This window comes from Saimiri boliviensis, chromosome X (assembly GCF_048565385.1).
Source record: "Saimiri boliviensis isolate mSaiBol1 chromosome X, mSaiBol1.pri, whole genome shotgun sequence".
Classification (NCBI taxonomy): Eukaryota; Metazoa; Chordata; class Mammalia; order Primates; family Cebidae; genus Saimiri; species Saimiri boliviensis.
The window spans coordinates 26,978,176-27,050,264 of NC_133470.1; positions in this window are offsets into that span (position 1 = coordinate 26,978,176).

The window sequence follows — 72,089 nt, forward strand, 5'->3', positions numbered from 1 at the left end:
TTAAGTACCTGACACATAACAGAGCTCACTAAAGTTCGTTTTCTTCTCCTTTTGTGTGTGTGTGTGTGTGTGTGTGTGTGTTTTGTTTTTGAAGTGGAATCTCGGTCTTTCACCCAGGTTGAAGTGAAGTGGCACGATCTCAGCTCACTGCAACCTTCACCCCCTGGGTTCAAGCGATTCTCCTGCCTCAGCCTCCCAAGTAGCTGGAACTACAGGCGTATGCCACCATGCCTGGCTAATTTTTGTTTTTAGTAGAGATAGGATTTCACCATGTTTGCCAGGCTGGTCTCAAACTCCTGACCTCAAGTGATCCACCTGCTTCAGCCACCTGAAGTGCTGGGATTACAGGTATGAGCCACCATGCCCAGCCATTTTTTTCTCCTTTTGGCTAGAAAATATTTAACAGCTTAACAATACATGTTCATTTATTCTAGCCACAGATTTTATGTAAAATGATATTCTTGTAATTCAGAATAAGTACATTTAATTTTGAATCCTTCCTTCCTTCTTTTCTTCCTTCCTTCTTTCCCTCCTTCCTCTTTTCTTTCTGTCTTTATATTTGTTGTTCCTATGATATATCTAGATCTCCTTAAGTCATATCAAAAAAAGTATAACACACATTCTTATGCATAGATATAGATTCTCATAAGTAATGTGATTTGCCTTCACATTAGTTCATTTAAGTACCTACCATGTAACAAATACAATGTCAGCTCATGAGGATGGAAAACTGAACTAAGATTTATGCCTTCAAGAAAGTTAGGACTCAGTGGTAGAGTCAAGAAATCATCTACCACAACATACTGTGATAAGAGGCTTAGGATTATATACAACATATAAAAGAAGCAGGGTACGAGGAGGAGTGTGGGGTGATAATGAATGTCTAATGACAAGAGGAAGAGTGTTCAAATAAGTCTTTTTAAAGGAAGAGACTTGAGGTAAGTTTTACCAAAAGAGTATCAGTAAGTCAAATCAAGAAGAGGAAAAGAGACAGTTGAAGAAGTTGAAGCAAGATGCTTCTTCCAGGAAGACTACTGTGGAAGATGGTGTTTTAAAAAATATCTGCCACAGTGTTTGCAGACTCACATGCTTTTTAGAACTTTACCATTCTTTCATTCATAAGAGGTGCAGTCTGGTTTCTCCCCTGTTGAACCTAAGCAGGTTTTAACAGCTGCCTCATTAATAAAGAATGGCAGACCTGACACTATGTGACTTATGAGGCTAGATCATGAAAAGTGACACAGTTTATTTCATTTCCCCTTTGAAACATGTTTTCAGAGTCCTGAACTACCATATAAGGAGTTCAGCCTACTTAAAACTTCTGTGATGAAGCGAACATATAGAAGTTGGCGGGGGAGGAATGAGGACCCCCAGTTGTTCCAGCTCCCAGCTCTTCAGGACTTCCAAGCCCCAATATGTAAGTGACATCTCACCATAGACACCGAAATAACTGAAATTTCTTGAGAAATCCTGAATGAGAACTACCCAGCTGAGGCAGCCTATACTCAGAGCCATACGATGTAATATTAAATGCTTGCAATTGCTTTAAACTCCTGTTGTGGGATGGTTTATTATTTAGCAGTAGGTAACTAATACAATTTCCTTGACTACCTTCTCCTCTTGTATATGGACGAGGAATGTTTTCTATCCATTTATTTACTTGACAAGATTCTTCACTAGTTTTTAAGGTCCTGGATCACAGGTCCCAGGTCTATCATGATCACTGTTGCCTAGCACAGTGCCTGGGGCATAGTATGTATTCAATATATCACTATGTAAATAAGGCATAAATAAATGGAGTAGTTCTGCATGTTTAGAAAGAGTGAAAAAAGTGGGAGCCATGGGAGATTAGCCTATTGAGGCAGATAAGAGACAAATCATGGGCAACATTATGTGCTAAGCTAAAGCATTTTCTTTTTTTGAAAGTTACAGGGACTTGTAAAAGGAGAATTTAAAGAGTAAAGCGACATAATCAGACTTGCACTTAGGAAGATCACAGCAGTAGTGGTATGGGGGATAGAATAAGATCAGAATAAGGAATATAAATAGTCTATATGGGGAAGATCTGGTCTAAAGGATATTTTGAGATATCAAAAATAAAAGGTAGATGCTGGAATATCAAGAATATAAAATTTACATAACATATCTAATGGCAACCCTCTGCCATATGGGCTTTCATTTACAGCAAAAAAGTTAATTATGTCTCTTACATATGCCCCTTAGGGCAATTTTTTAAAGTTTCTTTATTTGATTTTGCATTGTCTTCATAATTACCGATCATTTCTAACAGGCAGAAATCAGTCCCCAAAATACCATATCCCAGAGATAAGTAAGTGTGCCTTATGTATAAATTTTTCGTGATCTCAAGCAGTTAATAGTCTTGAGCTAAGTTACCGTGCTAATCATTTGGGAAATGAATTTCTTAGCTACTCATATGTCCTCTAAACTTTAACATCTTCTTTCTTTGGAAAATACATTTTCCAATCAAGTTAGTTATTATTATTAGCAACTTTGAATCTCAATTGCTCAACTGACCTATATGTGATTTGTGGGAGCTGGCAAGTGCAGGCCAGCATGCTAGAATTTCAGGCAGGGTTTCTAAGCTGCAGCCTTAAGGCAGAATTCCTTTTCCTTTCAGAAACACAACTTTGCTCTTAAGGCCTCCAACTCATTGGAAAAGTCCAATCCACATTATAGAGGGCGATCTACTTAAATGTAGCTGATTGTAAATGCTAATCATATATTTAAAAATACCTTCTATTGCCGTGAGCAGAGATTGTGCCACTGCACTACAGCCTGGGTGACAAAGTGAGACTTCAACTCAAGAGAAAAAGAATTACCTTCTAGACTACTATTTGACCAAACAACTAGGCACCGTAACCTGGCCAAGTTCACACATATAATTAATCATCACACTCTCCAAATCCTTTGAAGCACTGTTTACTTGGGTTTGTATTACATAACACAAGTATAGAACCTGTAATTGCTATGGGCAAGAGAAAGAGGGCACATCTGTAACAACAGCAGTTGTAGATGCTGAGAATGGAGTATGAGCAACAATGGGAATTGGAAAAAAATTAATAAATAATCCTGCATCTTCTTTATCTTAGCTTATGCTCACATCAGCTGATGTTCACTTTTTAGACATTAAGGGGTCTGAATCTAAAGGTTTGTTATCTCCTGACCCATTAAGGTAGACAAAGCAGCCAAGAATGGCCATAATTTAAAAAATCAAAAATAATAGATGTTGGTGCGAATGTGGCAAAGAAGGAACACTTCTACCCTGCTCATGGGAACATAAATTAGTACAACCACCATGGAAAACAGTGTGGAGATTCCTTAAAGAACTAAAAGTAGAACTGCCCTTTGATCCAGCAATCCCACTGCTAGGTATCTACCCAGAAGAAAAGAAGTCATTATACAGAAAAGATACTTGCGCAAGCATGTTTATAGCAGCACAATTCACAATTGCTAAACTGTGGAGCCAGCCCAAATGCCCATCAATCAACAAGTGAATCAAGAAACTGTGGTACACGTGTGTGTGTGTGTGTGTGTGTGCATGTGTGTGTGTGTGTGTGTGTGTGTGAGATGGAATATTATAAAAAGGAATGAATTAATGGTATTCACAACAACCTGGATGAGACTGGAGATTATTATTCCAAGTGAAGTAACTCAAGAATGGAAAACCAAACATCGTATGTTTTCTTAAGTGGGAGCTAAGCTGTGAGGATGCAAAGCCATAAGAATGACACAACAGACTTCAGGGACTTGGGGAAAGGTGGGAGGGGGGTGAGGGATAAAAGACTACAAATTGGGTTCAGTTCAGTGTATACTTCTCAGGTGATGGCTGCACCAAGATCTCACAAATCACCACTAAAGAACTTAATCATGTAAACCAAATACCACCTCTTCCGCAAACACATATGAAAATAAAAATTTTAAAAATTTTAGAAAAGATAGACAAAGCACCAGTCACTGTCCTCCCTCTTCTCCTATTCATTATGATTATTAGAATATATCATTATAATGATTAGGCAAAATGCATTGATTTATTGAGTCAACCATTTGAATATATATGAATAAGAAATGAGGTAAATTGGAATTCTCTGATCTATTAAATATACATTTTCTTGAAAGACAACTGCTCTTCTCCCCAAGCTGTATAATCATAGTCACATTTAATGCCTTGTTTTGAAGATCTGGTGTGATATTTTTGTTTCTTAATGAGATTTAACTTATAACATCAGCTCCTAGATTATTTATATTGCTTGTCTATGATTGGGGGCAGATTATTTGATGGGCAATCTGTCCTAGCTTTTAAACTTGGGATTTCATGGGCAAGTAAGTAAACTTCTTTGGGTCTCAGTCACTGACCTATAAAATGACATTTTCAGGCTGGATAACTTCTAAATTCACTTCCTCCATAAAATGTTGCCATTATATGACACTCTTTTATTCCATGATATTGATAATTTGTGTTTTCTCTCCTATTTTTCTTGATCAGTTGAGTTAGAGGTTTATCAATTATACTGATCTTTTTGAAGAACAACCTTTTAGTTTTCTTGATTTTTTCTCCATTGTTTTTCTGTTTTTTCATGACATTTTATTCTTATCTTTTTAAAATGTATTGTTTTCTTCCCCCTGAGTTTAGTTTGCGATTTGTTTTCTAGTTTGTTAAAATAGAAACTTAAGTCACTGAATTAAAACTTTTCTTATTTTCTAATTTGAGCATATCATGCTATATACATTTCTCTTTATGCATCGCTTTAGTGACATTCCTCAAAAATTTGATATTTTTTCCCATTTGCATTCGGTTTGAATGAAAATAAGAAAAAAAGTTAAAATATACCTGCATTTAAAAAATGCCCTGCACTACTTACTCCTTTGTGTAAATTCAAATTTTCATTTTATATCATCTAATATTTATATTTACCATATTTCTTCTGAAAATGCATTCCCTTAACTATTTTTGGTCTCAAGAAAATCTTAGTATAGACAAATAAAAATTGTATATATTAAGGTGTAAAACTGGATGACTTGCAATACCTATACATTGTTTAATGATTACCAGAATTAAATTAATTAACAGATTCATCACACATAGTTACCATTTGTGTGTGTTTCTGTGTGTGTGTGAGTGTGGTAAGAACACTTCAGATCTATTCCTTTAGTAAATTTCAAGTAAACAATACAATATTATTAACCATAACCATAATGCTGTATGTTTTCGCCCTAGAACTTATTCATCTTATAAATGAAAGTCCATATGCTTTGACCAACATCTTTCCACTATCTCCACCCACTGAACCCTGATAACCAGTCTAGTCTCTGCTTCAATGATTTTGACATTTTAAAACTTCATATATAAGCAAATTCATGTAGTATTTGCCTTCCTGTGCTTGGCTTATTTTACTTAGTACAATATCCTCCAGGTTCATTTATGTTGTTACAAATGACAGAATTTCCTTCTTTTTATGGCTGAATAATTCTCTCTCTGTGTGTATATACACACTAATTTATATACCACCAGCAGTGTACAAGACTTCCCTTTTCTCCACAGCCTCACCAACAATTATGTTGAGTCTTTTTGATAGTAGCCATTCTAACAGATGTGAGGGGACATCTCATTGTGGTTTTGATTTGCATTTCCCTGATGTATAGTGATGTTGAACATTTTTTCATATACTGTTGGTCATTTGCATGTCTTCTTTTGAGAAATGTCTATTCAGGCATTTTCTTCAATTTTTAATTGAGATTTTTCTTTTTGCTATTAAGTTGTATGAGTCCCTCATACAATTTGGATATCAACCACTTATCAGATATATGTTTGCAAATATTTTCTTTTTTTCATTTTGTTATTTTCTTTACTATGCAGAAGCTTTTTAGTTTGATGTAGTGCTGCTTCTTTATCTTTGCTTTTTTTTTGCCTATACTTTTGGTGTTATGTGTAAAAAGTCATTGCCAAGACCAAGTCAATCTTTTCTTCTAAGAGTTTTGTGGTTTGAGGTCTTACATTTAAGTCTCTAATTCACTTCAAGTTAATTTGCATGGATGGTGTAAGATAAGGATCTTATTTCATTGTTATGCCTGTAGATATCTAGTTTCCTGACAGTTCATTAAAGAGACTATCCTTTCCCCATTATGTATTCTTAGCACCCTTGTTAAAGATTAGTTAATTATACATATATCGATTCATTTCTGGACTCTATTCCATTGGTTTATGCTTCTGTTTTTATGCTAGTACCATACTGTTTAAAATACTAAAATTTTATAATATAGTTTGAAATCAAGAAGGGAAACATAGTGCCTCTACCTCTACTTTTTAGAGGTATTCATTCTTACAATCTATGAAAATGAGATATCTTTCATTTCTTCATATCATCTTCAGTTTATTTCATTGATGTCTTATTGTTTTAAGGTACAGATCTTTCAATTCCTTGGTTATATTTATTGGTAATTATTTTATTCTTTTTGATGCTACTGTAAGTGTAGTGTCCATTTCTTTTTTGGGATAGTTTATTTTTAGTGTGTAGAAATACAACTGATTTTTGTATGTTGATTTTGTATACTGCAAATACTCAATTTGTTTATCAGTTCTAATAGTTTTCGGTGGAGTCTTTAGGGTTTTCTACATAAAAGATAATTGAAAATTATCTCTGCAAACAGAGACAATGTCCTGTGCTTTCCAAATAGCTTGCGTTGGTCTTGGGTTTCATTAGCATTTCCCAACCTCCTATATGGATTCCAAACCCTCCATAAAGGCACTTTTGCCAGTGGATGGCTGCCAAATTCTTGTTGCTCGCCCACTGCAACAAGAAGAACATCGAACAAGAAAACATTGGGGGATTTTGGTGGGGTACCTGCTATTTTGTCAACTTGCTGATGTAACTATTTCACTTTAATTTTTGAATGATATGTTTATCCTGCATAGCATTATTGGTTAATAAGTTTTTTTTTTCTCAGTAAGTACTTTAAAGGTATTACTCCTATTTGAATATTTTCTGATGAGAAATCTGCTGTCTTTCTTATGTTTGACTGGCTATACCTACTGTTTCTCATTTCTCTAGATGACTTCAATTTTTTCTAGTCTTGTTTTTTAGCAGTTTGATTGTGATATGCTTAGGTATGTTCTTCTTTGTACATATCCTGGTTGATATTTTCCGAGCTTCTTGGATTTGTGGATTGTTGTCTTTCATTAAATTTGGGGAAATTATCTATCATTATATTTTCCAACATTTTTTCTCCTCTCATTTCCCTTTCCTTGTTTCAGGACTCTATGTATATACTGTACTGTATTATTGCTTTCCACAGCTGTTGAATGCAATATTTTTCCCCACTAATTCTTTTCTTTTTCATTTTTTACCTCAATTTGGTTACTTTCTTTGGTTTTACTTTCCCTTGTAAAAATTAAACTATTTAGGAATAACATAACATTTACAGAAAAGTTACAAATATGGTATAGATCTCCCATATATGTTGCCTAGCTTCCTCTAATGTTAACATTTCACACAATCATGGTACGTTTGTCACAACAAAGAAATTAACACTGAGACAATACTATTAACTAAACCACACACTTTTTTTAGTAAGATTTCGACAATTCTGCCACCAAATTTATTTTACTTTCCCAGGATCCAATCTAGGATGCCACATTGCGTTTATTCATCACATCTCCTTAGTTCACTGAGATGAACAATAAGTTCACTTATTCTGTCTTTGATTTTCATTACTTTGACACTTTTGAAGAATATTTGTCAAGCATATTGTAGAATATACCTCAATTTAGGTTTGAAGTTTTCTTCTGATTATATTGGGGTTATAGGTTTTTGAAAACAGTATCGCAGAGTTGAAGTGCTCTTCACATCACATCACATCACATCAGGGAGGACATGATACTAACATGATATCACTTATGATGCTTATCTTGATCACATGGTTAGCATGGTGTCTTCCAGGTTTCTCCAATGCAATGTCAGCATTTTCCCTTTCTATAAATTTTGGAAGCAAGTCACTAAGTTCAGCCCACACTCAAGGGGAGGAGAATAAGCACCTGTCTTGGAGGGAAGATAGTTACTTAATTTATTTGAAATCTTATGTAAGGAATATTTGTCTTTTCTCCATTTAATTATTATTCAATAATTTTTAAAAAATCAGTGTGTATTCATGGATATTTATTTTTTTCTATGAGTTATAATCCAATTATTTATTTGGTTACTCATTTTATCCTAGCTTTGGCATCTGGGAGGATTTTCAGGTTGGTTCTTGCGTTCTTTGAATAGGTACCCATTGTTTTTATTTTTATATCTAGTTGAAATAGTTATATTTAATATTATATTATCTTTATATCTGACAATGCAAGATGCTTCAGGTACATTTAGGATTTTCTCTTCCCAGTTCTACAGTCAGCCATTTTTCCAAGGAATCCTGGTTTCTTTTACTGGGGAATAGTATTTACAAACCAAGATCTGGGCACTGAGTTTGGACACTATTTTTACCTATCTTCAAGTTCACTTTTCTCAACTCTGCTGATTACCCAATAAAATAAGTTATTTCTCTTTCATTTTGGGTTTTCATTAACATTTCCATTTTATTATCTTTTCTAGTTTCTAACTCTGCTGAAATTCATTGTCTGTTTATGCATCTTTTCCATTGTATCCTTTAGCTTATTAATGATAATTTAAAATATAACATATTTGAGAGTCCTTTTTCCATAGATCCAACATCTGAGACACCTTTGTATATGAATCTTTTGGCTGCTTTTATCTCCTGACAAAGGATTTTGATTTTTCTTGCTTTGACTTTCTGTGTACTTTTTTATCTCTTCACATGAAAACATTTTTCTTTGCTTCTGCATGTTTGTGCGGTTTTTATTATATGCCAGACATAACGTGTAAAAGAATAGTAAAGACTGTGTTAAACAGTATTTATACCTGGAAATGGCTATGCCTCTTTTTCTGTTAGGCTGTTAGTATGGAGGGTTGAGTTTATCTAAAAGTAGCTTAGTTGGTTCAGGTTTTGTTATTGCTATATTTCCCTTCATTGCACCATTGGTTTCAAATTCTTCCAGTGGAGCTTTGTTTCTACATTGTCTTTTAGCGTGATGCCTGGAGTGCTATAGGGTTTCTCTCAGTGTTCTTCCTATACCCCTATCTTTCACCTGGCTCTGCGTGCTTGTAACCCAGAAGGATATTTCTCTGTATACTGGTGCCCCTTCCCTAGTGGTAGGCTCTTACACGGTGCAAGTCTTATGGGTACAGGAGAAATTTCTCTTTCTCCTGCTCAGTCATAGGCAGGAGGTAGATCTACATAATATCCTCAGATATAGATCTGTATCAGTGTTCTAGTTCTACTTCAGTGGCACACAATCTTACTCTTCCTTCCACTCAATGCTATATCTATAATGCCTTGTAAATCGGCCATGTACCAGTGGGAATCTTCAGCATTAGTGAGTTTCCTGTCCTTCTCTGAGCAATGGGAGACTTCTACTTTCTATCAGTGCCAAATCTTGCACAAAAGCAGATTTCCTACTCTTCCCCCAGTGGTAATGACTTTTGAATAGGGTCAGTACAGAATACTCACAAAAGTGAGTTTTCTATTCCTTACCCATCAGCAGCCAAATTTTGCCCATAGTGGAGGGGATGGGAGAGTTTTCTTCCTCTTCCCTAGTGGCAGGTGACTTTTCCTATCAAAGCATGGTCATGTTCTAGATATGAACAGGTTTCTTGCCATTCTTCATTGGCCAATCCCCTATGTGTCATGTCAGAGAGGAGTTCCTGATATAGGTATGTTTTTCAGGTTTTGTATCTGTGACTAGGTAGTGTCTGCTCACCACTGTATACACAAGTAAATCCTGAAACACACATGAAATTCTTCTAGTACTTTTGCTTGACCTTCAAACACTGGCAGGTTCTACATGCCTATACAACTAAGAAGGTATCTCAGATCTCCTGATTTACCCCAACCATTATGGTGAGCACTGGGGGAAGTTCACAAAACAGAATTGGCAAGTGAATATAAACTGGTATTATGTATGTCATTCTTAAGGTTTTTAAATTGTCATGCTAACATGTCTGTGGCATTCAATAGTTTATTAAAATTTCATTTACTTTTTTCTTACCTGCTTTCATGTCCCTTCCTTCTATATTCTGGCAAAGGTAAAACAATTCCTGTTTCCCTAAATTTCCTCAGAAGGGCTTTGGAATTAAGTTTTTCTTGTCTTGCAAGTTCAGCTTTCCAAGGGGCTTATTTTTTAATTTCCTAATTATCCTTATTTTCTCATGTTAAAATAGGATCAGTATTCTTTCATAGATTTCTGAAAATCTATGAAAACGTAAAGCTGAAGTAGAAATGCTAATGTTGCTTCTTATAAAGAAACTGAACACATCTCCCTAACCAAGAGCTATAGGAATTGAATATTAAGGACTGTTGATGAAAGTTGTTAACTGAAAAGGATGGGTCTACCTAGGCATATGACTATTTCTGCCTGAGAAAAATTCTGTAAAGCAAGTGCTTTCCCCATGCAGTAATCAGGAATATATCCTTTTGATATCATTTGGATACGTGTCCCTGCCCAAATTACATATTGAATTGTAATCCCAAATGTTGGAGATGGGGCTTGTGGGGAGGTGTTTGGATCATGGGAATGGATTCCTCATGAATAGCTTGGGCCATTCCCTTGGTGATAAGCAAATGCTCACTCTGAGTTCATATGAAATCTGGTCTTTTAAAAGAGTGTGGCACCTCTTCCTCCAACTCCATTCTCTCTCACTTGCTTCTCTACCTCCACCTCCACTCTCTCTTGCTTGCTACTACTCTGGCCATGTAACATGCCATCTCCTCCTTTGCCTTTTGCCATGATTGGAAGCTTCCTAAGGCCTCTCCAGAAGCCAAGTAGATGTCAGCACCATACTTCTTATAAAGCCTGCAGAACCATAAGCCAATTAAACCTGTTTTCTTGAAAAATTACCCAGTCTTGGGCACTACTTTATAGCAATGCAATAACAGCATGATACACCCATCATCACAGGACAACCTCCATGGAGAGTCTGAGGATTTTCAGATGTCAATGCTTTTGAAATTGAAATAACTGCTGGAAGCTGGGAGCAAATTCTCAGAAATGGCTTCATGTATTCCTGTATGCATATAGAGGTTATTAGTTACTTATTTTATTTAACAAATATTTATTGAACATATACTATGTACCAGAAACTCTTTTTTTTTTTTTAAGACAAAGTTTCACTCTTGTTACCCAGGCCGGATGCAATGGCATGATTTCAGCTCACTGCAACCTCTGACTCCCAGGTTCAAGTGATTCTCTTGCCTCAGCCTCCCGAGTAAATGAAATCACAGCTGTCCATCACCATGCCCAGCTATTTTTTTGTATTTTTAGTAGAGACTGGGTTTCACCATGTTAGCCAGGCTAGTCTCAGACTCCTGACCTTAGATGATCCACTCACCTCTGCCTCCCAAAGTGCTGGGATTACAGGCGTGAGCCACCATGCCTGGCCCAGAAACTCTATTGGCTCTGAGAATTAAGCAGTGAATAAAACACAGAATGACTTTCATAAGTATCACTTACAATAGCTAATAGAATACTGAGAAATACAAACATGCTGATTATTTGGTTTCCGGTGTCTGAAAAATCCAGTTATTTTTACCCACTTCAGACAGCATGAGTTACTACTTTTTGTATATTGTTAAGGCAAATTAATTGTGTTTTCCCAATCACTGAAAAGATTTTTTGTCTTTTCTATATACTCAACGGCAAGACAATTCTCCCAAGTAGAACTCAACAATTCTCCCTCTTTGTTTGGGTGTATGCCAATTCAATATACAGATAACTTACTCTGAAATAGGTTTAAATATATTTAGTTGATCAAATCCCAATAACATTAAAAAGTTTTATTTAGAAATATGGCATCTGTACTTTTCCCAGATTCACTCTAAATCTTCCAAAATCAATGAATGATACAAAAGGTACTTACAAACCTAGCACATAAAAGAAATAGTTTAGATTCGACACAGTGTTTAGTAAGTGAAACAAATGCTTCAAGTATCGTTGGCTGAATTAAAAATGGATACCCTAAATACCCTGACTGGATCACTACATATTATAAACATGCAACAAAATTTTTCATGTATCTCTTATGTTTGTACAAATGAAATTTAAAAATCAATTATTTTAAGAAAAGCCCCTTTTATATGTATAAGGCATTGAAATATTAGTCCTTGCTATGTACTATCAAATGCTGGTACCCCGAGTATTACCAATACAACCTGTTGAAAGCCACATTGAAATCTACTGTTCACCATAGTAGGGGAGATCATCACCTTGACAGAGTTTTTGTCTTGTCTTATAAGGGAAAGAATGAGGTTTAATTTTTTTTTTTTGAGAATTATAAATTTGGTTTAAGGTGTTTTCTGAATAAAGGGCTTGATTAAGTAAGGATCATAATATATTAATTAAAATAGGAAATACAGAAAAGTGAGGACATCAACTGAGTGTTAATGTTTTTTTTACTGAAGAGTTGATGAGTCTTTAGGGAAGTTCCTGTAATATATAATACAATTAGTTGCCCGGACAAGAGTCTCCTAGAATAATAAAGTTATACTAATGTAGACAACTGAATATTAAAGTCATGTCAGTGTTTCTCAATTGTGACTGGTTTGCCTCCCAGAGAACATTTGGCAAAGTTGGGAGACATTTTCTATTGTTGCAACCTGGATATTGGGATGCTACCGGCATCTCATAGACAGAGGCCAGCCAGGGATGTGGTTAAACAACCTCCACAACACAAACTCATCCAGCAGAGGACAACCTGTACAATTATCTAGCCTAATATGTCAATAGTGCTAAAGCTAAGAAACCCTGGTAAAGACAAGAGGTCTATACAAGGCCAGATATTAAAAATGTTTAGGCTTTTATGCTATTGGATCTCTGTTGCAACTATTCAGCTCTGCTATTGTAGTGCAAAAAGAGCCATAGATAATACAAAAACAAATGGGCATGGCTGGATTTCAAACTCCATTTACGACAAGCAGGCAGTGAGCAAGATTTGGCCCATGGGCTGTAGTTTGTCAACTCCTAGTGGAAACAGTAAGCTGTGTGGGGAGGGGTGGTTTCAGTTCTCAGCACAGAAGTGCATGGACAGATGGTTCTAGTTTTCAGCACTGTGCTTTCAATCTTCAATAGAAGCAAAAATATTTTTTAAAAAACGTAGGTAAAAGATGAAATAAATATGGAGTGCCATATAAAAATCCCAGATCTTCCTAAAAACACTATAAATATTTCTGTGAAATTGATTTTTCTGTGATATCTTTACTATACCAAAAAAAGGAAAAAAAACACCCCACAATGATCTTATTGCCAGATCAGTAATATTTCAGGATGACGTAACGGAGAAGTTAAAAGTACTCTTTAGCTGGGTCTTATCTATACTTTCAAACTCATCTAATTTTGAGATAATTATATGCAACAAAGATGTATTGTTTCCTTGAAAACAAAATATGAAATTTTTCTTGACTACAGCTTCAAAACTATCTCTTTAAGTCTTTGTATTCTTTTTTCTCTTTTGTCTTTACTTTTTCCTCACTTTTAATTATTTCCTGTCTCTGCATTTATTACTTCCTTAAATTATATGTATTTATCTGTTTATTGTTATACCCTCTCTGTGAGGTCAAGGTCTTTGTCTGCTTCAGTGACATCTGTGTCCCTACCACCTAGATAGCTGGAATGAATAATTGCACCACTCAGAGAACCATTATTATCATAGCAAACACTCACATTAGCACTTATTATTTGCAAGGTACTGTTTAAAGCAACTTTCATGGATTAGCTTGTCTAATCACTTTACAATCCTGGGAGGAGGGCACTATTAATATTCACACTTTAAAAGATAAGAATCATGGGGCACTAACAGGCTAAGCTACTTGCTCAGGTTCACAGAGCTAGCAAGTAACAGAGCTAAGATTTGATTCTATGCAGTCAGGCTCCAGAATCCATTCTTTGAACTATTACAATATACCTACCTCTCATGCTGATATGTAGCAAACACACACACACCTACCTCTTAAGCTGATATGTTGCATATACACACATACACAATAGTGAAATATAGTCTAAGTATTCCACAATTTCTCCAGTGTAAAGCAGGTTGTATCTTGAGCCTAGGTCTCCTGGCTTTGCCATTCTGGAGTGGCATCTGCAATATTAAAATATATTCTTAGAGGAAAATCCTTAGAGATGTATTTCTATGAATATCTGACATGCTTCAGGGAAAACAGAAGATCCTATGTAAAGAGAGAGTTGGGGACATAGGCTTGCTTTGCCATAGATGTTCCCACCATTAGAGAGAAAGGTGCTTGGGTCGGATCACAATGCCCATTGCTCCCCTTAAATAGATATTGGAACCCTCGCAAAGAGAGATGATATGGTTTGGATTTGTGGCCCCACTCAAATCTCACGTCTAACTATAATCCTCCATGTTGGAGGAGGGGCTTGATGGGAGGTGATTGGATTTTCAGGGTATATTTCACCCTTGCTCTTCTCCTAATAGTGATTTATCACAAAATATGGTTGTTCAAAAGTGTGTGGCACCTCTCCCCTCTTCCTCTTGCGCCTGCCACATAAGACATGTCTTCTCCTTCTGCCATGATTAAAAGTTTCCTGAGGCCTCCCTAGCCATACTTCCTATGCAGCCTGCAGAACCATGAGTCAATAAAACCTCTTTTCCTTATAAATTTCCCAGTTCCAGATATTTCTGTATAGCAGTGCTAAAATTAACTAATACAAGATATTTCAACTGATAAAACCTGAAAGGGCAGTTTTCTCACAAAAATCTCAGTGAGGCCTCAGGAGCAGCACAAGAAGCACTACAAAGCTACGCTTTGAGGTGATTCCCTACTGGTCCAGCAGAGGAGCTGCACTTCAGCACTGCCTGGAATCCACAGTCACCAGTGTTTCTTCAGGGTTAAGGGAGCACTAACACGTGCCATAGCCAGGCAACACAGAGCAATGGCTATAAGGCATGGCCATCAGAGTTGGCAGCAGGAAGGTAATAGCAAAAGTCACACAGTAGTAGCAGTTGAGGGAGAGAAGGACATTCTGGGAGGTTTCAGCAGCTGGCATCACTGCAGGGAAGAGATATATTTCTATGTTGCCACACTGATGCTGGAGTGTTCCTGAGACATCCCCAAGGAAGCCCTATATAATTAAGTGAGGAAAAGGACTTTTTAGAGAGCTGAAGTTCAAGTGGCTTTTTATGGTAGGAGGCTAGAGTGACCCTACTTTTCTCTTAATGACAGTTTAGCCTCAAAAGATTGGCTTATAGGCATTCTAGAGCTAAGCCCAATGTTAAGAGAGAGAGAGATTTTAAGTCTCTATATTTAGATCTAAATTATCTTTGGTCTTATACATGGAGTAAATTAACAAAAACCACAATAGTCTTGGCTGTACTCTGAATTACAAATGCCCTGAAACTGTCTGAGTCATTTGGATGTGCTTGCTGATAATACTTTTGATGAGGAATAAAACTTATTTTTTGCTTGAGAGCTAATTAAGGTAATCCTAAAATATATAAATCCCGTGGTGAGCCCAAATAATGATTATTGAAATGTAGACCTTACCAAAACTGAGAAAATTAAAATGCACGTAAGACCTGTTAATATATTTAAATTAAAAAATAAAAACAACAACAAAAAAGAAAAATCAATTAACTTCTGGAAACGGGGTTTGGCATTTAGAATGAGAAGATTAAATTACGCAGATATCACATTAACACTTGGAATGTAGATAGTGTCGCCCAGCTGCCTTTCAAAGTTTTGCCATGCTCAGGGTAAGTTGCTAGAGAGCTGTGAAGCGATATGTTTAAAAGGCCACTGTTGTGTTCTCTAAACGGTTCACACAGGAATCATAAAAATCCCTGATGGAGTCTTCAGCAGCCTGGAGGTAACTGGAAGAAAGGCATGGGGCTAATAATTGGCCCCGTGCCTCATTTTGGGGAGAGATTATATATAGATATACGTATATAGAGGCATATATAAATATAGAGAGCTAGAGATTGATACATATGAATATATACATGTATTCATTCACATAATACCTAGTCAGTCATTTTGATTATTTCAGTAAACAGCTAAGCAACTCCATTAAAAAAGAAATCAGAGTCATAGGGATTGGAATACAATTGAAAACCTTTAGAATATACATTTTAATATGACACCTAAACATCTGGTGCATTGAGGCAATTTAGTAGGAAAAGCAAAACAGTCAAAATTGGTTTTGGATTTTGTTTTGTTCTGTGCCTGAACTGACCAACGAACTCAATGCAGTTACTCTGGTAGTGCCATGTTTTTGCTAGATTCAGGAAATCAGACAAATGTAATCTTTGGTTCTTCAGGATATTGCTTTGTGTTTCTTGCCTTTCTAAGGGTTGTTTTTACCATTATATAACTGCTGTCACAGCCTCTTCCACTGCATTATTATAGGGTGATCACTCTAGGAGCAATTTCTGTAGACACACTACCATAAAGATGTTACAGTATATCGGTTTGGATGAATCTGTTCTTACCTCATTAGCCAGCCAGACAGGAGTAATTGTAAATATCAGATTTAGACTCTCAGGGAACCCTTGTCCTATTCTAAGACAAGCTGTAGAGTTAGTTCTCTGCCCTAAAAACTTGAGATGACCATTAAAATTCAAAACTCCATCATGGGTGCCATCACCAAATGACCATATTGATAAGACATCTGAGAGAGCAATAAGATAGGGCTGCTTCCAGAGACTTAAAACTGGCATTGACAGGGACACAAGACATTTGTCTTATTCTGATTATATCGGCTTCTTAGCTTAGAGGTAGAATATAAGTCAGGAGAACAAAAAGTTTGTGTAATTAGTGTGAGATCATTACATCTATTCTCCCAAGATAACAAAATAGTGCAGAATAGGGGAAGAAGAGGAGGTAGAAGAATTTCTTTCCAAGTACTATATTTTAAGAGCAAAGTTGTAAGATGAACAGTTGCGGCATGCACTAATTCATGTAGCAAATATTTACTCTGCTAGGCTTGGAGTTACTGAGGTGAGAAAAAGTAGACAAGATCCCTCCTCTAATGGAATTATAGCCTAGTGTGGGGTGCAGACTCTTATTAAATAATTACTCTGATAAGCAGCAGCACAGTTCTATAGACATGTATTATGAAGAAAGCTAACCCAGAATAGGGGTCAGTGAGGTAATTTAATGAATGCAATATGGCAACACTAAACTCTACTCCAAATTGGAATAAAGGCCTGCATAAACCAGTCTTTCGGTTAATCGTATCTGCTAAAAACTTTAGTAATAACTCCATTATTTGGTGGTGTAACTACAAAGCTCTTTTCACACCAGTTACTGTAAAAGTTTTCATTCTTTGTGAAAATTTGAATCTGTGAGTGGAAAACAAGAGGTATAGTGCATCTGTATTATATGCTGTGAAATAATTTTACAGACGGAGACTGTAAATAAATAAATAATTATGTATGCTTAGGCACTATTAATACACAAACATAATTAGAAAAGTCTTACCTTTCCAAACTGTGGCTAAAGAATTATTCCTTAACGTTTCCCTAGTTTGATGCTAATCTGAAGTCCCTGTTTTCTGGGTTAGAAATAAGGACATGGATGTATGTAAGGCTGATTATTATTATTTTGCAACTTTGTAGTTTTCTTGTATTAAACTAATCTGTTTAGTAATGGAGCATATATAGCTGGTAAAACTCCTAGTCCACCTATTCATGTTTGCCGGAAAAGAAACATCAATAACTCTTGATCATTTATTTATTTAATTTCTATGCAATATTAGAAATTTACCTTAACCCAATCACTTTCTCTGTCTCATTTCTGACTTTCCTTCAGCGTTCAATTTCATTGCAAGGAGATTATATACTGACAAGAAACAGGAAAGGGATGTGGTCTTGAGAAATCTATACACATTGTCATCTTCCAACATACCCTTGTTCTCATTTAGTTCATCTATTCCCACGTGTCATAGCCAAGTCCGACTCCCAATAAGAAGCCACTTTCAATTTGGCTCTTTCCATGCCACTTAAGGATGCATGGACATCATCTTCTTTTCTTTTCTACCCTTTGCTGCAAATTTACTCTGTGATTTTCTTAGTCCCATTTGCCTAGATACCCAGTTGATCCATTTCTGAATCTGTATAGTCATGCTCCCTTTGTAGAGTCACTTGGAAAAGGAAATCCAGGTTTTCTATGTCCTTTGATCCCCATAACCATCTGAGTTTCCCTTCAATCCCTACCTTTAATATGAGGCTGAGCTTAGTGGAAGTGCAAGGCTCAAGTTTAGCTTTTCTGAAGAATCCATGTGAACTGCTTAGTCAGTGCCTTTCATAGACATTTCCCTCAGTCCATGTGATCTGGGGTAACTTTTCTAGTCACCAGGTGGAAAGTCTTGCTCTGAGACATTTTATAATCATTCTGCCATGAATCCCCTTATCAAAATCCTTTCTCATCTGTTGTGGCATCCATTTTTGACACACAGATGCTCCATTTTGTAGTTTCTTCAGTGGGACAGATTCACAAAGAATCACAGATGATCCAATTGGCCATTGAGTAGTATAAAACCTTATGTCAACATATTTTTAGTTGTAAAAATTATTTTTAAAGTACTTTAAGAAGTGTGTTTCTATATCACCTACGCAACACAAAGTAAGTGTGATAAAGCATAGCCGTCAGAAGACATGGCAGAGAGGTAGTGGCAACAGTCACACCGCAGCAGCAGTTGAGGGAGGGAAGGGCATTCTGAGAGGTTTCAGAAGCTGGCACAAGAAAACACATAGGACTTTTTAGTACTTCAAAAGATTACTCAGGAATGAATTCAAAACTGTAAACAAAACAAAAAAATGTGTGGGTTTTTCAAGAATCTCTCTGTTCCGGAAAGAGAGGTTCCACTCAGATAACGGGTAGTTTATGTTTTCTTAGAGGACTATGGGACTATATGCTTATCTATGTCTCTATTTCCCGTAAGTTTCATCTTTTGATAGAGGAAGACCATATTATAAGTTAAAAGGTTTATTCGAGTTTAGATTTTTAGAATGTTCCAAAAGTGAGCAGCGACAAATTTAATTAGAAGTTGCTTTTTTTCTCAGCATTTTCTTTCCAAAATAAGATATTCTATGATTTTTTCTGTTCTCAGATGGAATAGAAAAATGATGCCAATCTGTACGTGTGTGTACAAATAATTCGATTATCACCCTCCAGTGTTTTTGACTTTCGGATCTATTCATGGCCTTTATACCCTGTCAGACTCTCAGGAACAAGCTTATGTGAATGCAATGATTTTTTTTTTTTCACAAAAGCAGGGCTAAATTTATGTTTTCTTTTGTAGGTATTGATCCTTGGAAATTCAAACAAGACATTTATCTTTATTTTGATGTGAGACAGCTGTATGAACACTTATTGCTAGGTTATACTGTCATTACTTAAAACATCACACTTTTCCATTCATTTTTAATTTTTAATTTTTGTGGGTATATAGTAGGTGAATATATTTATGGGGTACATGATATATTTTGATACAGGCATGCAATGTATAATAATCACATCAGAGAAATGGGGTATCCATCTCCTCAAGCATTTATCTTTGCGTTACATTCCAATTATATTGTTTTAGGTGTTTTAAAATGTACACGTACATTATTTTTTACTATAGTCACCCTGTTGTGCTAGCAAATACTTGGTCTTATTCATGCTTTCTAACTATTTTTCTAACTATTTTCTAACTATTTTTTGGACCCATTAGCCATCTCGACTTCCCCCATCCACTACCCTCCCCAGCTTCTAGTAACCATCCTTCTACTCTCTAGGTCCATGAGTTCAATTATTTTCATTTTTATCTCCCACAAGTAAGCGAGAACATGAAAAATTTGTCTTTCTGTGCCTCACTTATTTCACTTAACATAATGACCTCCAGTTCCATCCATGTTGTTGCAAATGACAGGAGCTCATTCTTTTCTATGGCTGAGTAGTACTCCATTGTGTCTATGTATAACATTTTCTTTGTCCATTCATCTGTTGATGGACACAGGTTGCTTCCAAATCTTGGCTATTTTTTGAATAGTGCTGCAACAAACATAGGAGTGCAGATATCTCTTTGGGATACTGATTTCCATTCATTCGGAAATATACCTAGGAATGGGATTGCTGGATTGCATAGTATTCTCTGTTTTTAGTTTTTTGAGGAAAATCCAAATTGTTATCCATAGTGATTATACTAATTTACATTCCCACCAACAGCGTACAAGGGTTCCCTTGACTTCGCATCTTTGCCAGCATTTGTTATTGCCTGACTCTTGGATAAAAGCCATTTTAACTGGGGTGAGACGATATCTCATTGCAATTTTGATTTGTATTTATCCGATGATCAATGATGTCAAGCAAATTGTTATATACCAGCTTGCCATTTGTATATCTTCTTTTCAGAAATGTCTATTCAGATCTTTTGCCTATTTTTAATCAGATTATTAGACTTTCTCCTAGAGCAGGCGTCCCCAAACTTCTTACACAGGGGGCCAGTTCACTGTCTCTCAGACCGTTGGAGGGCCGCCACATACTGTGCTCCTCTCACTGACCACCAGTGAAAGAGGTGCCCCTTCCTGAAGTGCGGCAGGGGGGCGGATAAATGGCCTCAGGGGGCCGCATGCGGCCCGCGGGCCGTAGTTTGGGGACGCCTGTCCTAGAGGGTTGGTTGAGCTCCTTACATATTCTGGTTATTAATTCCTTGTCAGATGGGTAGCTTACAAATATTCACTCTCATTCTGTAGGTTGTGTCTTCACTTTGTGGATTGTTTTCTTTGCTGTGCAGTTACTTTTTAATTCGATGTAATCCTATTTGTTTATTTATGCTTTGGTTGCCTGTGCTTGTGAATGTGAATTTCTCAAGAAATCTTTGCCTAGTTCAATGTCCTGGAGAGTTTTCCCAATACTTTATTATAGTAGTTTCATTGTTTGAGGTCTTAGATTTAAGACTTTAATTAATTTTGATTTGAATTTCGTATATGGTGAGAGAAAAAGTCTGGTTTCATTCTTCTACATATGGATATCCTGTTTTCCCAGCACTATTTATTGAAGAGACTGTCCTTTCCCCAGTGTATGCTCCTGGCAACTTTGTCAAAAATGAGTTCACTGTAGATGTATGATTTCGTTTCTGGGTTCTCTATTTTAATGTTCCTTAGGTGTATGTGTCAGTTTTTATGCCCATACCATGTTATTTTGGTTACTATAGCTCTGCAGTGTAATTTGAAAGCCCATAATATGATTCCTCCAGTTTTGTTCTTTTTGCTTAGGATAGCTTTGACTATTCTGGATGTTTTGTAATTCCAAAAAGATTTTAGGAATTTTTTTCTGTTTCTGTGAAGAATGTCATAGGTATTTTGATAGGGATTGCATGGAATCTGTAGATTTCTTTGCGTTGTATTAACATTTTAACAATATTGATTATTCTAATCCCAAAACACAGAATATCCTTCCATTTTTTTAATGTGTCCTCCTCAATTTCTTGCATCAATATTTTACAGTTTTTATCATAGAGAGCTTTCGTTTCTTTGGCTAATTCCTAGATATTTTATTTTATTTGTAGCTATTGTAAATTCGATTGCTGTCTTGATTCTGTTTCTGATTTTTCACTGTCAGTATATAGCAATGCTTCTTATGTTTGTATATTGACTTTGTATCCTGAAACTTTACGTAATTTATTTATCAGTTCTAATAGCTTTTGGCGAACTTTTAAGGTTTTTCCAAATATAAGACCACATCATCTGCCAAGAAAAATCACCTGACTTCTTCCTTTTCAATTTGGATATGCTTTATTTCTTTGTTCTCTTGTCTGATTGTTCTGGCTAGGACTTCCAGTAGGATGTTGAATAACAGTGATGAAAGTGGACATCCTTGATGTGTTCCCTATCTTAGAGGAAAAGCTTTCCATTTTTCTCCCTTCAGCCTGACATTAGCTATGCATCTGTCATTTATGGCTTTTATTATGTTGCAATATGTTCCTTCTATATCCAGTTTTTTGAGAGTTTTTATCATGAAGGCATGTTGAATTTTAGCAAGTACATTGTCAGCATCCATTAAAATGATTGTTTTTCATCCTTAATTCTGTTTAATGTTACATATCACGTTGATTGATTTGTGAATATTGAACCATCCTTACATCCCTGAAATAAATCCGAATTTGTCATGATGAATAATCTCTTCATGGTGTTATTGAATTCAGTTTAGTAATATTTTGTGGAGGATTCTTACATCAGTACTCACTGGATATTGGCCTATAGTTTTCTCTCTTTTTTTTTTTTTTTTTTTTTTTTTTTTTTTGATGTGTCTTTGTCTGGTTTTGGCATCAGGGTAATCCTAGTCTTATAAAATGAGATAGGAAGTATTCCCTCATTCCTTATTTTTAAACATAGTTTGATTAGTATTGATATTAGTTCTTTAAACCTTTAATAGAATTCAGCAGTGAAGCCATCAAGTCCCAGGCTTTTTCTTTCCAGGAGAATTTTTATTACAGTTCAAACTCATTACTTGTTAATGGTCTGTTCAGGTTTTGGATTTCTCCATGGTTCAATTTTGATAGTTTGTAAGTGTCTCAGAATGTATTAATGTCTTCTGCATTTTCCAATTTATTGGCCTATAGGTACTCATAGTAACCACTAATGATCCTTTGAATTTTTGCAGGGTCAGATGTAATGTCTCCTTTTTCTCCCTGATTTTGTTTGTTTGGGTCTTCATTCTTTTTTCCTGATCGTGAATTTTGTTTATCTTTCCGCAAAACCAACTTTTGTTTCGCTGACCTTTTGAATTGTTTTCTTCGTTTTATTTTATTGATTTTATTTTTCAAACTCATCTATTTCTGCTTTGATCCTTCTTATTTCTTTCCCTCTACTAATTGCGGGTTTGGTTTGCTCTTGTTTTTCCAATTCTTTAAGATGCCACATTAGGTTGTTTATTTGAAGTTTTACTTCTTTTCTGATCTAGGCACTTGTGGCTACAAAGTTCCCTTTTAGTACAGCTTTCACTGTATCCCATAAATTTTGATACGTTTTTTGTTTCCATTATCATTTGTTTCTGGAATTTTTCAATTTCCTTTTTAATTTCTTCATTGACCCACTGCTCAGTCAGAAACATATTACTTAATTTTCATGGGTTTATGTAATTCCTAAAATTCTTCCTGTTGTTCATTTCTACTTTTATTCCACTGGTTAGAGAAGAGGGTTGATATTATCTCGTTTTTGAATGTTTTGAGACTTGTTTTATGACCTAACATATTTTCTATGCTTGAGAATGATCCATGTACTTAGGAAAAGAATGTGTATTTTGCAACCATTAGATGAAATGTTCTGTAAATGCATATCAGGTACATTTGTTCTATAATGCAGATTAAGTTTGATGTTTCTTTCTTGATTTTTAGTCTGGAAGGTCTTTCTAATACTGAAACTGTGGTGCTGACATTCCCACTATTACTATATTGGGGTCTATATTTCTTTTCAGCTGCAAAAACACTTGCTTTATATATCTGGGTGCTCTAGTGTTGATTTCAGATATAGTTACAATTGTATCATCTTGCTGAATTGACACCTTTATTATTATATAGTGATGTCTTTTGTCTCTTATTATAGTTTTTGTCTAGAAATATATTTTGTCTGATATAAGTATAGCTACTCCTGCTCTTCTTTGTTTCCATTGGCATGGAATATCTTTTCCCAAACCTTTACTTTCAGTCTGTGTGTGCCTTTATAGGTGAAGTGTGCTTCTTATAGGCAACAGATCATTGAGTTTTGTTTTTCAATCCATTCAGCTCCTCTGTGTCTTTGGATTGGAGAGTTTATTCCATTGACATTCAATGTTATTATTGATAAGTGAGGACTTACTCTTGCCATTTTGTTATTTGTTTCCTGGTTCTTTTGTTTCTTCTCTTCCTTCTTTCATTCCTTTGCATCTTCCTTTTAGTGCAGATGATTTTCTCTTACTGTATGATTTAATTTCCTGCTTTTTATTTTTTGTTTATCTGCTATATGTGTTTCGGATTAAGGTTATATGGGCTTGCAAATATCTTATAACTTTTTATTTTAAACTGATAACAACTTAACACTGTTTGCATGACTAAACAAACAAGCAAGAAGGAAACTAATAAAACTCTATACGTTAACTTCTCCCCCTCCACTCTTCAACTTTTTGTTGTTTACGTTAACTTCTCTCCCTCCACTCTTCAACTTTTGTTGTTTTCATTTATCTTATGGTACTGACTTTGTCTTGAAAAGTTGTGTAGTTATTATTTTTTATTGGTTCATCATTTAGTCTTTCCACTTAAGACAAGAGTAGTTTATACACCACAGTTACTATCTTTAATAGTCTGTTTTTCTGTGTAGTTACTATAGCCAGTGAGAGCTTTGTACCTTCAAATGATTTTTTTCTCCTCTTCCTCCTCCTCCTTCTTCTTCTGCTTCTGCTTCTGCTTCTTCGAGACCAAGTCTCATTCTGTCTGCCAGGCTGGAGTGGAGTAGTGTGATCTCAGCTCACCGCAACCTCCCCCTCCCGGATTCAAGTGATTCTCGCTCCTCAGCCTCCAGAGTAGCTGGGACTACAAGCGTGCACCATGACACCCAGCTAATTTTTGAATTTTTAGTAGAGACAAGGTTTCCCCATGTTGGCCAGACTGGTCTTGAACTCCTGGGCTCAAGCAATCTGCCCACCTTGGCCTCCCAAAGTGCTGGGATTACAGGTGTGAGCTATCATGTCCAGCCTCTTCAGCTGATTTCTTTTTGCTCATTAACGTCATTGTCTTTCAGACTGAAGATGTTTAGCCTTTCTCATAGGATAGTTCGGATGTTCATGAAATCCATCAGCTTTCGTTTGTCTGGGAACGTCTCTATTTCTCCTTAATATTTGAAGGGTATTTTCACTGGATCTAGTATTCTAGGGATTTTTTGCTTTTTGGCCTTCAGCACTTTCAATGAGTCATGCCACTCTCTCCTGGCCTGTAAGGTTTCTGCTGAAAAGTCTGCTGCCAGACGTATTGGAGCTCCATTGCATGTTGTTTCTTTTCTTTTGCTGCTTTTAGGATCCTTTCTTTACCCGTGACTTTTGGGAGTTTGATTATTAAATGCCTTGGGGTAGTATTCCTTGGGGGAAATAGCACTAGACTAGTTGCCAGAATTTTGTCCCCAGTTACACCACCTACGCACTCTCTATGTGATTGAGTTCATATTCACAACATTCATAATCTCAGTTTTCTTACTCTTAAAATGGAAGTCATATCTTCCACTCTGTCTCACAAGGCTTTTGCACAGATTTCACTAATGCTAAATCTTGACATTAAATAGTTCCTTTTCTAAAATAGAAATATCATTCTCTCATTGTTGATTTAGAGGTTTCCTTAGACCATATTATGGTGAAGGCTCTCCAATTTCCTATTTCTCTAAAGCTCCTGTTAACCTAGACATTTCCACAGGAAAGATTTTTCTTTGTGAGTATGGAAGAAAGTCAGCATCATATTCTTGGGGACTAGGAAAAGGGCCAAGGAAATCTCTGCAACTGAATTCCTGAGCAGGCAAAATAGCCAAATCCATGAAATCCTCCTTCCATAGATTTACTTGAATGTAAACGAAACCGTTTTTATTGGTGAATCCAATGACATTCAACCTCATCAGCTAGTTTGGTGAGCCAAATCCACGATGATAATGGAATTACATAATAGTGATTAGATCTCAGGGCAATCAGAGCAATAATATGATCAGAGGGATTATATACTTTATGTAAAGTAATATGAACTCCCAGATCTGCTAGACTTTTGTATCAGTTAATATTTTCATAGTGTTTTAGAAAGATATATATCCAAGACATAAAATATTAGAATATATATATTTCATAGTTTTAAGAACAATATATATGGTCCTTGTGAAATTTAAAGATGAAAATATCTTCCAGCTGAATCATTGACACAGTTCCATTGCAGTAGTAGTATTGATTGTTGAGATAACTGAACTGAGAGGATAAGCATAGCTGCTACAGGCTTGCTCTCTCCCAGTTAGGGGGGGACTACCCTATGTAAGAGGGTACATTTAGGAGTATGTTGCTGTCGATTTGCTAGATTAGTTATTACTTTCCCCTTTAGTTTGTACAGCATGTATTGTATGATGAGCCTGGGATACCTTATAAAATAAGAAGAAGTTTAGGATAAGAAGAGAGAGAATAAAGAAGTTAAAGTTTATGCTATGTTTTGGGAGCACAGTGATTCAATATTAGCCATTTTGTTTAATTTGAATTTTTGCAAATTATGCTTCAGTGAATTAAGATGGAAATAGTTTAGACCTGATTTTGAAAATAAAAGGATGTTTTGTTTATTACATGCTCATCCCTTGTGTAGTCTGTTTTCTTGATACCCAATTTAATATCTCCTGGTGAAGGTGATATCTAATTTAAAAGAAAAATAAACATCACCAGCAGCATATAGTGTGAATTTACTCTAAATCACTACTCACATGCAATTAAACATGGCTTCCCCCTTGGATTCTTTATAGCCAGTGCACTTAAAACAGGTTTTTTTTGGCACAGCCTGCACAGTTTGATACTGTAATTCAATCTCCTTACTGAGATGTTGAGAGAATTTTTCTCTATCTTGAAGGAAAACCAAATGTAAGGTAGAATGTTGAAATACAAGCTGATATTAAAGAGGCATTAAACTATTGCCAACATCATGTTTCTGTTTTACCTAGGAGAATAATTCTAAACCACAGGTGATTTTGCTCCCCAGGAGACATTTAACAATGTGTGGAGACTTATGGTCATCACAACTGGGAGATGATATTGCCATCTAGTGGTAGAGGACAGGGGTGCTGCTAAGCATCCTGCAATGCATAGGACAGCACCCTTCCCACCCCGTCTGTCCTATCCATCACTGTCTGGACCAAACAAAGCATTATCTGGGCCAAAGTGCCAATGGTGCCAAGATAGAGAAACTCAGAGACACTCTGGGCTAGGAAAAGAGCATTTGAGGAGATTTTAGGATTTTTGCAGCATATCCTTTACTAGCATCATCAGTCCATGAACACTAATATATATTTCAGAAATGAAATTAACCATTTTTGAGGGCGCGCCTGCTTTGAGTTCAAATACACAGATTTCTCATCTGGATTCGAGGAGTTAGAACCTCATGCATATCCTCAGCAAATACTCTCTGCTTATGGAATATAGATTCTGTTAAGATAAGCCCCTATTTTCAGATGAAGAAAAAAATGGCATACTTTCCACTAAAAAAAAAAAAGAAATCCATTCAAATGAGGACATTATCATAGCCTTAGGCTAAACCATAAGACATCACAGTTTCTGTAGGTCAAAATTGTCACACATCAGCAATGTCATATGGTCAAACCCTCTACTATGTCATCCCTTGTCAGATGATCATGACGTGAAAAAAATTCCCATTTGGAATGTCAGGATGCTTCCTCAGTGTGCCTCATTTGTATTTCTGCCTACTGTAATAACTATGGCTGGAATCTTAATACATTTGTGGTAACTTAATCATCAGTGAAACTTGGGTTCAAAGGAGTCAGGTAAAATTAGATAGGAAATACAGGGTCTACAGAAGGATATTTTTTGTTCATTTCTGAAAAGGGAACCCAAATAAACACACGATTGATTTGGGAAAAAAAATGCTTTTTACAAGAACTTTTGTCAAAAATTCCTTAGGTTGGCATACATTTTTCTTGAGAACTATAAGAATATAAGACTCAAGAATGTCTACATCAGTCTGGTTTTGAAATAAAAGAAAGCCACCATAAGAATTATGGAAATAAGTCACTTGAAGTCAGAAGTTCAAGACCAGTCTGGCCAACATGGTGAAACCCCGTCTCTACTAAAAATACAAAAAATTAACCAGATGTGGTGGTGTGTGCCTGTAGTCTCAGCTACTCAGGAAGCTGAGGCAGGAGAATCACTTGAACCCAAGAGGTAGAGGTTGCAGTGAGCCAAGATCACACCACTGCACTCTAGCCTGAATGTCAGAGCGAGACTCCATCTCAAAAAAAAAAATTAAGGAAATAAGGAGTTTAATATACCAATTACTTATTAATATGAAAGTTAAGGGAGTAGAAATGATACAGCTTTTGAAATATCAGAAAAACAGTAATATGACATCAATCTGAAGACTTGGAATAGGTGATGAAGCCACCGATCCTGAGTAAGTCCAAGAAACTGCTCATATACAAGGTGGGAATTGGCAGAGTGGTCTGGAACTAGATGCCTGCCCCATCTGATGGTCGTGATGTATTGAGCAATAATACTCACTAAGAATTTCTCCCATTGGTAAACTCAAAGCTGTGAATACAGAGTAAAGGTGGCTTTGAGAAACATAGTCCCCAACCCTAAAAGGGACTGGGAGTGGTGATGCCAAGCCGACTACTACCAAACCAGCACAAAGCAAATCACAGTGTTATAACTACCTCATCACAAGTGGATATCAGGATGGGCAGCTTAAAATCTCATAATATTTCATTCTTGCCACTGCCTCATAAAAGAACTTATCAACAAGAAGATAAACAGAGGAAGATCATTGTCATCCTTCTTGCATTGAGACAAAAAGAAGTGCCTCTTAGGAAAAAAGGGAGAAAGGGAAATTCAAGTAACTTATTAATCAACAAATGCATTTTCAAGAAATTCATATCTGACTGTCTCTACAGTTCCTGTCTTAAAGCCAAGTGGTAAGATGAGACATGGACATCTCAAAGATTATGCACCTGTATTAGGTATAAGATGGTCAAGCTGTAACCTTAATTGTGTAAAATATATGTAATTTTATTTACTTTCTTGATCTCAACTTATTTTCTATTTTTAGTACTTTATTGTAAAGTAGAAAATATAATCTTAGACAATACTTGGTACATAACTATTTCAGGATTTAAAATAGTTCATTTGTGCTGTTTTCTTCCTCCCTCACCATAGGAAACATCTGACTTTCAAGGGACCTATGTTGTTTTCTTCCTTCAGAGAAAAATATCTGGTGCCTAGTCCATCTCGGTTTATTTTGGTATCCATCTAAGATATTCCTGATTTTTCTTTGGTACATTAGTCAGGGTAGAATAGCCAGTGTTTATGAAACTCTCAGTGGTAAAGAAACAGTTTTTATTACTTTCAATCTGTCACAGACCAATACTTTTGTAAAACACAATAATGGTAAATTATTAGAAGCATGAAACTACAAAATAAAGTCAACAAAAACAAAATACAAACCTGGATTTTAAAAATGAAATTCTATAGACATAAAATTTCTTTCAAATTTCCATAAAATTTTCTGAAAGCTTTCTTTGAATTTCAGTTCTTAATTTCTTCATAGGTTGGTATCGCAGAGTTTGCAGAACAGAATCAGTCTGTGGACTACGTTTTGATTAACACTATGCTAAGCTATGCTGAAACAACAAATAAGACATGAAATCTCAGTGGCTTCTAGGAATAAAAAGTTTATTTTTTTGTTTATGTAAAGTCCAATATGATCATTCCCAACCTGTACTCTCCTGGGAAGCTCTCTTCCAGTAATGGAAGGATCCATTTCCCTTTCTTCTTTGTGCTACTGTCTTTCAAACATAGTCTCTAATGTCACCCCAGAAGGGAAATGTGAGTAGGTGAACATATTAGGTTGGTGCAAAAGTAATTGCGATTTTTGCCATGTAAACGTAATGGCAGAAGCTGCAATTATTTCTGCACTGCCCTCATATTTAGATACCTAGTTGGGAAGTGATTCACATCACTTCTGCTCACATCTTCTTGCCAGAGCTAATCATATGGCCAACTAACTGCAAAGGAGTCTGGCATAGCTAAAGGAGCACATGAGTATTGGTCAACTCTAGTGGTCTTTTCCACAAACGATCTCATCCATTTTGTGATAGCTTTCTCCCAATTCCCACACCCCTCTCAGAGTACCCACAATTTTCAAATGTTCTCTTGGGTTTTTAAAATGCGACTCATGGGGGCCAGGTGCAGTGGCTCATGCGGTAACACCAGCACTTTTTTTTTTCCTGAGGTGGGCGGATCACTTGAGGACAGGAGTTCAAGACCCACCTGGCCAGCATGACCAAACCCTGTCTCTATTAAAAATACAAAAATTAGCTGGGTGTGGTGGTGGGCACCTGTGGTCCCAGGCTCAGGCAAGAGAATCACTTGAACCCAGAAGGCAGAGGTTTCAGTGAGCCAAGATCATGACGCCATTGCACTCCAGCCTGGGCAACAAAGTGAGACTCTGTCTCAAAATAAATAAATGAAATAAAATGAAAAGCTGAATGCGGTGGCTGATGTCTGTAATCCCAGCACTTTGGGAGGCTGAGGTGGGTGGATCATGAGGTCAAAAGTTTGAGACCAGCATGACCAACATGATGAAACCCCATCTCTACTAAAAATACAAATATCAGCTGGGCATGGTGCCACACCCCTATAATCCCAGCTACTGGGGAGGCTGAGGCAGGAGAATTGCTTGAACCTGGGAGGTGGAGGTGGCAGTGAGCTGAGATCGTGCCACTGCACTCCAGCCTGGACAACAGAGAGAGACTCCATCTGAAAAAACAAACAAACAAAAAAAAAAAAACAAAAAAAAAAAACAGTAACAACAACAAAAAAGAAATGAAATGAAACTCATGGGGTCTATTGAGGAGACTCACCTGGCTTGTCTTAGGTCCTGACTGTCTAGATATGGCTTGCTGCCACTTATTCTTTATGGACACTACATTATTAATGACCTTGGAAAAATCTCTGAAATTTCACACAAGAACTATGCATTAGTCTCCTTGGTATTTCGATTCCCATATATTCTAGGGAGTCTATTGTCTCATCTGGGAAACTGTTGAGAATTGTGCTGGAGCTGACTTAAACCCCTTTCAAGGACATGCTCAGAGTTTAACCTGATTGCTTCCTTTCTGACTTCTCTCTCTCATCAGCCTCTAGAATCTTTATAAAATCTAAGACAGAACAAGTGGTTCTTTAATCACCATAATGCATTCTCATTACATTTACTGCTTACAGGACGTATTTTCACTTTGGTACTCAAAAGCACTTTGTTTTCCGATTTTGAGACCCTCCCCCTCAACCACTTTTACTAAACTTATAGTGTTTTCCAGAAGTTCAAACATCCATTTTTTAACGTTCCATTCCTGTTCAGGATATAGAAGAATGTGAAAGACCAAGTGGATACAAAAATTACACACTGAATACAATGAAATAATTATACATACATAGATTTATGAAGCTATTGAATAACAGTAGATGCTGAGAAATCTTAATTAACTGAATTCCAGAGAGGAATACACTCTTCGTTGGTGAGCAAAGAACCACAGACACTTATATAATTGGAAGCAAGTGACTCTGAAGGCTGTGAGTTTTCAGAGGAGCAGGACTGACAGAGATTAAGAGATTTTGTATGACTAGGAAAATATATCCATGCTTTTAGTGACAGGGTTGCCTGGCAGGGTGGATTGGAATTGGGCAGAACCCCAAATGTAAAAACAAACCACTTGGTCACATCTAAGAATTTCTGTTTCATAACTAATATTTTTCAGAGTAAGCAGCAAAGAGTTGTAGAGTTTGCAGTGGAGGTAAGGGTGGAAAGCAGAGAGAGTTTGTATAGCTCTGCTGTTCAGATTTTCAGGCCCTAGTGACACTGAATTCAAAGATAAATTAAAGAAAAAAAAAAAAAAGCTCAAGAAACAAACCAATATCTTCCTAGCTCAAATCTTAACAATATCAAAGAGATTAACCCCTCAAGTTAGACTGAAAAGAAAAGGGAAATCTCTATCTCCATTTGAAACTATAGGTAAAATCAAATTAATTAAAGCTACATCTTATCCTTAGCTCACATCAACTCTTGGTCTAAATTGTAATACAAGCCTTTTGCCTTAGCTGCTTTTTAGAGCAAGCAAATTCTCCCTTCTGGAATCAAAAAGAAATTGAACAAAAAATAATATACTTCAGACTTCTGTATTTGTAATATATATAATTTGGCATGCAATAAAAAAAATTAAGTAGGAAAATGCAATCTGCATTGAGGAGATACAAAATAACAACCGGTGGAAGCCAAAATACAGATGTCACAGATCTTGAAATTAGTACATAAGTACTTTAAAGTAACTATAATAAACATATTAAGTAATTTCTAAGAAAAGATGGAAAGAATGGGTGAAGAGATGGGGGGTGCAAGAAAGATATTAAAACTCCAGAATTAACAAAATAGAAAGTTCTAGGACTAGAAAAACAAAGTATTTGAAGTGAAATAATTGAACACAGTAGAAGAAAATAACAGAAAATTTCAGACAAATTATCAAAAATGAACCAATCAGAGAAAAGAGAGCATCAGTGGTTAGGAACAATGTCAAATATACTAAGATATATATAATTGAATTTTCAGAAGAAGAGGAAAGAATGAGTGGGATAGGAAAAATGTTTTAAAACTTAGTGCCTCCAAATTTTCCAAATTGCAAGAAAAACATCAATGCACAAATTCAGGAAGCTCAGTAAATTCCAAATAAGATAAATGCAAGAAAAACCACAGTTTGACAAACTGCAAGAAACAAAAGATAAAGAGAAAACCTTTAAGAGCAGCTGAAAGAAAAAAGACAATGTACACATAGGGGAAAACGTTAAGAATTATAACTTACTTGTCATTATGAACAATGGAAGCCAGGCGATAATAGAATGACTCCCTTAAAGTGCTAAAGAAAACAACAGTCAACTTAGAATTCTATGTTTAGTGAAAATATTCTCAAAATAAAAAATTAAAGACTTTTTTCAATAAATGAAAGCTGAAATAATTATGAATCAGCAGATCTTCATTACAAGAAATATTAAAGGAAATCTTCATTCTAACAAAAAATTATACTACATGAAAACTTATCTCTCTGCACTAAGAAATAAAAAGCTCTGGATCCAGGGAGACACGATAGCTGACTAGACACGGGTAGTATGTGGTGAAAAGGAACCAGGATAGTAACTAGGTACATTCTAAACAGATCGTGTAGGAGATAATTCACAATATAAGAGACAAGATGCAGCAGAAGTAAGGAGAGGGCTTGGCGTAGCCTGCCTGCCCAGGAACTGACAGAGCTGCAAAGGCTCCTGGTTCAGGAGAAGCAGTAAGAGAAAAACCCCCAGGACTCTGAAATTAAAAGGATTAGTCTGATTGAGATAGGTACATTACCCAAATTATTTATTCTTATTTTGCCTTCACAACAACACTAAGGTCAACATTGTTTGCCAACACTGAGGCTGAATTTGGAGGATTGCTGGAGCCCAAGAAAGTCGAGGCTGCAGTGAGCTGAGATCACGCCACTGCACTCCAGCCTGGACCACAAAGCAAGACCTTGTGGCAAAAAAGTATGTATTATTACATTGGTTCAACACCGCTCAGGCCACATCGGATTTGCTAATGACCTAACCAAAGACTACAGTATTCTCAGATCCTTGCTTCTCTCTTATTTTTGAGTCAGGACAAATAAGGATTTGGGATGCTTTGGTGTCAGTGTCTTTGATTTTAAACTCTAGCTTGTCTTATAAGATGCATTTTCTGGCCGGGCGCGGTGGCTCAAGCCTGTAATCCCAGGACTTTGGGAGGCCGAGGCGGGTGGATCACGAGGTCAAGAGATTGAGACCATCCTGGTCAACATGGTGAAACCCTGTCTCTACTAAAAATACAAAAAATTAGCTGGGCATAGTGGTGCGTGCCTGTAATCCCAGCTACTGAGGAGGCTGAGGCAGGAGAATTGCCTGAACCCAGGAGGCGGAGGTTGTGGTGAGCCGAGATCGCGCCATTGCACTCCAGCCTGGGTAACAAGAGCGAAACTCCTTCTCAAAAAAAAAAAAAAAAAAAAAAAAAAAAGATGCATTTTTCTTAAAGGAGCCACTCATCTCTCTTAGTCGTCACAACGAATTTGAAGCATAAATGAGAGAACAAAGCACTCATTAATAATATCAGCATTACATTTCTATCCATAGCAGGTATTATGCTGCAGAAAATAGTTGACTGTTTTAAGGCAAAATTTCCTTGAAGCCCATTTTGACTACAGCCTTCTATTACAGGTGTGGTCAATTAATCTCCATGGCAGCATTACTAAAACTATCTCTGTATTGGTGCAAATGCTGGGGAAAGTAATATATATTTCCGTGAGGGCCCAGACTAGACCTCACAAAGCAAAGCCAAGGTCATAACCCTCAAACAAGGCAGGAGGGAGGATAGCTAACATCTCCAACAGCCAATAAATATAGATTTAACGTGTACTAGATCCTTTGGATTGTGTAGGTGGGAGATTACCATGAAGCATCATTTAATTCCTATCCTCAAGTATCTTATAATCAAGTGGGAAGGTGGCACAAACAGGAAAATACAAATGGCAAAAAAAAAAACAGCCTGATGAGCAAATGATTTTCTCTGTTCTCATTTAATGACCTGATAGCCAAAGACAATAAATTTCCTGAAAAACAGACAAATGGAGTGTTGAAGCAAACTAATGAGTCAGTTATTGTGGGTAATTCTATATATTTTTGTTAAGCAATATTTATTATATAAAGGTATAATATATTGGATAAGTATATTATATGTGCACTCACATAAATAAATTTAAGATCAACTCATTCCGTGAAATACGATACCAGGAAGTGACTAGGTTCTAATGCATTTTCTTTTATCCTTTAACACAGAGAAGAACAAGCATGAACTGGAAGACTCCATTTTGCCATTTTTATCTTCCTGGTGTTTCCTTGTGTGTTTGGCAGCTCTACACCATGACAATGAACTCCTTTCACAAAAATCCAAACTGCATGGGATAATATCACTAATTTTAATTCATAAGTAAATATATGAGAATAGCAATAAATAAGAATATATCCAATCATAATCATACAACAATAAATAAGAATAGAATATATACAATCTTAATCATAGAAATAGACAATATGCATAAGAAGGAAATACCATTTCCTGGGACCTCTAGTAGCACTTTCTTTGCATTGTGTCATTTAATACTAAAGATATCTCTATGAGATTGGCACCATTATTATCCCATTTTACAGATGGTGTAACTGATAAACACATACTTGCTGAAGGCAGAGGTAGTAAATGAAGTAAGTGGAATTCAAATTCAGGTGCCCCATCTGCCTGCTCTTCTCCTGCCTCACCCCTTCTGATACACACACATTCTCACACTGTCATTGAACAAACACTTACTTATCCTTTATGCCTCCTAAAGGGAAGGTTAAAAGTGTCCTCCTAAAGGGAAGCCATCTATAGATAGTTAGGAACCTGTTCATTTGAAGGAACAGATACTCTTACTAGAGCATCTTAAAGTTTGGAGACGGATAGTTTAACATGCTAAGACAGTAGGCCACCCAGCTGCTCAACGTTAGTGTCCAAGATTCTCTCTCAAAAGACAGATGTTGGCAGATACTTCTTACCTCATGGGAAGGATATAGCTGTTGTGTCTACAGGCATCATATCTGCATTCCAGGCAGAAAGAAGATGAAATGGTGAAGAACAAAGAGACTTTCTTCTACCTGCGTGACATTGATATTTTATGTAGAAAAGAAAGAGAATTCCAGCCTAAACTATATCATGTAGCCACCCTAGCTGCAAAGAAGGCTGGAAAATTGAAGATGTAACTTTGCAGTCTGTTTGAAATGAAAGACAAAGGAGAAGGTAAATGAGAAAAAATGCTAAATGACACAATGCCCCTCCAGACCTCCCTAAATTAGGTTAGGTGTCACAAGCTCTGCTCTTTCTTCTAAAACAATCAAGTTGTGATTAGTATTTGTCTTTGGACATTATTGATTGGAAGTTCCATGAGAAATATTCACTGCCGGATATTTATCCTATATTACGGAGGTCATACCACACCCTCAACTCATTTCCTTGATTATACAACAATAGAGAGACATCTATCCATTCTTATTTGCTATTTATGCTGTAAATCACTAATCAAATTTGCTTTAAATTTTAAAAAATATGTTCAATTTCACTGAGATTTTCGTTCACAATTGGGGATTATAATAAATATATTCTCGGGAAAAAATCCAGATAAGAAAAAGATCAGATATGTATATCTGACCTATGTATGTATATACATATCTATATATATCTATGTATATATACATATTTATATCTGACCATTTATATATATATATATATATATATATACACTATGTATAATCTCCCATAATCTACAATCTACTATTTATCACCAAAAATTACATATATACACTTAATCTCACATAGGGTAAATACAAATATGAAATTTTTTTTAGTTTTATTGAGGTATAATTCACCTTGTATATATTGAAGGTGAATAACATGATGTTTTGATATACATATACATTGTGAAATAATTTCCACAATTAACCTAATTAGCATATCCATATACTTAAGGCTTACTCTTTTAGTGAATTTTAAGTATCAGTATACTACTATTAACTATACTCTCCATGCTGTACATTAGATTCTCAGAACTTACCTATCTTATAATTTAAATCGTGAACCCTTTGACCAACCTTTGCCCATTTTCTCCACCTGCTGACCCCTGATAAGCATTTTTTACTCTTTGCTTCAATGAGTTTGACCTTTAGGTCATTTAGGTTAATTCCAGATCTTAGCTATTGTAAATATTGTAAATAATGCTACAATATGGAACCAGCTCCAATGCTCATCAATCAATGTGTGGATAAAGAAATGTTAACATATATATATATATATACACACTGTATATATATACACTGCACCAACAGTATACAGGGGTTTTCTTTTCTCTATAGCCTTACCAACATGTGTTATCTTTTGTCATTTTGATAGTAGCCATTTTAACAGATGAGAGGTGACATCTCATTGTGGCTTTAATTTGCATTTCCCTGATAGTTCATGATGCTAAGGACCTTTTCATATGTCTTTTGGCCATTTGTATCTCTTCCTCAGAAAAATGTCTATTCAGGTACTTTTTCCAATTTGTAATTGGGTAATTTGTTATTTTACTATTGAGTTATATGAGTTGTGTTTTACTATTGAATTCAATTTTAGATATTAACCCCTTATTGGATATATGGTTTGCAAATATTTTTCTCCCATTACATGAATTAGTTTTTTTATTTTTCTGATTGTTTCCTTTCCCAGACAGAAACTTTTTAGTTTGATTCAGATCCACATGTTAAATTTGCTTTTGTTGCCTGTGCTTTTGCTCTATTATCCAAACAATTATTGCCAAGTCCAATGTCAAGGAGTTTTTTAACCTATATATTTTTTTCTAGAACATTTACACATCTTATATTTAAATGTTTAATTCATTGAGTTAATTTCCATAAATGGTGTAAGGGTCCAATTTCACCGTTGTGCTTGTGGATATCCAGTTTTCCCAACATCATTTATTGAAGAGACTGTCCTTTTCTTATTGTATGTTCTTGGGATTTTTGTCAAAGATTAGTTGATTGAATATCCTTGGGTTTATTTCTGGGATTTCTACTATGTTTCTTTGGTCTATGGGTCTGTTTTTATGCTATTATCATTATAAAAAGTTGTAAAATAATTTAACTGTTTTTTTTTCTTTTTCTTTCTTTCTTTCTTTTACTTTAAGTTCCAGGATACATGTGCAGAATGTGCAGGTTTATTACAAAAGTATACGTGCCATGGTGGTCTGCTGCACCTGTTGACCCATCATTTAGGTTCCCTCTCCTCATCCCCCATCCCCCAACAGGCCCCAGTGTGTGATGTTCCCTTCCATGTGTTCATGTGTTCTCATTGTTCAACTCTCACTTATGAGCGAGAACATCTGGTGTTTGGTTTTCTGTTCCTGTGTTACTTTGCTGAAGATGATGACTTCCAGCTTCATCCATGTTGCTGCAAAGGACATGATCTCATTCCTTTTTATGGCTGCATGGCATTCCACAGTGTATATGTACCACATTTTCTTTGTGCAGTCTATCATTGATGGGCATTTGGGTTGGTTCCATGACTTTGCTATTGTAATAAATGCTGCAATAAACATGCGTGTGCATGTGTCTTCATAGTAGTATGATTTATATTTCTTTGGGTATATAACCAGTAATGGGATTGCCAGGTCAAATGTTATTTCTCATTCTACATCTTTGAGGAATTGCCACACTATCTTCCACAGTGATTGAACTAATTTACATTCCCACCAACAGTGTAAAAGTGTTCCTATTTCTCCACAGCCTCACCAGCATCTACTCTTTCTTGACTTTTTAATAATTGCCATTCTGACTGGTGTGAGATGGTATCTCATTGTGGTTTTGATTTGCATTTCTCTAATAATCAGTGATGTTGAGCTTTTTTTCATATGATTGTTGGCTACAGAGATGTCTTCTTTTGAGAAGCATCTGTTTATATCCTTCTCCCAATTTTTGATGGGGTTGCTTGTTTTTTTATTGTAAATTTGCTTAAATTCTTTGTAGATTCTGGATATTAGTCCTTTGTCAGGTGGTTGATTGCAAAAATTTTCCCCCATTCTGTAGGTTGACTGTTTACTCTGATGATCATTTATTTTGCTGTGCAGAAGCTTTTTAGTTTAAGTAAATCCAATTTATCAATTTTGGCTTTTGTTGCAATTGCTTTTGGCATTTTTGTCGTGAAATCTTTGCCCATGCCTATGTCCTGAGTGGTATTGCCTAGGTTTTCTTCTAGGGTTTTTGTGGTTTTTGGTTTTACAGTTAAATCTTTGATTCATTGCAAGTTAATTTTAGTATAAGGTGTAAGGAAGGGGTCCAGTTTCAGTTTTCTGCATTTTGCTAGCCAATTTTCCTAGCATCATTTATTAAATAGGGAATCCGTTCCCCATTGCTTGTTGCTGATTCTTATATTTAAAAAATAGGTGGATAAGAGAGTGTTCATAAAAGCCTTCAGTAACTCAACAAATGTCAGAGCCATATTGACTGTGTATAAACATTGCTTATTTTAATGGTAGTGATAAGCAATGAGGCAAATATCATATTCCTTTTTATAGATAATTTTCAGAGACATATATAGTCATGATTCTTCCACAGATAGAAGAATGAACATGTCCTTGCCTTTCAAAACCAATCATGCCTTCCCAACAGTCCCTCAAAGTCTTAACTCATTTCAGCATTAACCCCAAAGTCCATCATCCAAAGTCTCGTCTGAGACAAGGCAAGTCCCGTCTGCCTATTAGCCTAAATCAAAAGCAAGCTAGTTACTTCCTAGACACAGTGGGAGTATAGGTATTGGGTAAATACAGTCATTCCAAATGGGAGTAATTGACCGAAACAAAGGGGTTACAGGGCCCATGCAAATCCAAAATCCAGTGGGGAAGTCAAATTTTAAAGCTCCAAAATGATCTCCTTTCACTCCAGGTCTCACATTGAGGTCATGCTGATGCAAGAGGTGGGTTCCCACGGTCTTGGGCAGCTTCACCCCTGTGGCTTTGCAGGGTATATAGCCTCCCTCCTGGCTGCTTTCATGGGCTGGCACTGAATGTCTGCAGCTTTTCCAGAAGTACGGTGCAAGCTGTCAGTGGATCTACCATTCTGGGGTCTGAAGGACTGTGGCCCTCTTCTCACAGCTCCACGAGGCAGTGCCCCAGTAGGGGCTCTCTGTGGGGGCTCTGACCCCACATTTCCCTTCTGCACTGGCCTAGCAGAGGTTCTTCTTGAGGACCCCACCCCTGCAGCAAACTTTGCCTGGGGATCCGGGCGTTTCCACACAGCTTCTGAGACCTCCATTCTTGACTTCTGTGCGCCCACAGGCTCAACACCAGTCCAAGCTCTACATTGGCCCCTTTCAACCACAGTCCAAGCTCTATAGTCCAAGCTTTATATTGGCCCCTTTCAGCCAGGCTGGAGCAGCTGGAATAGAGGGCACCAAGTCCCTAGGTGGCACACAGCATGAGGACCATGGACCTAGCCCATGAAACCTCTTTTTCCTCTTGAGCCTTGGGCCTGTGATGTGAGGGGCTGCCATGAAGGTCTCTGACATGGCCTAGAGACATTTTCCCCATGGTCTTGAGGATTAACATCAGGCTCCTTGCTACTTACACAGATTTCTGTAACCAGCTTGAGTTTCTCCTCAAAACAAATGAGTTTTTCTTTTCTATTGCATCAACAGGCTGCAAATTTCCTGAACTTTTGTGTTGTTTCCCTTTTAAAATGGAATGCTTTTAACAACACCCAAGTCACCTTTTGAATGCTTGACTGCTTAGAAATTTCTTCCACCAGATACTCTTAATCATTTATCTCAAGTTCAAAGTTCCAGAAATCTCTAGGGCAGAGGCAAAATGCCATTAGTCTCTTTGCTAAAACATAACCAAGAGTCACTTTTGCTCCAGTTCCCAACAAGTTCCTTATCTCCATCTGAGACCACCTCAGGCTGGACCTTATTGTTCATATTACTATCAGTATTTTTATCAAAGCCATTCAACAAGTCTTTAGGAAGTTCCAAGCTTTTCTACATTTTCCTGTCTTCTTCTGAGCCCTCCAAACTGTTCCAACCTCTGCCTGTTACCCAGTTCCAAAGTCACTTCCACACATTCTTGGGTATCTTTTCAGCAACACCCCACTCTAGTAGTACCAATTTGCTGTATTAGTTTGTTTTCACAATGCTGAAAGAGATACTCAAAACTGGGAACAAAAAGAGGTTTAATCAGACTTATACTTCTACATGGCTGGGGAGGCCTCAGAATCATGGTGGGAGGCAAAGAGCACTTCTTTTTTTTTTTTTTTTTTTTTTTTTTTGAGACGGAGTTTCGCTCTTGTTACCCAGGCTGGAGTGCAATGGCGCGATCTCGGCTCACCGCAACCTCCGCCTCCTGGGTTCAGGCAATTCTCCTGCCCCAGCCTCCTGAGTAGCTGGGATTACAGGCACGCACCACCATGCCCAGCTAATTTTTTGTATTTTTAGTAGAGACGGGGTTTCACCATGTTGACCAGGATGGTCTCGATCTTTCGACCTTGTGATCCACCCGCCTCGGCCTCCCAAAGTGCTGGGATTACAGGCTTGAGCCACCGCGCCCGGCCCAAAGAGCACTTCTTACATGGCAGTAGCAAGGGAAAAATGAGGAAGAAGAAAAAGTGGAAACCCCTGATATATCAATCAAATATCATGAAACTGATTTACTATCATGATAATAGCATGGGAAAGACTGGTCCCCATGATTCAGTTACCTCCCCCGGGTCTCTCCCACAACACGTGGGAATTCTGGGAAATACAATTCAAGTTGAGATATTGGTGGAGACACAGCCAAACTATATCAATGTTGGTAGTATGATGTCAGGATAACCTACAAAAGAAAAGAATTGTAAATGTCATGAAAATGCACAGGATAGAAACAGGGCATGGTTAGGCTAGTTCTCTTATTTTTTAATATTCAGAGCAAAAATATGGAATGCAGTTTTCCTTCACTTCTTATGTGAGTACACATCAATATAAAACAAATGCAGTAACTTGGAGCTGGTGTCAGTTATTGCTCTGGAATTCACAGTTAGGTATTTGAGAGGTTATCAGTCTGAAACAAGTTGTTATATATCAGTTTTAACAGTCTAACATTTCTTTTGCTCTCAAATTAAGCACAGCTACAAAATCTAAAGTCATTCAGGCAAGAGGAAAGGTTCCACAGGTAATAGGATCTTAGAATTTGATTGCCTAAACTTACAAATCTTGGAAATCATCTGGTATAATCCATACATTTTACACATGAAGAACATTTAGCCACAAACTCGGTAAGTGACCTAACTAAGTATCCTATGGCTTGTGAGTGGCACAGCCTGGTCTCCAGTCTCCATCTGGTATGTTTTTGAGCAAATAGTCCCAAATTTATTGTCCTAAAAATATACTGGGAAATGTACTGATTATATTTGTTTTCTTCTCTTCCACTGACAAAACATTGCCATTCTGTGAAAGGATCATTCAATCAACATGGTTGTGAAAGTAGATCTGTCCCAGCAATATTCTTCTTTAGTAGAATGCTTCTCTCTTTTTTGCCCTCATCTTTCACTTTTTCTTTCCTCTTTTCTTCTTCCTTATTCTCCCACTCTGTTCCACTTCCACTCATCCATCTCCCTGTTTTCTGTCTTTCCCATGTTTATAACTGTCAAAGAGCACTACAAAATAAGCACCATGGTCAATGATCAGGTCAATCTTTTATGCATCAACCCTCTTCACAAAGGTAAGTTAAGTATTTGTTTAGTGAATGAGTTGAACTTTATTTCAGATTTATTATACATAATAGTAAATTAAATGGAATTTTACATGTGTAATTAAAGTTTCAGAGTTTTCTATTTCACATGAAGAAACTAAGATCTGTCAACACTTGCATGTGAAAATGCTTCTAATGAAGGTGTAAACCTTATCTTTCATGAACAATCGCTCATGCTTCAGAAGAAACATCAGAATTAATACTTTATAAAATTGTATTGTGGTGCCAGTAATACTAACCAATAAATATCTAAAACAATCATAATATTTGAGTGTTGTAGGCTCTGAGGTTCAAATTTTAGCTAAGGAAGACATGAGAAAGTGAAAATCATATTGGGTGAGTCATTGGCTGATTTTTTTCTCAGATCCTATTCAGGTTCTACTGCTACATATGTAACAATCTACCATAACACTTAGCAGCTTAAAAATGACAATGTTTACTTTGCTTGTGGATCTGTAATTTGGACACATCTCAATGGGGACAGCTTGTGTCTACCCCATATGGCATCAGCAGGGGTACCTCAAAGGCTGGGGGTTGGAATTATATTAAGGCTCACTCCCTCACTTGTCTGGCCCTTGATGTGAGCTGTCAGCTAGAACACTAGCTGGAACTGTGACCAGAATAACTACCATGGGAACTTCCTTATCTCTGCTTGGCTGTTGCTGATATCTGGACTATCTCACTGCCCTCTGTTTGACTATTTAGGTAAATTAAAAGCTAATTTGCAATTATTTCCCTATACTAAATTCCCTGTTAGATTACAACCCAAAGAACTTGGGTGGCAAGGATGAACTTCCAGAAAGAGAGAGACACAGAGAGGAAAAACAATAACAAGGTAGAAGCTATGTCCTCTTCTATGAATTAATGCAGCCATGTTTTGCTCTTTTCTGTTCCTTAGGAGCACGACACTAAGGCCAGCCATATTCAGAACAAAGAAGAATTAGAGTCCACTTTTTATAACAGGAGTGTCAAAGAATTTGTAAATGTGTTTCAGTAGTACTATAGTTTTCTTCTGCTAGTCATTTGCTTGTTTGTTCAGATCCAACCCCTGCTCTTCCCATTGCTTATCTATATTTCAGAGCATTTATTTCTACACACTATACTTCCCAAGACTCCTTGCCTGCTGGCTTCTGGTTAGAGGTAGCCAGTAGGAGGCATTGACAGGAAATTGGAGGGCAAAGGAAATGGGAGTGGGATAGCCAGTGTAGTTATTTCCTTCTCTTTCTGCTTCAAGCAAAGTCTTTGGCAGTGCATGCACTTTCTTTTTGGTTTCGTTCCAACTAAGAGTCCCCAGTTTCTGTGTCCTGCTGCTACCACCTTTTCCATCGGTCTCTCCACCATCAGTGGTGGTAGTTAACCTACGTTGTTAATCTACAGATTCCCTACCCCATCTTCTGTTTAGACTTTTCAAGTCTTGCAAACTATACTTCAAAATTAGTTCCAAGTATAAGCTCTTCTTTAATGAATTATCCCACTATCCCTAAGGATTTTACTTTTCTTTCCTTTTTTTTTTCCTTGGTTCTGAAATGGAATCCCACTCTTTTGCCCAGGCTGGAGTGAAGTGGCCCGATCTTGGCTCATTGCAACTTCCACCTCCACCACCCCCAGGTTCAAGCAATTCTCCTACTTCAGCCTACTGAGTAGCTGGGATTACAGAGATCCACAACCACACCCGGCTAATTTTTGTATTTTTAGTAGAGACAGGGTTTCGCCACGTTGGCCAGGCTGGTCTTGAACTCCCAACTTCAGACGATCCACTCGCCTTGGCCTCCCAAAGTGCTGGGATTACAGGTGTGAGCCACCATGCCTGGCTAGGATTTTACTCTTCTGACTGGATCCAAACTGATACATATGTGAAGAAAAGCCAAAGAATGTTAATTGAAAAATGATAATTTCATTGAGAGCTAGAAAGCATATTGGGGCATATAGTCCACTTATACATTCTTGCAGAACTATAGCCATGAAATTATACACTAACTACACATTTCACATTTCACCTGTATTTATGCAAAACAGGTAAATAACAAGTGTCATGGAAAATTTAAGTGACTGTGTCCTCAGTGCAGAATAGGTTTGGCCAATGCTGCAGGTCAGCCACATCACAGTGTAAGAGTCAAGTGGTAATACTGATAAAGGCAAGCACATGTGGAGTGCACTTTTTACATGATCAAAACATTTCACTGTGACCTCTATATTGCCTTTGGAACCTGGCCTATAGTTCTCCAAACTCTTACTTCAATATCAGGTTGCTAATTTTTTTTTTCTTTTATAAACTGAAGTTTTATGTATTCTTTTCATGTGTTATAGGATTATAAGGGACTTTACTCTGTATTCAAATAAAGAGTTTTCCTTGAACTCTCAAAAATATAAATGGCTGTTAAAAACTTATGATCTAACAATAACAACAAAACCTTTATGATATTTTGGAGAAAAGTAGGAGGACAATTGGAGGAATGTGGGTTCTCACTGGGGTGGCATTGTAGGAGCTATGAAATTACCACTGCCTCCTCTCCTTACTTTATGGACACAGTTTATTCGTAATTTTTTTTCACTCTAAAATTGAAGTCACTAATCTTTTGATTCCTGTGCTGCCTTGACTTTGTTAATAAATAATTAATTTCTTTTGCTTGGCATATCTTTAATTTGAACCATAGTGTTTGAGAGTTTCCAATCTGTGGATCTGTGCAAATGCATTATTGAACATTCTTCCAACAGCTCTTCTCTTTTCATTTTTCTCTTCTGGTCTTCTCATTACTCAGTCTCTAACACATATCAAGCTTGTGGCTTTTCATAGAGAGTGCACGGCTGATAGCTTATTCTTTTTATATGTGCCACTTGTCTTTCTTTTTGTAGGGGAGCCTTAGGTTTTATTGATGGCACTGTCAGCTAGGACAACTAAGTTCATATCAGATGAAGAAGTGTTAGCGTCTTTCCCTGTAGCTTCAGAATCTGTGCCCCAAAACATATCTTTCTCAAGAAGAAAAAGCGAAGTCACCTAATATAACATAGTATGTGCACACACTAGTGTTTCTTTGGAGGAAGCTCACGAATATCAAAGGATATTTGATATATTCTTCAAATACGCAGCAGACTCTCTGACAAGGACAGTGCAGCCCAGGCACACTTTCCAGGGGAATCTTGTAATCTCTCCTTTTGTTGACTTCAAGCCGAGTAGAGATAAAAACTCAGTAGTCTGAGACTAAGCTATGACAGAATCCATAAAACACTCATTGCTTAATATGAAAGGGATGGTTGAACATAGATATATGGGAATCTGAATGTTATTTGGTATCTCCTAATTTCAACTGGTTAGATTTAAGAGGAAAATGTGAGGTTCCCATCTCAAAAATTACCACTTAAAATCACGTTTCTTTCACTATAAGCTGCTATCTTTATCCCAATCTCTATAATCAGATTTTTGATCCAGTGGAAAGGACCAAGTGTGAGGTACTCAGAACAGAGGAAGTACTAGTTCTTTCTAGTACTTCCACAACAAGGCAAACTACGGATGATCATTTGCCTTTTACATGCAAGAGAGAGTTTCCTCTCTGCAACTAAGAGGTCAATTAGTAGAAAATATGAAAGACATGGTAGAGAATTTAAAACTTTATTTAAACATGAAAAATATTTCTACCTATGACTAGCTAGTTTATCACTACAAAAAAATATAAGAGACCATAAGTTATTCCTTCTGATTCTCTCTCAAATTCCTCAAGTCATAGGTTCTTTATGGAAATTATATTTCGAACATCAGACTATTCCCTGACATGATGGGATATTTCAGCTCATAATCCACTTTTCCTTAAAGTATTTTACTGAAAATCAGGCAAAGTATACATTATCTTTTTATGCCTTAATAAAGAGATTAAGGTAAACATCAAATGTAGTCTATCAGGCTATTAAATTCTTGTGTGGTACCAGGAGACAAGAAAAGAAAAAGCACAGAAGTTTATTTTTTTGCAGAACATGAAAATAGGTATTTACAGTATCATGACAGACTGTCACTTGTAAAGAAATGTCAGTGGTGTTGTCACACCTACCTCATTAATACACAAAATGAAAACATAGCAATAAAATCTTGTCATCATTTTGACTTGCAGGTAAAGTTGTTCCACTGGATTATTTATAACATTTTTCTTTTTGTTTTATTTTTTTAAATTTATTTATTTTTTTTTTTTTTGAGACGGAGTTTCGCTCTTGTTACCCAGGCTGGAGTGCAATGGCGCGATCTCGGCTCACCGCAACCTCCGCCTCCTGGGTTCAGGCAATTCTCCTGCCTCAGCCTCCTGAGTAGCTGGGATTACAGGCACGTGCCACCATGCCCAGCTAATTTTTTGTATTTTTAGTAGAGACGGGGTTTCACCGTGTTGACCAGGATGGTCTCGATCTCTTGACCTCGTGATCCACCCACCTCGGCCTCCCAAAGTGCTGGGATTACAGGCTTGAGCCACTGTGCCCGGCCAACATTTTTCATATTAGTTTTTGTAGTTCAAATATGTCCATTTTTTAAGGTAATAAACTTTATTTTTAGAAACGTTTTGGGTTCACAACAAAACTGAATGGAAAGCGCAGAGACTTTCCATGTTCCCCTGTCCCCACATACATACAACTTTCCCTACAATGGACATCCCACATCATAGTGGAACATTCCTTACAATTGATGAAACTACTTTAACACATCATTATCATTCAAAGTCCATTGTTAACATTAGGGTTTCCTCTTCGTGTTGTACATTCTATGGGTAATGATAGATATGTAATGACATGTATTCACCACTGTATTATTATACAGACCTGTTTCCCTGTCCTAAAAGCCTCCCATGTTCTGCCTACTGATCCCATCCTCTTCACTAACCCTTGGCAACCACTGATCTTTTGTCTCCATATTTTTGTTTCAGAATGTCATATAGTTGGTATCATGCAATATGCAGCTTTTCAATTTGGCTTTTTAAATTTAGTAATATGCATCTAAGTTTTCTCTGTGTCTTTTTGGGGCTTGATAGCTCATATCATTTTAGCACTGAATAATATTCCATTATTCTTCATTCTAATATTCTTTTATTATATATTTATTATTATTCTAATGTTCTTTAGCATTTTAGTTTAGCATTCAGTTCATTTTAGCATTGAATAATGTTCTATTGTCTGGATATACCATAGTTCATCTATTTACCTACTGAAGGACATATTGTTTGCTTTCAAGTTTTGGCAATTATGAATAAAGCTGCCATAAACATTTGTGTACAAGTGTTTTTGTGGGCATAAATTTTAAGTTCATTTCAGTAAATGCCAAGGAGCTTGATTAAATCACCAGAGCATGTGGAAAGAAAAATTATAGATTTTTAAGGAGCTTCAGAACTGTCTTCCACAATGGCTATACCGTTTTGCATCCCCAGCAGAAATGAATGAGAGTTCCTGTTTCTTTACATCTTCAGCATTTGGTGTTGTCAATGAATTTTGACCATTCTAACAGATGTGTAGCGATAACATATTGTTCTTTTAACTTGTAATTCCCCAAAGACATAGAAGGCTGAGCATATTTTAATATGCCTACCTGACATATGTGTATTTTCTTTGATGAGATATATATTCAGATCTTTTGCCCGTTTTTTTTTTTTTGAGACAGAGTCTCGCTCTGTCACCCAGGCAGGAGTGCAGTGGCACAATCTCGGCTCACTGCAATGTCCACCTCCAGGGTTCAAGCAATTATCCGGCCTCAGCCTCCCAAGTAGCTGAGATTACAGACATGTGCCACTATACCTGGCTAATTTTTTTGTATTTTTAGTAGAGATGGGGTTTCACCATATTGGGCAGGCTGATCTCGAACTCCTGACCTTGTGATCCACCCACCCCTAAGCCTCCCAAAGTACTGGGATTACAGCCGTGAGCCACTGCACCCGGCCTGCCCATTTTTAATTGGATTGTTCCTTTTCTTATTTTTGAATCTTAAGAGTTCTTCATGTATTTTAGATAATAATCCTTTATCAAATATATCTTTACAAAGATTTTCCCCAGTCTGTGGCTTTTCTCTTATTCTCTTGACAGTATTTTTCACAGAGCATAAGTTTTTAATTTTAATGAAGTCCAGTTTATCAATTATTTATTTTATGGGTCAAGCCTTTAGTGTTGTCTCTAAAAAGTCATCATTATAAGCAAGGTCATTGGGATTTTCTCCTATGTCAACTTTTAGGAGTTTTATGGTTTTTCATTTTATATTTAGGTCTATGGTCTATTTTTGGATTCTTTTCTAGGAAACATGCATGGCCTATGTATAGATTCTTTTTTTTTTTTTTTTTTTTTGCCTGTGAATATTTAGTTATTCCTGCAACTTTTGTTGAAAATACTATCTTTTATTCATCATATTTCTTTGGCTCTTTTGTCAAAGATCAGTAAAATATATTTATGTGTGGCTATTTCTGGACTCTCTATTATGTCCCACTGATCTATCTGTCTATTCTTTTACCAGTGCCATACTGTATTGATTACTGTACCGTTATTATCTTGAAGTCAGGTATGGTCAATCCTCCAGCTGTTCTTCTCCTTTAATATTGTCTTTGTCATTCTGGGTCTTTTGTCATTTCCTATACATTTTAGAGTCAGTTTGTCAGTATCCACAAAAATAGCTTGTTGTATTTTGATGGGAATCCTTTTGAATCTGCACATCATGAACATAGAGTAGCTCTCATTTTATTTCGTTCTTCTTTGAATTTTTTCATCCAGTTTTGCAGTTTTTCTCATGTAAATCTTATATTTACATATTTTATTAGTTTTGTACTTAAATATTTCGTATTGAGTGGTACTAATGTAAATTATATTTTGTTTGTAATTTTAAATCCCACTTGTTTATTGTTAGTGTATAGGAAAGTGTTGACTTTTGTGTATTAACCTTTTATCCTTCAACCTTGATATAATAATTTATTCATTTCAAGAAGATTTATTTTGCCAATTCTTTTTTACTTTCTACATAAATAATCATGTCATCCATGAAAAAAGACTTTTATTTCTTTTTTCCCAATCTGTAAACCTTTTATTTTATTTTCTTGTCTTGTTACATTAGCTAGGATGTCAAGTATGGGTCATGCCCCCCGTGTATCTATAAAGTCATCACCATACCCATAGTCATTGAGATTTTCTCTTAGATCATCTTCTAGGTGTTTTATAGTTTTTCATTTTAAATTTAGGTCTATGACCCATTTGAGTTCATTTTATGAAGGGTGTAAGGTCTGTGCATAGATTCATGTTTCTCCATGTGGATACAACAGCAAAGGCATAACCACTTTTTAAAAAAGTGTTAAGAGGAAACATTATTGTCTTGTTTCTAATTTTTACAGGACAGCTTATAGGTTCTCACCAGTTACTATGATGTTAGCTGCAACATTTGTTTTTTCTTTAATTTCTCATTTTGATTGTTGTGGGTACACAGATGCAGGTATTTATGGGGTACATGAAATGTTTTAATACAGGCATGCAATACATAATAAGCACATCATGTAAAATGGGGTACCCAAACCCTCAAGCATTTATCCTTTGTGTTATAAACTATCAAATTATACTCTTTTATTTTAAAATGTACAATTAAATTATTACTGTCTATAGTCACCCTATGTGCTATCAAATAGTAGGTCTTATTCATTCTTTCTATTTTTTTTTTTTTTTTTTTTTGGTATCCAAGAATGATCCTCACATCCCCTCCCAACCTGCTGCCACTACCCTTCTCAGCCTCTGGTAACCATCCTTCTACTACTCTCTACATCCATGAGTTCAATTATTTTCATTTTTAGAACTCACCAATAAGTGAGAACATGTGATGTTTGCCTTTCTGTACCTGGCTCCTTTCACTTAGTAGAATGACCTCTAGTTCCATCCATGTTGTTGCAAATGACAGGAGCTCCTTCTTTTTATGGCTGAATAATACTCCATTGTGTATATATAGCATATTTTTAATGTTTGAAAATGTCTTTACTATGTCTTGGCTACTGAACGATAACTAAACTAAGTGTAGACATTTTTGTTGATTTTTTTTTTTTTTTGGTTTTATTTGTATTTTCTTGGAGGGAAATTTTTTTATTTCAACAGCTTTTGAAATACAAGAACTTTTTGTTATATAGATGAATTATGCAGTGGTGAATTCTGAGATTTTAGTGCACCCATCACCCAAGTAGTTTACATTGTACCTAATATATTTTTATCTATATTCTTCCTCCCAGTCTTCCCCTTCTGAGTCTCTGAAGTCTTTAATATCACTCTGTATGCCTTTGTATACTCATAGCTTAGCTCCCACTTACAAGTGAGAACATACAGTTTTTGGTTTTCCACCCCTATGTTGCCCCACTTAGAATAATGGCCTTCAGCTCCATTCAAATTGCTGCAAAAGACATTATTTCATTCCTTTTAATGGCTGAGTAGTAGTCCATGGTGCATATATACCACATTTACTTTATCCACTCATTAGTCAGTGGACACTTAAGTTGGTTCCACATCTTTGCAGTTGAAGTACCACATTTTCATTATCCATTAATCTGTTGGTGAATGTTCAGATGATTTCTTCCGAATTTTGGCTATTGTGAACAGTTTTGCAACAAACGTAGGAGTGTGGATACCTCTTTGATTTTCTTTAGGGTATATACTCAACAGTGGGATTGCTGGATCATATGGTAGCTCTCTTTTTAGCTTTTTGAGGAACCTCCAATTTATTCTCTATAGTGGCTATACTAATTTACATTCCCACCAATGGTATGTGAGGATTCTGTTTTCTCTACATCCTTGCTAGCATTTGTTATTGCCTTGCTTTTGGATAAGAACCATTTTAACCAGAGTGAGATGATATCTCACTGTAGTTTTGATTTGCATTTCTCTGATGATTAATGATATTGAGCACCTTTTCATATGCCTGTTTTCCATTTGTATGTCTTAAAAAAAAAGTCTAGTCAAAGTGTTTGTCCACTTTATTTTTAATTGGATTATTAGATGTTTTCCTATAGAGTTTTTTGAGCTTTTTATAGATTCTGGTGATTAATCCCTTATCAAATGGATAGTTTGTAAATATTTTCTCCCCTTCTGTGAGTTGCCTCTTCATTTTGTTGGCTGTTTTCTTTGCTGTGCAGAAGCTTTTTAATTTGGTGTGATTCTATTTGTCCATTTTTTGCTTTGGTTGCCTGTGCTTGTGGAGTATTATTATTACTCGAGACATTTTTTTTGCCCAGACCAGTATCCTGCAGACATTCCCCAATATTTTCTTGTAATAGTTTCATACATTGACAGATTAAAGTCTTTAATCATTTTCATTTTATTTTTGTAGATGATGAGAGATAAGGGTCATTACATTCTTCTGCATATGGATATCTAGTTTTCCCAGCATCATTTACTGAAGAAACTGTCTGTTCCCCAGTTTATGTTCTTGGCAGCTTTGTAAAAAATAAGTTAGCTGTAGGTGTGTGGATTTGTTTCTGAGTTCTCTGCTCAGCTCCATTGATCTATGTGTCTGCTTTTATGCCAGTACTATGCTGTTTGGGTTACTATACCTCTGTAGTATAATTTGAAATCAGGTAATGCAATTCTTCCAGTTTTGTTCTTTTTGCTCAGGATAGCTATTTGAGCCCCTTCTTACACTGCTGTAAAGAAATACCTGAGACTGGGTAATTTGTAAAGAAAAGAGGTTTACTTGTTTCATGGTTTTGCATGCTGTACAAAAAAGCATAATGCTGGCATTTGCTCAACTTCTGGGGAGGCCTCTGGAAACTTAGTTATGGTGAAATGCAAGGAGGCTGCCAGGATGTCTTACATGGCCAGAAAAGGGGAAGGAGAGAAGATGGAGGTACCACACACTTTTAAACAACCAGATCTCAGAAGAACTTTCTCAATATCATGAGAACATTACCAAGGAGGAACTCTGCCCCCATGATACAATCACCTCCCACCAGGTTCTACCTCCAACATTAGGGATTACAGTTTGACATAAGATTTGGGTTGGGGCCACAGACCCTAACCATATCAATAGCTTTGGCAGCTATTCTGGGTCTTTTGTTGTTCCGTATAAAATTTAGGATTATTTTCTATTTTGTTAAGAATGTATTTAATATTTTGATAGGAATTGCACTGAATCCTTTGAGTGCTTTGGGTAATATGGACATTTTAATAATATTCATGCTTCTAATCCATGAACATGAAATATTTTTCCATTTTTTGATGTGCTCTTCAATTTATTTCATCAATGTTTTATAGTTGTCATTATAAAGATCTTTCACTTCTCTGGTTAATTCCAAGGTATTTAATTTTATCTGTGGCTATTCTGAATAGGATTACTTTTTAAATTTATTTTTCTGATTGTACACTTTTGGCATAAAGAAACGCTACTGATTTTTGTATGCTGATTTTGTATCCTGAAACTTTACTGAATTTATCAGTTTTAATAGATTTTGTGGAATCTTTAGGTCCTTCCAAGTATAAGATTATATCAATCACCCACAAACAGAGAGAATTTGAGTTCTTTCTTTCCAATTTGAATATGCTTTCTTTCTTTCTCTTGCCTGATTATTCTAGCTAGGACTTCCAATAATATATTGAAAAACAGTGGTGAAAGTGGGCATCCTCGTCTTCTTTCAGATCTTAGAGGAAAGGCTTTTAGTTTTTGCCCATTTAGTATGATACCAGCTGTGGTTCCGTCATATATGGCTTTCATTATGTTGAGATATGTTTCTTCTGTACCCAGTCTATGTCTTTTGATTGGAGAGTTTAATTCATTTACATTCAATATTATTGTTGATAAGTAAGAACGTACTCCTGCCATTTTGCTCTTTGTTTTCTGTTTTCTGTTTTTGTTTTTGTTTTTCTCTTCAATTCCTTATTTCTTTCCTTTATGTCTTCCTTTTAGTGGAAATAATTTTTTTCTAGTGATATGATTGAGCTTTTTATTTTTCTGTATGCATTGTATATTTTCTGATTTGAGGTTACCATGAGGCTGCAAATACTATCTTATAACCCATGACTTTAAGCCAATAACAACTTAACATAGCATAAACAAATAAACAAGCAAGCCAAAAAAACAAAAAAACTAATAAAGACTCTACACCTTACCTTCAAACTTCATCCCCTTACTTTCTAACCTTTTGCTGTTTCTACCTTATTGTACTATCTATGCCTTGAAAAGTTATTGAAGTTATTATTTTTAACAAGCAATAGCAAACAACAATAGGCAAAGGATATGAACAGACACTTCTCAAAAGAAGACATACAGGGAGCCAACAAACAAACATGAACAAGTGCTCCACATTACTAATCATCAGAAAAATGCAAATCAAAACCACCTTCTCACTCCAGTCAGGATGGCCAATACTAAAGAGTCAGAAAATAACAGATGTCAGTGAGGCCGTGGAGAGAATGGAATGCTTATACACTGTTAGTTGGAATGTAAATTAGTTCAGAGACTGTGAAAGGCAGTTTAGAGATTTCTCAATGAACTTAAAACAGAACTATCATTCAACCCAACAATCTGATTCCTGGGTATATACCCAAAGAGAAATAAAAAATTCTACCAAAAATATACATGCAATTGTGTGTTCATCACAGCACATAGCAAAGGCATGGAATCAACTGAGGTGCCCACCAATACCTAGGAACATATCATGGAGTGGATAAAGGAAATGTAATATATACACACCATAGATACTACACACTTGTAAAAAGAATGAAATCACTCTTCATTTCTTTTACGGTGTTTTTGATTTTTAATGTTGATAGTAGTGACCTTTGCAGCAACATAGATGCAACTGAAGACGATTCTCCTGAGAATTAATGCAGGAATAGAAAACCAAATGCCATGTGTCCTCACTTATAAGTGAAAACTAAACATAGGTACACGTAGACATAAAGATGGGAGCACCACACACTGCGGACTACTAGAGGGTGGTGAGAGGGAGAGGGGCAAGAGATAAAAATCTACCTATTGGGTACTATGCTCATTATCTTGGTGACAGGATCATTTATACCTTAAACCTCACTATCATGCAATATAACCATGTAAGAAACCTGCCAATGTACCCTTTCAATCTAAAATAATGGTTATTATAAAAAATAAATAGGCTGAGTGTGATGGCTCATGCCTGCAATCCCAGCACTTTGGGAGACAGAGGAGGGCAGGTCATTTGAGGTCAGGAGTTCAAGAACAGCCTGAACAACATGGCGAAACCTCCTCTCTAATAAAAATACAAAAGAATTAGCTGGGTGTGGTGGCAGGTGTCTGTAATCCCAGCTACTGGGATGGCTGAGGCAGGAGAATCGCTTGAACCCAGGAGATGGAGGTTGCAGTGAGCCGAGATTGCACCACTGCACTGCAGCCTGGGTGACAGAGTGAGACTCCATCTCATAAATACATACGTACATACATACATACACAAATACAATGCCAAAAAAAAAAAATTAAGTGGGCTTCTTGTAGACAACCCACAGTGAAGTCTTGTTTTTTATATACTCTAATAATATCTATCTTTTAATTGGTATATTTTGAACATGGACATTTAAAGTAATTCTTAATATAGTTTGATTCATATATATCATATTTGTTACTGTTTTCTAATTGTTGCCCTTGTTCTTTGCTCTTATATTTTTCTTCTACACTTTTTTTTGCCTTTTATGGTTTTCACTGTGCAATTTATACAATTCCATTTTCATTCTTTTATATTAATTATACATTTTAAAGTGGTAGTGATAAAGTTGGCAATATTCTTTTACAATTAACACATGTCCACTTTTCAATAACACTATATTGCTTCATAGATAGCGTAAGTACCTTATAATAACAAAATATTTCTAATTAATCGTTCCCATCCCTTGTGTCATTAATGTATTATTTCACTTGTATATTAACCATATATATGCATATGCATACATACATATATATACATACACATGCATAATAGTGTTGCTATTATTTTGAAAAAACTTATCTGTTAGACTTTTTACATCTTTTATCTTTACTTATTCATTCTCTGAGACTTGTCTTTTCTTTGTGCAAATCTGAGTTTCTCCCATACATTATTTTCATTGTCATTCAAGTCCCTTTTTCTTATCTTAATTTTTAACAGCTGTATTGGGATATATTTGACATAAAAGGAACTACAAATAATTCATGTACAATTAAATGAGTTTGTATATATACAAATGTCCTATGACATCATCAAAAGTAGGGTAATACACATATCCAACCCTTCCCAGATTTTTCTTATTGTTCTTTCTTTTTCTTGTGTTTCATTGTGTGTGCTTAGAATATTTAACATGAGATGTACCCTCCTAACAAATTTTGAAGTACACAGTACTGTATTGTTAACTATAGGCACCATGTTCTACAGCATTTCCTCAATTATTGTTTGTCTGGGAAAGTCTTTATTTCTACTTTCAAGATAATTTTACAAGGTACAGAACTGTGAAGGATCATTTTGCATAATACAGTTCCAGGTTGGTGAGTTTTTTCTGCAACATTTTAAATATTTCACTTCACTCTCCTCTTACTTGCATAGTTTCTGAGGAGAAGTCAGAGTTAATTCTTACTTTTGTTTCTCTATAGATAAGGTATTTCCCATACCTCAGGTTCTTTCAATATTCTTTTTTCTTTTTCTTTGATGTTTTAAAGTTTGAATATATATGCCTAAGCGGTGTAGGTTTTGATTTTTAGACTTTTTTTTCACCATTTATCCTCTGGTGTTCTCTGAATTTACTGGATCTGTGATTTGGTGTCTGACATTAATAAAATACTGCTTCTGTTCCTTTCTATCTTCTCCTTTTTCTATTCCTATTACATATATTTATACCTTTTGGAATTGTCCAACAGTTCTTGACTACTCTGCTTGACTTTTTCAATCTTTTTTCTCTTTGTTTTTCAGTTTTGGAAGTTTCTATTTCTATATTATCAGGCTCAGAAATTATTTTCTCCCTCATGTCCAGTCTTTTAATGAGCCCATTAAAGGCATTCTTCATTTCTTTTACTGTGCTTCTGACTGTCAGCATCTCTTTTTAATTCTTTCCTAGAATTTCCATCTTTCTTCTAACACTTTCTATTTTTGCATATTGTCTACTATTTCTGTTAAAACCTTTAGCATATTAATCGTATGTTTTAAAATTTCTAATCAGATAATTCCAACATTACTGCCATATCTGACTCTGACTTTGGAGCATGTTCAAGTATCTTCAAACTGTGTTTTTTCTTCTTTTTGGTATGCCTGATAATTCTTCACTGAAAGGAGGAATTTACTGGGTGAAAGCAACTTTAGTAAATACAGTTTTAGTGATATAGTGGTAATGTGTGAGGAGAAAGAAGTGTTCTATAATTTTGCAAGTGTCAGGACCAGCCATGGTGGCTTATGCCTATAATCCCAGCAGTTTGGGAGGCCGAGGCAGGCAGATCACTTGAGGTCATTCCAGACAGGCCTGGCCAACATGGTGAAACCCTGTCTCTACTAAAAATACAAAAATTAGCTGGAAGTGGTGGTGCAGGCCTGTGGTCCCAGCTACTCAGGAGGCTGAGGCAGGAGGATCTCTTGAGCCCAAGAGGCAGAGGTTGTAGTGAGCCAAGATCACGTCACTGCAGTCCAGCCTGGGTGACAGAGCAAGACCCTGTCTCTAAAAAATAAAAATAAAATAAAATAAAAAAAAACAAAGAAAAAGTTATAAGTCTCAGATTTTTGGTGAGGCTGTGAGACTGTGAACTTCACAAGTGTTTATTAGCTTCCCCTACCCTCTTAGGAGAGATAGGAGAGCTACAGGGAGACATACTTAGGTATTCCCCTTCTCTCACACGGAAAGCTAGAGTCAGCTTGAATTGGGGATTTCCATTTTCCCAGGTAGTTTGGGCTCTGATAAAATCCCAGAAATTTAGACTCCAGTAAAATAGTTTCTCCTGAGAGTAGGTCTTGTTAAGAAGAACATAATGCTTTATCATATTTTAAAATAATTATTTTTCCCCTTCCCCTGTGAAAGGCATAGGGAATTTTTCTACAATATTTGCTGTGAGAAACTGGTAGGGCCCCTGAAGGTAAAACTTGCAAAACTGTAAGGGGTCTCCTTATGCATGGGCTTCCCTGGAGTTTTTAACTGTGAGACTTGTTCACACTGAGGCTCTAGCGATTTTTCAGTTATCATTCAGTTTTTCATGCATTGGCACTGGTTCCTGTGGTGGTTTCTACTCTAGTAAGTAGTGATGCTCTGTATTCGCCTGTCTTTATCTCCAATGGTTTGCCCTCTGACCTCACTTCTTTCTGAGATCTAAGAAGAATAGTTACTCAGCTTGTTCAGCTTTTTACCGGTTGTTATTTGTCCTCTGTTCCCTCAACAGCTAATAGGCAAGAAAAATGTAGCTCTAGTTGTGACATGGTAAAAAAATCACCGTAAAACTGCATACCTCAACCATACCTCAGCTTTCTGTTGAAACTGCTCTCTATAACCCAAATGTGAATAAGTAATTAAGGACTGTAATCGCCACCCTACCCAGACAATGTGTAAACAAATGCTCATCTTGACTTTTGTGAACCACTTAAGTAACAACCAGAATGTCAAAAAGTCCCCTGGCCCTCGGAATGTCCGGAGCCCCTCACCCTCATCTTTGCCCAGGAATCCACTGGAATGTCCAGAACCCTTCACCCTCATCTCTTCCCAGAAGGTGATTTACAGAATCCACTAGCCCTCGGAATGTCTGAAGCCCCTCACCCCCACCCCCGCCCCTCACCCTCACTCCCAAGGTGATTTTTACGGGTATAAAAGGTCTTGACACCCTCCTTTTGGGGCCACAGGTTGGAGAGACGCGAGTCCTCCGTGGCCGCTGACAATAAAGACCCTGCAATTTGGCATACTTTTGACTTGGTGTTGACTTTCTATGCTTGGGCCAGTACAACACAGTGTTCATTTGATCACGCTCCTTCTCTAAAATGGGCATTGTATCAACTATCCTAACAATTTCTTACTCTGCGTTGCATTTTAATATTCACAGAAAGCTGCATTTTAACCCTGTGTGAGAAAGCATACTACATTTGCTAAAACATGATATAATTGGCATTTCAGTGACTGTCTTCACCATAGAGAATAATAAGGGAACATAGAGCAGACCACTTCATTTAACCATTGATTTTTAAAGGTCAAATTACAATATCCTGTTTCACAGGAAAACTGCCTGTTCTAGTTTGGGCCCTTAAGTCATTCACCTACTTTCTGGAATTTCTGCATTGCCAAGAAAAATCTTATGAAGAAAATTAATTTTGTCCTTCTTTTTTTCTCTCCCTTCCTCACTCACTTCTTTCTTTCTTTCCATTGCTGACTTCCTATTCCTACTTGTTTTGTTCCCCTCCTTTCTTTCCTTCGTTTTTCTCTTTTATTTTGGGGAAATTAAAAATCCTGCCAACCCTGCTAATCTTCTCAACAAAATGCAGAAAAGAAAGAAATCAGATTTCTAATGGAATAAGCATTAAACCAGATTACAATGTGCATCATACGAAGTCAGATAATAGAAAAATAGAAAGAAAATCTACCCATTTTATACAGCCAGTTACAATCCATTACATACATAGTCTCTAGATTAACGGTAACCCATCTCTTACAAGAAGACTCAACAGTACACTTTGCTCTGTATTCATTAATAGTCCATCCAAAGGTCATCTGGTAATTGAGGTAGCCATTTTTCAGCTAGAGCTTTTATCCAAAGTAATAATAAATCTTCCATTATCTCTAGGAGAAGCACATGGTTTTCAGCTCAGGGAAAGAAGCCTAGGTTAGACTCCCAAGATGACAGAAAAATAGGGCCCATATCTTCCTTGATATTTACATTTCAAAAAGATGGTTCTCACACCCTTAGGAAAAAAACATTCCTGAGTTGTAAAGCAGGCAAGGGGTTTACCTAACCTTTACAAAGATTTAGAGGAAAGATTCACAAACAGTAGGCTTCTCATGGAAATGCTCTAAGGTGTGGGTCCCGGGGAGGCAGGGGGAAGTCTCTTTCCCTTTTGGCAACAGAGAAAACCCAATTTTTAAAATTTACCCTAATATTTTCAACAAATATTTATTTAGCCTCTATTATTTGCTAGGCACTCAGCATGTATAGATATATGGTGGTGACATTACTATAATATAGTATAGAAACAACTTGAGATATTTGTTGGAAACGCATGACTGACCATGAGGATGGTGATGAAGGTGGGTGAATGGTCGTGGTAGTCTTTGGTCTTTTTAGCACTAGTCTGCTTTATTTTGCTCAAAGACCAAACTTGTTATCTTTTCTAATTTTTAAATTAATACATAAAAGTTACATGTATTTATCATGTACAAATTATATTTTGACATAGTGTGCGTTGGAGGATAGCTACATTGGGCTAATTAACATATGCATTACTTCACTTATCATCTTTTTGTTATGAGAACACTTAAAATCTACTCTCTTAGCACTTTTCAAGAATACATCATGATTAACTATCTTCACGATGTTGCACGATAGATCTCTTAAATTTATTTCTGTCTAATTGAAATTTTGTATTCTTTGACCAACATCTCTTCAACACCCACCCACTAGCCCCTGTAGCCCCTGGTAACCATTCTATTCTCTGCTTCTATGAGATTTTTTCATTTTTTTTCTTTGTTTTTATTTTTTTTTAGATTCCACATGTAAGTAGATCATGAGCTATTTGTCTTTCTGTGCCTGGCTTATTTCCCTTAACATAAAACTATGTAATTAGTACAATCATTATGGAAAACAGTATGGAGGTTCCTCAAAATAGTAAAAATAGAACCACTATATAAACCAGAAATCCTACTACTTGGTATATATTGAAAATAAATAAAATTAGTACATTGAAGAAATATCTGGGCTCCCATGCTCATGCTAGAATTATTCACAAGAGTCAAGATAGGGAATCAACCAAATTGTCCATCAAAAAACGAATAAAGAAAATGTGCTATATATACAAACTGGAATATTATTCAGCCATCAAAAGAAGAAAATTCTATCATTTATAGCAACCTGATTGAAGCTTGCTGCTTTCTTTGGAGATTTTGGATATAACAAAACTGCTACTTTTATTGAGATATATATTCTATGGTTGAACTAGAAACCTTACATCTGAATTGTCGTGGACCGTCCGGGATGGGTAGGCACGTCTGCCAGGGGTCTCTCGACCTGCAAGAGGGTCCCAATACCTGGAAGAGGGAGTGTGCCTGGAAAAATAATAAAGACAGAGAGAGAGAAAGCGAGGCGTCCGGAGGGCTGATAGGCTGTGCCTAAGCAGCAAATTTTATTTTTCAAAGGCCAGGAATAAATACACTTTCTTGGCTCTGGTTTACATCATAGCAAGAGGAAATGAAAATGTATGCCTCACATGGCCTATACAATAGAGAAGTCAGATATGCAATCAGTGGTTGTAAAAAGTAACAGAATTTCCTGTAATCACAAAGCTTGTTTACATCCAAACATGATTCCTCCTGGCTGCAGGTATCTCTGGTTTGACCTTGTTTTAGAACTGAGATGTGAAAAGGTTTTCTGGTTTTGCTCATCAGAATATCTTTTAATCGGATTCTCCTTTGTCTACTCCTGACTCAACTTAACTCAACTTCCCCGTTCAGGAGTCTCTGAGTCAGAAATCAAAGCCATCCATTATGGTGGCATTTGCTTATTAGGCAGTCAGGTAAGTAAAGAAAAGGTTAAAACTTATTCTTAAAGAGAGAGTCATAAAAAGGTTAAAAGCAGGAACCGGTTGCCGGCAGGGGGTCACTCGGTCTAGCAGCACCGCATAGTTTTAGGCCCAAACGATATTGTGGTTGATATTAGAAACTGATCATTCATCTTTAAGTTCCTATTTTTCCGGATAGCTCGACTGTCTCCAGTAGGAAACTGTGTTTGGGATCAAATTCACCGTATAGTGAGACTCATGCCTTTTGGGGGTCTCACACGGGAATGTTCCCCACACTGAATGAAATATGCTTTTATTTAACTAACTGTATCTACAAAAATTTTAAAAGAAGCCTGGGAGAAAATAATGTGATATATTAAGTAGGACCTGGATTAACCACCACTGAGAGACTTGGCTTTTAAACCCCGTAAATCTGTTTGTTCAACTCTTAATGGAGAAAATTGCACCAAATGATTCCCAAGGTTGCTAGTTTACTGCCTAGCTGCTCAAAGTGTTATACAAGCCCAGAAGCATCACCTGGGAGTTGTTAGAAATGCAGAATTTCAAGTTCACCCCAGCTCCATTGAATCAGAATCTGCATTTTAACAAGATCCTCAAGGTATTTCATCCACATTAAAGTTTGAGAAGGACTGGTTTTCAGTACTGGAAAACAAACAAGCAAGAAAGAACGACAAAAGTGCTCCAGAAATGTGGAGGACTTTTTGGAATACAGAGCCTAGAAAGCAATGGTGATAGAGGAACAGGAAGAAGAAATTGCAATGCTGACAAGTTGAAGAGAGGGTTGAGTTTTGGTTGGAGAAAGAAACAGAAGAACCTGGCATCCTTCTTGACCTCAAAAAGAAACTAAGGGAAAAGGTGGAAAGAAAATAAAGGAAGAAAAGGCAAAGAAAGAAAGAGAGAGAAAGAAAGAAAGAGAAAGAAAGAAAAAAGAGAAAGAAAGAAAGAGAAAGAAAGAAAAAGAAAGAAAAAAAGAAAAAGAAAAGGAAGGAAGGGAAGGAGGTAGGGAGGGATGAAGGGAGTAGAGAAAGAGGGAGGGAGGGAGGGAGGCAAGGAAGGAAGAAAAAGGGCCCAGTGCAATGGTTCATGCCTGTAATCCCAGCACTTTTCGGAGGCTAAGGTGGGTAGATCACCTGATGTCAGGAGTTCCAGATCAGCCCAGCCAACATGGCAAAACCCTGTCTCTACTAAAAATAAAAAAAATAAATAAAAAAATAAAAAAAAAAATACCTAGGCATGGTGGCAGGTGCCTGTAATCCGAGAGACTTGGGATACAGACTTGGGTTGCTGAGGCAGGAGAATTGCTTGAACTGGAAGGTGGAAGCTGCAGTGAGCCAAGATCATGTCACTGCACTCCAGCCTGGTGACAGAGTGACACTCTGTCAAAAAAAAAAAAAAAAAAAGAAGAAGAAAGGAAAAGAAAAGAAAGAAGAGGAAATAAAGAATAAAGAAAGAAAAGGAAGGAAGGAAGGAAACAATGCAGGGAAAAGAAAATTAGTTCCCTCGAGGAGTAAAACACTTTTGAGTGTTCTAGGCCCAGGAAAATTCTGTCTTACTCTGGATATCATGAGACTCCTCAACTCAGCTTCTGGCTTCTTTCAGATAAAATGGATTATACCCTAGAAAAGTGTACATTACAAACCTGACTGAAGAAGACAAAGATGGTCTGAATGAATATATTGCTCTATAATATTAAGAAAATGGTAAAAAATAACCACCCTTCTGAAAGTAACAAGTCCAGTTAATTTAATGGGTCAGTTCCACCAGTCTAATCAAGAAAAGAAAGTATCTTTTCTATTTAAACTTTTTTAGAGCATAGGAAAAAATAAAAAATTGTCAATATAATCTACCAGGTTAGCCTAACCCTGATATCCAGATCTTATAAGACCTTATGAGCCAATCTCGGTTATGAAAATAAATAAAAATTTATTATGAAAATAAATATTTGCCTAAATAAAATTTCAGGCAAATACTACTAGAATGAAACAATAAAACATCCAAGGATTCTTTCCAGGAATGCAAGGATAATTCATATAGAGAACTATATTAATACAATTCATCACATTAACAGAATAATGAGAAAAGCATATTACTTCTATTGAATACTGAATTATTTTGACAAAATTAAAAGAAACTCTTCCTAATAAAAATAATAATTCTCAATTCTTAATAATTTAAAAATGTAACTTTCTTAACTTGAGAAAAAATTACCACCAGAAACTTATAGTTAACATAGTTAACATGGAAACATGAACATTCTCATTATAGGTAAAAATAAGAGAAGAATGCTCATTATCATCAAAACATTTTTCTGGGAAACCTAGTCAATTTAATAAGACATTAAAATGTAAGAAAAGCTAAAAATATTAAAGAGGAACAGAAAAATTATGACAATTTACAGACAATATGAATCCAAGAGAACCAACCACAAAACTATAAAACTAATTAGGTAGCCCATAAAGGTGGCCAGATATACAACCACCATGCCTGAATCTTTAAAGATTTGCTATGCATCAGAAATAACCACTTTAAAAATGCATTGAACCCATATCACCTATCAATACATATTTCTTATATGAAAAACAACAAAAATATATAGAAAGAATCCCCTGCTCACAATAGCAACAACTATTTTTTTAATTTCCTAAGAAGGAAATTTATAAAAACTATGTGAGATATACTTTTGCAAGATATTCTGAAGGACACAAAATAAAATCTAAATAGGAGTCATACTAAGATCATGAATTTAAGAGTGAATATTAAAACTATATAAACTTAACTCATGAATTTAATACCAAACAAAATCTTAATAAGATGCTTAGTAATGCATGACAAACTGAGATTCATGACCTTTTGAACAGGTAAAAGGATAATAGCCAAAAGATATTTGGGGGAAAAATGAGGGAGGAATTTACCTTACCAGATCTAAAATGTTCTACAACTACAGTGTTGAAACAATGTGATGCAATCCTGAAGCATGTTCTTTTCATGTGTGATAAAAGTAGCTTTTTAATCACTGGAGAAAAGTTGACCTATAAAATGTTATGCACTTGGAAAAAAATTCAGATTTTTACTTCCCACCATCCCATAAGGAAATTACAGAGGGTTTAAGTATGAACACAAGTGCACACAAATGCACAAGCAGTACATATGTAAGCCTGTGTACCCCTAAAAGAAAAAACAGGAAAATTTGTATCTGAATATCAGACCATCTCTCTCAAAAAGGATACAAAATATTAAAATAATTTATGGATAGAACCATATAAAAATGTGAAATGTTAGCAAAACAGTAAAAGGAACTAACAAGAGACTTTAAAAAACAATTCGCACTGGGCGCAGTGGCTCATGCCTGTAATCCCAGCACTTTGGGAGGCCAAGGCGGGCGGATCATCTGAGGTCAGGAGTTCAAGACCAGCCTGGCCAGCATGGTGAAACCTCATCTCTACTAAAAATACAAAAATTAGCCTGCTGTGGTTATGGACGCCAGTAATAATCCCATCTACTCAGGAGACTGAGGCAGGAGAATCACTTGAACCCAGGAGGCAGAGGTTGCAGTGAGCCAAGATAGCACCATTATATTCCAGACTGCGCAACAAGAGTGAAACTCTGTCTCAGAAACAAAAACAAAAACAAAACAAAACAAAAAAATTTGCAACCCAATTTCTAGAATTAATTTCTATAACATTTAAAAAAAAACCCTTTTACAATAACCAAGCAAAATAACTAACTTTGTACAATTGAGCATAAGCTTTGAATAAATTAGACACAAAATAGAACATAATGATGTGTGGAATCTCAGTGGTATTCATGAAAAAGACTTTATATGAATATTCACAATAATATTGTTTATTTGATTAAAAAATCTTAACTTGTGAAGTGAACAATCTATTCTCATTATACAAATGAATAACTACCATATGACAGGTACTGGCTAAGGCCCTGGAGATGCAGAGCAAAATAAACCCTCTGCAAAATAAATTTTAAAATACAAATAAAAGTACTGCTCTTGGAGCTTCTATTCTAGTGTACATATACAGGAGTGAAAGAAGCAAACAAACACAGCTTAAAGAATAAAAAAAAATACACTGAACACTCATCTACCACTCAAGTTAGGAATTAGAATATTACCAATACCACAGATAGAGCACAGATTGAGCTTTTGTGCTTTCTTTTTTGAGACAGAGTCTCACTTCGTCACCAGGCTGTAGTGCAGTGGCGCAATGTTGGCTCACTGCAACCTCCACCTCCCGGGTTCAAGCGATTCTCCTGCCTCAGCCTCTCGAGTAGCTGGGACTACAGGCATGTGCCACCACGCCCAGCTAATTTTTGTATTTTTAGTAGAGATGGGGTTTCACCATGTTGGCCAGAATGGTCTTGATCTCTTGACCCTGTGATCCGCCTGCCTCAGCCTCCCAAAGTGCTGGTATTACAGGTGTGAGCCACCACACCTGACCACTTTTGTGCTTTTTAAAAGGGAACAGTAGCCTGACTTTGTAGTAATCACTGTCTTATTTTTCTTTATTCACATAAAAAAAAATTTACCAAGTCTTTTCTATTTGTTAGGCAATGTGTTATGTGCTAGGAATATATCATCAAACAAAATCAGATTAAAATCTATACTCTCCTGGAACTTACAACTTAGCAGGGATAGAAAGACAATTAAAAATAAAAATAACAAGTGAAAAATACAAGGAAAAGGGAAAAATAGAGCAGGATAAAGGGACTTCAGGAATATCAAGTGGTGGTGGCAGTAATGTGGGCTTCATTAGAATGATGCCATTTTGACCATAGACTTCAAGGAGGTGACGCATTGGGTATAGAGATGTGGCTTGAGGGAATTCCATGCAGAAGATATATAAGAAGAAAGTGAGCATGAGATATAAGAAGAAAGAAGGTGTGTCAGGAACAGAGTGAGCAACTATGTGAATGATAGGAAAGTAGATTCAAGACAAGAGAAGTGTGGAATGGGATGGTACTATGGTTTAAATATGTGCTCTAAAAGTCCATGTGTTGAAATTCAGTTGTGGAAGATGGGGCCTTTAAAAGACGATTGGTCTGTGAAGCCTCTGCTCTATGAATAAATTAATATCATTGTGATGAGAATAGGTTATTTACCCAGGAGCAGGTTTCTGATAAAAAGGATAATCTTGCTGTACTTCCCTGTCTCATGTGCTTGCTTTCATCTTCTGCCATTTTGCAGAGGATGACCCTCACCAGATGCAGTGTCATGCTCTTGAGCTTCCCAGCATCCAGAACCATGAGCCTAATAAACTTCTTTCCTAAAAAAAATTACCCTGTCTGTGGTATTTTCCTGTAGCAAGAGAAAATAGACTAAGACAGTGGACAGATGATGCAGTACTTTGGTTTTTACACTGATTCCCTTGCAGCGTTTTGAATAACATAGACATTGCAATGTTTTGAACAGAGCAGTGACATGATCGGATTTCTGTTTTTGAAGAATCTCTCTGGTTGCTTTGTAAGTCAGAATGGACTATAGTGGGCAAGAGTAAAAACAATAATGCCAGCTAGAGGATTCTTCCAACAATCCAAGTGAGAGATGCTATCACAGTGGTAGCAACAGAGATGGTGAGAATTGATCGGACTCTGAATATATGTTGATTGTAAAGCCAATGGGATTTCCTGGAATTTTGGATGCTGAGTATGAGAAAGGAGTCAAGGATGACTTCAATGTTTAGGGCCTGAAATACTAGGAGGGTGGATTTGCCATCAAGTCATATGATCTTGAAGAAGTCCAGGAAACATCACCCCAAAATATGCTACTTTTGTATGCTGATTACTTCAAACTGAGAGAACATGGGGAAGAGCAGATGCAAGGAGAGGCCTTTTCTGAGCTTCCCTTATCTGAAAAAAAATTCATTTGTTCCCTTTCTGGAATCTCAACAAACAGGGCAGATTAACTCACATGAAAAGAGACACCTGGTTCAGACTTTGCCATAGGCTAGCACTTACTCTTCTCACAGTTCTTCCTTGAGACAACTTTTACTACTTGAGATAAACTTCATTTTCATAACAAGACAACCTTTGCTCACCATACATTTCCTTTGCTCACCCTCCCATAGCTTGTTACCTCCTCTTTCCACAAGCCCCGAGCCACTATTCCAATATTATAAGAATTTTAATCATCTGGCCCTTCTTTGTGGAACTTCTGTGTATATTCATGTGATGTAATTAAAGTGGTTTTTTCTCTTTTAATCTGCCTACCATCTTTTTTTTTTTTTTTTTTTTTTTTTTTTGAGATGGTGTCTCACTCTGTCCCTCAGGCTGGAGTGCAGTGATGTAATACTGGCTTACTGAAACCTCCACTTCCCGAATAGTTCAAGCTATCCTTCTACCTCAGCCTCCCGTGTAGCTGGGATTACTGGCACCTGTCACCATGTCTGACTAATGTTTGCATTTTTAGTAGAGACGGGGTTTCACCATATTGGTCAGGCTGGTCTCGAACTCCTGACCTCAAGTGATCTGCCTGCCTCAGCCTCCACAAGTGCTGGGATTACAGGTGTGAGCCATTGAGCCTGGCTTGCCTACCATCATTTTATTTCATAGACTCAATTATTGAACCTTCAGAGGGTTGAGAGAAGGTTTTCTCTCCCCTAGAATCTAGTCTTTGGACTCTAACTGCATCTCAAACAACTTTTATCCATTCCTCTTTAGTTTAGCATTTCCTTCAGTCCCAGATCAGCAGTGCCTGGGACTATCAGTTTGGAGCTATTTGGAGAGCCTGTAATGTAAATGGCATTAGTTCTTAGTGCGCCCACTGCTATCTTAGAATTTAGCTTTCTGTGGTTTACTAAATCAGATTAGACTTATCCATCTGCTTTCTAGTGTTAACCCAAAATATCTGAGACCGGCCTCAGTCAATTTAGAGAGTTTATTTTGCCAAGGTTAAGGACATGCCTGTGACACAGCCTCAGGAAATCCCGACATGTGCCCAAGGTGGCTGGGCATACAGTTTGCTTTTATACATTTTGGGGAGAAATGACACATCAATCAATATGTGGAAGATGTACATTGGTTTGGTTGGGTAAGGTGAGGCAATTTGAAGTGGAGGTTTCCAGGTTAGAAGTAGATAAGAAAGAAAAGGTGGCATTCTTTTGATTCCTTGATCAGCCTTCTATTGAATATACATTTTAGTCTGGCTCAGTGAATCTGCATTTTTCATAAACAGTGCAGGGGAAGCAATTAGATATGCATTTGTCTCAGGTAAGCCTCAGAGGGATGACTTTGAGTTCTGTCTGTCCTTTGTCCACAAGGAATTTCCTATGGGCAAATTGTGAGAGAGTGAGGGAGGTATGTAGCTTCTTATCTTTGTAGTTATTTAGGAATAAAATGGGAGGCAGGTTTGCCTGACGTAGTTCCCAGCTGACTTTTCTCTTGGCTTAGAGATTTTGGGGTCCCAAGATTTATTTTCCTTTCATACTAGCTTCCAAAATTTTGTTGCCGTTATCACGTTTTCCCCATTTCTCAGTGTTTTTAAAAATTCTGTTACTATAGCTTTAGTAGGGATTAGATAAGGAGTGAAATTATGAGTGGATTTAATTTTTCATTTTTACTTGTGAGCCTATTGTAGTATTGAATATATACTTATGTCTAGTAATACAGAAAGACTTCTATGCAAAAATTTCTAATTGACCAAAGCAAGCAGCAGAACAATATGGGAAGAGTGTGGTCCACCACTCATTAACTGAGTAAGATTTTACAAGTTGCTCAACCTTTCAAACCAACTTCTTCAGTCATGAGATGGTGATTAAAGTAAGAGCTTGTTCATAGGTAGTGAGCATTAAGGTGGAAAGAAATTACCATGTAATAGTTGGTTAGCAAGTGCCTGCCATGTAGTAAAATCCCTCTAAATATTGTTAGCTATTATTACTATACTATACCTTTTATTGTCCCATTTGTATTTCTTAAACTCCTTATGTTTACTTTTGTAGGTTATGACTGTTAATTTCAGTCCCAAAATTCAGGACTGAATAATTTTCTTTGTTTAATTATTGATATTAGACCTAGCATGGTGGCTCATACCTGTAATCCCAGCACTTTGAGGGGCTGAGGCAGGCAGATCACCTGAGATCAGGAGTTCAAGATCAGCCTGGCCAACATGGCGAAACCCTGTCTCTACTAAAAACACAAAAATTAGCTGGGCATGGTGGCACACTGCCTGTAATCCCAGCTACTCAGGAAGCTGAGGCAGGAAGAATCGCTTGAACCCAGGAGACGGACATTGCAGTGAGCTGAGATTGCACCATTGCACTCCAGCCTGAGTGAAAGAGCAAGACTCCATCTCAAATAAATAAATAAATAAATGATATTATTCCAATGGTATGCCTCCATATCAAGTTGCATACAGCGTCATTGTAATATATGATATCCACCTCACTACACACTTTCCTGTGCTTATTTATATGTTCCAAGCCACTTAGGTCTGTGTATCCAGTCACATGTTTGACTACAATGTCTCTATGCATCTGCTTATTCTCTGTACAACGGCTCTGCCACTTTTATAAACATGGGAAACATTCTGAGAACTAATACCATTTTAGGGTCTGGGACAATTAGCTTCTGTATCAAACTCGGAAACATGCCTATTCCATCATAATGACACCACAAAATGGTATGGAAAGTCCTGTGAAACTGTCTCAAACATAGTAGATAGACACAAAGTGGACACAGCTCTTCTGTTCTAGCTCTTAGCTCTCCAAACCTACAGGACCTTCTATGCACTACTCTACTTGAGTCAGGAGCTTGATTCAGAGCAGAGGCAGGAGAAGAGGGCTCAGAACTTCTTCTCAGGACCTACCAGCCTGTAAGCTGTCATTACTTTCCCTCTTGATATGCTCTTCCCTCAGCCTAAAGAGTCTCATCTAGACTTGAGTCAAAGGTTTTCTCTGAGTTATCATCTTCTCTATTTCATTCTAGAATTAGGCTTCCAAAATTCAAGGACAAAACTGATCTTACCTTTTAGAAGATAATATATCCAGCAGAATTGAAGAAAGGGTGGAACCAACCAGAAGTATCAATAGCAAAAAATACCTGCTAATATATCTAGCTATATTTATATTTAAACCTGTTTTAAATGTGTATATTTGTAAAGGCTAGAAAAGCTTTATGAAGTATTGTCCCAAATCATGTAACTAGGTTACCTACAGAGAAAAGGCTGTTGCTGAATGAAGGCTTTCATTTTTACTCTCATTCCTCAGAATGTTTTCAATGCTTTAGAACAGTGATTCTCAAACAGAATGAATCAAAATCACTTCAAGATCTTGTTAAAATTCTGACTGCTGGACTCCAACCAGTCATTTGCATTTCTCTCTAATTCTCAGGTGATGCTGATACTACTATATTACTGAAAGTAATACAGATTTGCTCTGAAGCAGTGGCAAATATTAAAATGTTTTCAAAATGTTAAAGTAAGTCTATGATTCTTTGAGTTCTCACTGACTCTACACTGAGGAACTCCTCATTCCCTAATGTAACAATTTTTTATATGATACCAAGAGAAAGGTCATGTACCATGCCTCTGCCCTCTTCCATATCAGCCCATGTATAAGCTAAAATCAACTTTCCCCATCAAGGAAGGGCCTTCTTAGAACAGACTAAAATTCACTGGGCTTAAATTATTTCTTTTTCATTATTCTTTGAAATTTTCTTCCTGAAGTATTTTCCTTCCCCCCCCCCCAACTTTTAGCTTTGGGGAGTGCATGTACAGATTTATTACATGGGTAAATTATGTGTTGCTGAGGTTTGGTGTATGAAAGATTCTGTCACCAAGGTAGTGAGCATAGTACCTGATAGATAGTTTTTCAAGTCTTGCCCCCTTCCACCCTCCTCCTAGTATTCCCCAGTGTCTATTGCTCCCATCTTTATGCCCATGTGTACTCAATGTTTAGCTCCCAGTTATAAGGGAGAACATGCAGTATTTGTTTTTCCATTCCTGCATTAATTTGCTTAGGATAATGGCCTCCAGCTGCATCCATGCTGCTGCAAAGGGCATAATTTTGTTCTTTTTTATAGCTGGATGGTATTCCATGGTGTATATGTAGCACATTTCCCGTATCCAGTCTACCACTGATGGACACCTCAGTTGATTACATGTCTTTCTAATTGTGAATCATGTCTAAATATTTTCAAAAGAGAAACAAAAATATGGCGAGGCACCAAGAAAAGATTAAAACTTTAAAAAAAGAAGCTAAACAGATAGTTTTATTGGATTCCCTAGTCAATTCATCAATATGATTCATTTGCTCTGGATATAGAATGATCATTTCCATTTGCTGTAAATGTAATAATGATCATTTATCAGTTTCCTTTTATTATCTTTTTGGGGGGAAGGGAGACATGATTCTCCTCATAGCTAGTATAACTACAGAATGTTTTCTTAGAATTTTTCAGGACCTTTTGCAAGTGGCGTTACTTTTATGCCTCAGAGTGCAGTTTCTTGAATTTGTCCTATAAAGTAATGTGTGTGGTTTCAGTTTTTTTGAAAAGATCTCCTTAGAGACCTGGCCTGGTTTCTACCTTTTACGGCTTTCTCATTTGCCTTTCATATCTCTGTGCAGTGCTGGGTTTGACTACAACTCTTACACTTCCTGATTTTCCTATACACTGGCAGATGGAATCTTTTTTTTGGGAATTGCTTCTGTGGATTAATACTTTTACTTGATATTATCCCTTGGCTCGGTGAATCTAACCAGTAAATGGACTCTTTTCACACCATTTTATTTGCTTACAAAATCAATTGAGTTTTCCAAATATATGGATTATATTCATACCAATTTCTTCTTAAATTTTTCTTCTAGCATGACTGGTACTTTCTGTCACAGGTATTTTCTTTCTATATTAGCTTTCATTTCTGTTTTGTCTATTCTACTTTTGGGTATGTTTGTTGCAAATATCTCAAGTCTATCTTTGCTTCCTAGCTTGTTTTGCAGCAAAAGTGAATAGCAGCGCTGAAATGATGTAGTCTTAATGTGAATGTGTTTTAATTAAAACTTCGTGTGTAGGCTGATGAGAATGTCTAATTTAGCTTGACTCTAAAAACTCTATTATTTTAATTGTGACCGTAGAGTGGCATGTTGTTTAAAGCTGCTGCAGGTATGCACTTTGGAGGCTAATAAAGAACTAGAAGAAATTATTATTTTAAAGTGGGATCTGGCATTAGCATACTTTAGCCCTTTAAAAACTGTTTTTCAAACCCAGCATT